This window comes from Brienomyrus brachyistius, unplaced genomic scaffold (genome assembly GCF_023856365.1).
Source record: "Brienomyrus brachyistius isolate T26 unplaced genomic scaffold, BBRACH_0.4 scaffold57, whole genome shotgun sequence".
Classification (NCBI taxonomy): Eukaryota; Metazoa; Chordata; class Actinopteri; order Osteoglossiformes; family Mormyridae; genus Brienomyrus; species Brienomyrus brachyistius.
The window spans coordinates 874,315-935,262 of NW_026042332.1; the positions used below are offsets into that span (position 1 = coordinate 874,315).

A 60,948-nucleotide genomic window follows, 5' to 3' on the forward strand; every position below is an offset into this window, starting at 1 on the left:
AGTCTTGTCACTTCCCGTATCGATTACTGTAATTCACTCTTATTTGGTCTTACTCAAAAATCCATCAATAAGCTCCAACTTGTCCAGAACTCTGCTGCTCGCATTATCACCAGGACCCCTTCTATCCACCGCATCACTCCTGTTCTGCAGCAGCTTCACTGGCTACCACTTAAATATCGCATCAATTTCAAAATCCTCCTGTATACATTTAAGGCCATACACCACCTCTCCCCTCCATATTTGTCTGATTTGGTTCAGGTCGCCATTCCATCTCGCTGCCTCAGATCCTCTTCCTCTCTTCTTCTCTCTGTCCCTTCCCACCGTCTTGCCACTATGGGGAGCAGGGCTTTCTGCTGCTCTGCTCCCCGGCTCTGGAATTCGCTTCCTCCCGACATTACTAACATTACTTCTCTTCCTCTGTTTAAATCTAGACTCAAAACTCACTTGTTTAAAACTGCTTATTCCATATAACCATTTTTTGAATCTGTCTTCTTATTTTGGATTGTTTTTTAAGGATTATGTTAATTCTCTCCTTTTATGTTTGTTTTATCATTTGTTGTGTACAGTGCCCTTGAGTGTCTTGAAAGGCGCTTTTAAATAAAATGTATTATTATTATTATTATTATCTGTCGCAGCGCTGGGCTCAGAGTTCAGGGGAACCACTCCTTAAGACACCGACTACGCCACCCTGGGAATTGCACCCAGGGAAATAGTTCCTAAGCTAAATGAAACTCCAAGAGAAAGGTACTCAGGTCCGTTATACACGGCAGCAAGAGACGTGACTCCACTTACAATCTTTTATTACAAATAAATTAATAAAACACCATCCACACGACAAAATAAAACCTCGGGGCTGGTCCACACAGGGTAGGAGGTTAAACAGTCAAACAGCAGATGGCATCCTGAAACAACACACTACAACTCCCATGCATACACACAATACAACATGCCACCACAAAGTTCCCTTCCTCCCTAATGGCATCCCAATCCCAAAGAATCTTAAAACACACAAACTAAAATCCCTCACTTTAAACAGTTAATCCTCGCAGTTAAGCAAGGAATAAAAGACTACCAATCCCCACATTCAGAATACAAAAAGAGGAGAGAAGACAAAAGCAGAGGCAAAGAGGCAAAGTAGCAGCAACTGCAGGACAGGCAATCCAGACCGCAGCTGTAAAAGCAGGCAGAGCAGCAATGCTTAATGGTGTAGTGATCTCCAACCAGCCGGATAAACTCCCTGCAAAGTTGCCTGCAAAGGATGGCGCCAGGCAAAACAAGTTAATTACAACCCACAATTGCGTACCAAAATCGAACTTACGGGCGATTTTACACAAGCCCATTACAAGTCGCCAGCCCCACCATTTACCCGCAGCAACGTGCACCCACCGGTTGAGTACAAGTGAGCCGAAACAGAATGGAATAAAACGTACCCGCTGCCACCTACCAAACAGCCACCTCCAATAAATCCGTCGTATGCAGATCTTTACCACGAAGTCAGGTAACCAGAAGAACCTTGCCAGCGTTCGACCCCCAGCCAACCACTGCCATTTTTATAGGGCGCTACCACGAATTACGATACAAAATCGGCCCACACATTTAAAGGCACAGGTACTTAAAATTAGTCATACTGCCACAGTCTACCCCCCCCTTTTTAAATCGTCGACCCGACGATGGAATACAAAGTCTAACTCCAGGGTCTAAAAAGGGCAGCAACTGCATTAGACACAGGGTCGAGAGAGCTTACAGTCCCTTGTGCCATCACCCCCGCAGGCCTCGGAAGATGGTAAACGTTAGAGTGTTGGCCTGCCGTTGCTCGGGTTGTCCTTCGCACTTCCACTTCCTGGGAGTGAGGATGACTCATGGCTGGAACCACTCTGGAACCAAGTGGCTGACTCACTACTGATGGAGAAACCACTGAGGGGCCTGGGACTTCAGCAGGCCGCAAAGGAGACTTCTGAGCAGCACATGTCCTTGCCACTGGCCTAGACAGTGAGGAACCAGACACTCCCCCTAGGCCTTCCTGCCTCAACACCACCAGGTCCTCATCATCCGAAGATTCATCTGATGAAAATGTTGACTCCATAGGCAAAGGGTTACCAGGGCAGACACCAGAGACATTTACTATGGCCTTCAACAAAGTTCGATGGACGTGCCTGACCTGGGTCTGGTCATCCACAGGTGCGATGGCATAAACTGCTCCACCAGCCTTAGGCATTTTTAGAACTCGGTACATCACAGAGCTCCACCAATCTCTAATTTTATGACGCCCTCTGGTACTACAATCACGAATGAGTACTAGCTGGCCTTCACTTAGAGGGCGATCTCGAACATGCTGGTCATGGTTCTTCTTCCGGCGCTCCGCTGCCGTCTTCAACCGTCCCCTTGCCCCGTCAAAGGCCAACTGTAGTCGAGTCTGATGTTCTTCAATCTAATCATGGACATGTCCACTCACGGGTTCTGCCACTCTGCCTAGAAGGAAATCAACTGGTAGCCTAGGCTCCTGACCGAACATAAGAAAAAAAGGAGATTCCCCAGTCGCCTGATGGGGAGTAGTGTTATAACAATAAAGCACCTGTGGCAGACAGGAATCCCAATCTCTCTTCCGGGACACAGGCAAAGTACGCAACAAGTTGTGGAGAGTCCTATTAAAGCGTTCACACTGACCATTGCCCGCCGGATGGTATGGAGTAGTGCGAGATTTCTCAATCCCATAAAGACCGCAAAGCTGCTGGATAAGGGAGCTTTCAAAGTTACGGCCTTGGTCTGAATGTATCCGGGCAGGAACACCAAACTTTGAAAACCATTCAGCAACCAGAACTTGGGCCACGGTGGAGGCGCGTTGATCATGGGTGGGGACAACCAGAGTGTATTTACTAAAAACATCAGTCATGACCAAGACATTTTCAAGTCCACTCTGGGCAGGCTCTAACACAGTGTAGTCAACTGCTAAAATCTCATTAGGCCGAGAAGCCAACAAATGCCCCATAAAAGTACGAGCTGCTGGATGTGTATCCTTAGCCACTTGGCACCTCTCACATTGTTGACACCACTGGGCTACCTCGGAGGACATACCTGGCCAATAGCACCGCTGGCGCAACAATTCCAATGTTCTTTCCACGCCTTGGTGGCCATGGTCTTGATGTACTTGAGTCAACACCTTATTCTTTAAGGTATCGGGCAACACCAACTGAAACATAGTTTCAGCACCATCAGGGCGACAAACCTGATGGTACAGGAGCCCGTTCTTGTCAACCAGGCGATCCCATTGTCGGAGCAAGGCCAATGCTGGCCTTGAAAGTTGTTTCCGTTCCTCTGCATTAGGATGTTCCTTGCGAGTCCAAAATGGCAAGATTTTCCGAATAACTGGGTCAGCCTGCTGAAGCACACACAAATCAGGGGTGGAGCAAGGAAAAACTGCAATAGCACCTTGGGTTACCTCAGCCTTTCCCCATGACCAAGCTTGCTGTAAGGAATCAGGGAGTAAACTGCCAGGAACCATGGTATCCACTTCTAGTCGGCCCAGTGGGTATTGGCGAGACAACGCATCTGCATTCTGATTGCTTTTCCCAGACCGATACTTGATCTCAAAATCAAAAGATGCCAGTTGCGCCGCCCACCGTTGCTCCATAGCACCCAATTTAGCAGATGACAAATGACTGAGTGGGTTATTATCAGTATAAACAATGCATTTATGACCTAACAGGTACTCCCTAAATTTCTCCGTCATAGCCCACTTGAGTGCCAAAAATTCTAATTTCATAGAGCTGTAATTGGACATATTCCGCTCTGATGGTCTCAAACCTCGGCTAGCATAGGCAATTGGCCTCACCTGGCCTCCTTGCTCCTGGGATAGCACTGCCCCTAAGCCCGCATGGCTTGCATCCACCTCCAGGATAAATGGTAAAGAAAAATCGGCATAGGTAAGCACAGGTGCTGTAGTAAGCTTCAGCTTCAGCCCCTCAAAGCTCTTCTGGCACTCCTCGGTCCAAGTGCTAATCGCACCCTCTGTAGCCCCTTTTAGCTTCTTGCCTCCCAACTCAGCCACCAGTCGGTGCAGAGGGGCTGCCAACTTAGCAAACCCCTCCACAAACCGACGATAGTAACTAGCGAAGCCCAAAAAGGACCTTAGCTCCGTGACAGTAGTGGGACGCTGCCAGTTAGTTACTACCTCTATCTTGCCAGACGCCCTTGTCAGAAATCACATGGCCCAGGTACTGCACCTTCTGTTGGAAAAATGAACATTTAGAGAGCTTCACCTTCAATCCCTCCTGGTGAAGCCGTCCCAGCACCAACTCCAGCCGCTGCAGATGTTGTTCAACCGTGGATGAAAAAACCACAATATCATCCAAATACAGCAATAACGACTGACACTGCTGGTCACCGAATAGCCTTTGCATCAGTCGCTGAAAGGTGCTGGGGGCATTACAAAGCCCAAAGGGCATCCGGTTCCACTCAAACAGCCCAAAGGGGGTACAGAATGCCGTCTTGGGTCTATCTTCCTCCGCAACTGGGACCTGGTTATAACCACTCGCCAAGTCCAGGGTAGAAAACCAGCACGCACCAGTAAGCGCATCCAGGGATTCCTCAATACGTGGCAGAGGAAATGCATCCTTCCTGGTCTTGCCATTCAACTGGCGGTAGTCTACACACATGCGCAGACTACCGTCCTTCTTTTTAACAAGGACAATGGGGGAAGCGTAAGGACTGCAGCTCTCCCGGATCACCTGTGTCTCCAACAGTTGATTAATGTGTTTCTAGACCACCTCATACTCAGACGGGGGTATACGCCTATAGCGTTGCCTAACAGGGACATCATCCAAAAGGGGAATGTCATGGGCTAGCAAGTTGGTACAGCCCACCTCCCCATCCTGAGCTGAAAAGACAGAGATATACCGCCTAAGAAGGGACCTCACCTGAACCTGCTGTTCAGCAGACAGTGAAGAGAGGTCCAAATTATCCACCTGGTCCAACATGGCGGGGGCAACTGATAGAGATGCTACGTCCGCAGTAACAGAGGGCACTTCGACAACACCAGCAGGTAAGCTGACCACATGAACACTATTCAAAGTACCCATAATGGTACGGGGATACAACACCACGTCAGTAGAACCTACATTTAGTACCGGTACATAAGCAGTGCCTCCTTTCACCTGGACTAATGCAGGAAAAGCCAGCAACCCACCTGGTAAGCCAGAAAAGGTAGGTTCAAATAACACTGTAGCACTCGCATACTGCTTTGAACAAGTAGCTGCTACCAACTTCATCGTACCACCTAGGACACGACATACCTTCCGGCCACGCACCCTGACTTTACCTGGAGTACCACTGGAGAACTGCACCTCCGAACAATGGCATTGTTGCAACGCCTGCATAACAGGTTCTGGGGCTGCAGATACTGCAGGTGACTCAAATAGACCCAGCCCATGCTGTCCAAAAAGCTCTTGATAGCACCGCCGGATCACATTCATCCCCAAAACACCAGGGACCTGTGGGGATGACTCGCCTGGGGGGTCCCTAACCACTAACACCCCACACTGTGGCATTAACTTACCACAAAGCTCAACCTCCAACTCTAGATAGCCAATATAAGGAATGGCTAATCCATTGGCCGCCCGAAGTTGTAGCCAGTGATAAGCCTGAAGGCGCTCTTGACCCCACTGTCCAAAGTGTTGAATGAAACAACTTTCAGTAATGGTAGACACCATAGACCCAGTGTCGATTAAACAAGGCACTATAACCCCACCCAACACCACATCTAGATGTGGACATGGGGACATCAGTTGAGAGGCAGCGCCTAAATTTGTAGGAACCAACCTGGAGCCAGTAGGAGCCCCATCCGAACCGTGGCTCTGCAATCCGGTGGGCACTAGTTTCCCGACGCTGGCGGTGGGTGAGGCTCTCCTCCAGAGCATGGGGGAGCAGCTGAAGACTGGAACCGAGAAGGAGCCTGAACCCCATCACACTCCCTAGCAATATGCCCAGGCCGCTGACAGCGTCTACAAATGATGGAACTGCTGCGAGGTAAACGACTACGCTGATGAGAGCTCTGCAAGAGCTCAACACTCCGGGTAAGTAGGCGCAATTGCTCTTGCTGGCCCTTTAGTAGTTCCCTCAGCTCACGCATCTCAGAACCCCGGACGGAATCACCCACACCCCGGGGATTACCCTGTACTCCATACTGGATACCACAAGCAGATGGAACAGACTGACTTCGGCCACGACTACTTGGTAAACCTTCTCGCTCCCACCTAATCGCCTCACCCCTTACATCAAGTAAGGTGGCCGTGGGTTGCCTACACACCATCTGCTTTAACTCCCGACGGAGAGCACCATCCAAAACATGCTCAACAAACTGGTCCCTCAACAAAATGTCAGCATTCAACGTGCCACTGGGGGCCCGCTGCTTCACCTTCTCCATAAGGCCCATCAATGAAAGGGAAAACTCCTGCAGTGTCTCCCCTTCTTGTTGCCTCAGAGAAAAGAAAGCCTCCTGCAAAGCTACATATGGCTCCGAGCACCCATACAACTCCTGCAAAACATCAATTATGCAAGCCGGATCCCCTCGTTCTACACCAGAGCGGTACCTTATCTCCTCACGAGCTTCCCCTTCTAGATGGTCAAATAAAAAGAACGCCTGATCAGACACAGCTAAATGCCGCGCCCGCATACATGCCTGTACCTCCTCAAGCCACTCATTCAACCCTATACCAGAACGTCCTCTGAACATGGGGCACTTACGCTCCCGAGGTACAAACACCACTCACTCTCCTGCAGGTACTATAGGGCTGGAGAGGGCTGCATGAGGTGCTGAGGTAGAAGGTGTAGCACCCGGTTCAAATATACAGGCAACCTGCTGCTGGCGAAGCCGTTCGTTATCAGTCCGCAACTGCAAAACTAGGTTCCTCAATTCTTGCAATTCTTCCTCCATAATAGCACCATAGAGACCAGGCTGCACAACTGAGTACCTTGGAGTACCAAACAATGGGTCACTCAAATATCCAAATATTACTTAAAAATAGCCACAAAATCAACTGCTGCTGCCTTGCCTCTTCCAAATTTACAATTCCAAAAAAAAACATAGAATGGAGCACACGTCTCTGCTGACCGAAGTAGATCCTGCCGACTACGCCAAGTTGTCGCAGCGCTGGGCTCAGAGTTCAGGGGAACCACCCCTTAAGACACCGACTACGCCACCCTGGGAATTGCACCCAGGGAAATAGTTCCTAAGCTAAATGAAACTCCAAGAGAAAGGTACTCAGGTCCGTTATACACGGCAGCAAGAGACGTGACTCCACTTACAATCTTTTATTACAAATAAATTAATAAAACACCATCCACACGACAAAATAAAACCTCGGGGCTGGTCCACACAGGGTAGGAGGTTAAACAGTCAAACAGCAGATGGCATCCTGAAACAACACACTACAACTCCCATGCATACACACAATACAACATGCCACCACAAAGTTCCCTTCCTCCCTAATGGCATCCCAGTCCCAAAGAATCTTAAAACACACAAAATAAAATCCCTCACTTTAAACAGTTAATCCTCGCAGTTAAGCAAGGAATAAAAGACTACCAATCCCCACATTCAGAATACAAAAAGAGGAGAGAAGACAAAAGCAGAGGCAAAGAGGCAAAGCAGCAGCAACTGCAGGACAGGCAATCCAGACTGCAGCTGTAAAAGCAGGCAGAGCAGCAATGCTTAATGGCGTAGTGATCTCCAACCAGCCGGATAAACTCCCTGCAAAGTTGCCTGCAAAGGATGGCGCCAGGCAAAACAAGTTAATTACAACCCACAATTGCGTACCAAAATCGAACTTACGGGCGATTTTACACAAGCCCATTACAAGTCGCCAGCCCCACCATTTACCCGCAGCAACGTGCACCCACCGGTTGAGTACAAGTGAGCCGAAACAGAATGGAATAAAACGTACCCGCTGCCACCTACCAAACAGCCACCTCCAATAAATCCGTCGTATGCAGATCTTTACCACGAAGTCAGGTAACCGGAAGAACCTTGCCAGCGTTCGACCCCCAGCCAACCACTGCCATTTTTATAGGGCGCTACCACGAATTACGATACAAAATCGGCCCGCACATTTAAAGGCACAGGTACTTAAAATTAGTCATACTGCCACACATCCATCCCATGCATCCATCCATCGATCAATTAAAATCTCACAATAATATGTAATTCATCTTTATTTAATAAAATTTGCAGAAATTAATGAAATTCACAGATGTTCTGCTCAGCCTCAGACTCTTGTGGATGGCACCGTCATTCTAACTACGCCTTCTTTTATTCTTTTTCTTCCTTCTGCCACAGGTCGTCGGCAGGGGCACATTCATCACAGTTCCACATGCTGACACCACCACCTTGCCTGCGTCCGGATCATAAAGTCCCACTTCTTCAACTCTTGCCTCACAAAACAGGGTTGGTGGACTTTCCACTCTCACTTCATGATTCCATTCTGTGTCAGCAACTTCCACATTTATGTACACTATTTCTACTTCAACAGTGGAAGTTGCCCCTTCTTGGCTGCTGTCCACTACCACTTCCCCTATGTCCAACTCCTCGATCTCAAATTCAATGTCAGGTTGATTTACATTTTGAAGCTCCACCTGGCAAATGTCAACCAATAGAGCTTCAATTTGCAGTTGGTCCTGACAATTTTTTGGATGTATGAGTATCGTCCCTTTCTTCAGATCGACAACTTCCACATGACATGTATTGGCCTCAATGCATGTCTCAATCTGGTTAGGGGTTGGAGTTGGTGGGGAGCACTCCTCTTTCATTTGCTTTCCAGGGGTGAAGGAGGTGTAACTGTGAGCCTGGTCAGAGGGGGGTCTTTCTGGGGAGCACTCCTCAGTGTCATCTTCCCAGTCAATGACTTCTTGCCACTTGTCCCAGGCTGCCCAGTAGTCATCATTGGTCCAATCCACAGCTTTCAGCATTCGCTTACTGTTGAATGAGGAAAAACAACATGCAGACAATGCAAAGGAGCTGACAGTCACTCGTCATCAAGGGTGTAGGTTTGGATGTAGAACTGGTAGTGACCAAATCACCCCCGAACCACCATAACCCCCTAAACCATGGGTGGCCAATATTATTCGCAAACGTTCGGTGTGTATGCGGGTCTTCGCTGCAACTCCCTAATTAGATTAGTAATTAGAAGACTGATTGGCTGAAGAGTCCTCACACCTGGGGTTGAACAGCTGACCTATAGGTTATCCCAAAAACCTGCACACACACCGGCCCTTTGCGGATAAGACTGGCCACCCCTGCCCTAAACCAATGCAGTACTCCCACAATATTGGTAGGGACATGTCCCTACTGTCTATACCCAAATGTACACCATTGTGGATAAGTCCATCGTGCTAAAAAAGACATTGCCACCTAATGCAGCGAGACAATCTTCTTGGTGGGGAAGTGGGTGCGCATCTTTGACTGTACGCGCATTCAGCCACCGAAAGTCTGTACACAGCCTCAGATCTCCATTTTTTTTCCACACAAGGACGAGCGGGGATGCAAATTCACTTGGGAACTTCCTAATTATCCCTCTCTCCTCCATCTCGTTAAGGACAACTCTAAGTTTCTGATAATCAGCAGGAGCCACTCGTCAGTGCAGGAGCCAGGGGTCAGTGCATGAGAAAAGCTTATGCTCCCACAAGAGTGCAAGTGGAAATAACAAAATGTCCACTGTTACGCAACGATTCATCGAATAACTCGATTACAAAAAAATCCTCGATGCAAATTCTTTGCTTCGATGCTTCGTGTAATCCGCACGACTAGGTGCTGCTTAGTGATCAGCGTGTGTCACTCGGAGGATTATCACTGTCGCACAGGGTGCTTACGCTGCATTACGCGTAGCAGGTTTGATTTGATGGCGCAATGGTGGAAGACTGGTAAAATATTGAGGAAAGTCAGAAAAAGACAAATAATGTCTATAGTTTGGTACCATTTCAAACAAAAGAAAAGCGAAAATACTGTACAGGGTGTCCATTGTAAATTCGAATTAGCTTACCACAATAGCATAATGTTAATGATTCAACATCTCAACAGAGCATCCAGTCTATCCATCCAGTCCTCAGAGCAGAACCAGTACCTGGTAAGCGCGAGCGTTTCACTCACATCTGCAGCTAAAATTTAACCTGCGATAGAAACGTATTTACGGGCATATGTGTGAATAAAAAAGGTATAACGAGATTCAGCCCAAGCGGCCCCTATTTTTCCTCAATAAAAACACTGATAACATAACAGCAGTGAAAATGATGCTGTCGTAGTTTAACATGGAGCTGGAGCCTGTCTATACACTAACAGCAAAGAGACGGTTCCGTTACAGAGATGGTGAACTTAGGTGGAGTGACGGAAAACAGCAGCAGTGCTTGTAATCGCTTCTAAACCTTTACTGGTAAAGAGCTGGCGAGAGTCCTTAACCAAGCTGAAAGGTGAAGAAAAGCGATGTTTTCAGCTGCTCCCATCCACCGCCGTTTGTCTTCCACAGCAGCAAAGCTACAGTAAAGCTGTACAAGTTAAAATAGAAGCTGTTTGTATGCAGCTAAACTGTTAGCTTAGTTTGACACAATATTTAAATTTGGCAACTTGCAGCAGGCTTACAGCAGCCGTCACAATTTGTCACAATGATATCTGCAGCATGCAGGGGTGAGTCTAAAGGGGAGCATGGGGTGTACTCAACTAGATCTATTTCAAGGCAGATTTAGATCAATATGAATAATATTACATAATTGTAATATAAATAATATATTATAAATATAACATAAAAATTACCCACCTGCCCTTGGCACTTAACCCTCTTTCCTATTGACTATCCCTGCCGACCCCTGGAGGATGGACTCCCCCTTTGGGTCTGGTCCTCCCAAGGTTTCTTCCTTCTTGGGAGATTTTCCTTGCCACTGTCGCCTTTGGCTTACTCACTGGGGGCTTTGGGTGCGGATGCTGTAAAGCACTTTGAGACGATGTAATGTTGTGATAATGTGCTATACAAAAATAAATTTGTTGTTGTTGTCGTTGTTGTAATAAGACAAAAGTATTTCTTATCCGATTAATCGATGGAATAATCGACAGAGTACTCGATTACTAAAATAATCGATAGCTGCAGCTCTAAACAAAATATATGAATACAAACATAATCCAGGGATGACGCTATATAAAGCTCAAGTAAGTTTTCAATACATTCAATGAGTTTAACACTGTTTTTGCTTCTCATACATTTTAAAGATTTAACAAATGACAAAAAAATAAAAATCGTTTTTTAAATATAGTCAGTATAGGGGTTTTAATAACTGTACATTTGTCCATCCATCCATCCATCATCTCCCGCTTAATCCGGAGTTGGGTCGCGGGGGCAGCAGCCTCAGCAGGGAGACCCAGACTTCCCTCTCCCCGGCCACTTCATCCAGCTCCTCTGGGGGGATCCCGAGGCGTTCCCAGGCCAGCCGAGAGACATAGTCTCTCCAGCGTGTCCTGGGTCTTCCCCGGGGTCTCCTCCCAGTGGGACATGCCCGGAATACCTCCCCAGGGAGGCGTCCCGGAGACATCCTGATCAGATGCCCGAGCCACCTCATCTGGCTCCTCTCGATGCGGAGGAGCAGCGGCTCTACTCTGAGTCCCTCCCGAATGACTGAGCTCCTCACCCTATCTCTAAGGGAGGGCCCAGCCACCCTGCGGAGGAAACTCATTTCGGCCGCTTGTACCCGCGATCTCGTTCTTTCGGTCACTACCCAAAGCTCATGACCATAGGTGAGGGTAGGAACGTAGATCAACTGGTAAATCGAGAGTTTCGCCTTTTGGCTCAGCTCTCTCTTCACCATGACAGACCGATGCAGCGCCCGCATGACTGCTGACGCCGCACCGATCCGCCTGTCGATCTCCCGCTCCATCGTTCCCCCACTCGTGAACAAGATCCCGAGATACTTAAACTCCTCCACTTGGGGGAGGACCCCATCCCCAACCCGGAGAGAGCACTCTACCCTTTTCCGGCTGAGAACCATGGTCTCGGATTTGGAGGTGCTGATTCTCATCCCAGCCGCTTCGCACTCGGCTGCGAACTGCTCCAGTGAGAGCTGAAGGTCACGGCTCGATGAGGCCAACAGAACCACATCATCCGCAAAAAGCAGAGACCTAATCCTGAGGTCACCGAACCGGACGCCTTCAACGCCCTGGCTGCGCCTAGAAATTCTGTCCATAAAAACTATGAACAGAATCGGTGACAAAGGGCAGCCCTGACGGAGTCCAACCCTCACCGGAAACGAGTCCGACTTATTGCCGCCCATGCGGACCAAACTCTGGCACCGGTCATACAGGGACCGAACCGCCCTTAAAAGGGAGCCCGGTACCCCATACTCCCGGAGCACTCCCCACAGGACCCCCCGAGGGACACGGTCGAATGCCTTCTCCAAGTCCACAAAACACATGTAGACTGGTCGGGCAAACTCCCATGAACCCTCCAGAACCCTGCTGAGAGTATAGAGCTGGTCCACTGTTCCACTGTACATTTGTGTATAAAAAAATTAGCTAAAATACATAGGTCATTAAGAAGGTATTTATCATTACTTTCATTACTTAGTTTTTTGAAAATTGACAGAGGAATATGACACCAAAATCAATCCATAGTTCTCAACATAGACTGATCCCATTTGACTTTCCACATCCCCTTCATACATTCAAAAGGGATAGCTTTATATACCGCAATCATCTAAATTTTTAACTAAAATATCTTTTTTTAAATAGTGAGCCATATGTAGTTAAAATTAGGTTGGTTGATGCTTATGATCTTTGGAGGAATATGTAGAACTGAGGCAGAGTAAATTATTCTTGAAAGGCTTTCAACCTTAGTCAACAAAATTCAGCCAAAAAGTGTTATATCTCTCTGCAACCAAAGATTCAGTCTAGTTTAGAATTTGGAGATTTGTCTTTGAAAGTCTTCTTCAACAATTCTTTTTATTTTGGGAGAATAATATCTAATATTCTAGTTTGTTTTTTACTGAAATATGACATATGTCGTTTAATGGACTTCAGTGAACTGGCAAAAGCTCACATCAGTTCATGTTTAAGTTTAATCCTGACCCCTCACTGAAAAAGTAACTAAATCGGTTTTCGCTGAGAAAATTTGCTGTATCGGGGGCAGCATGGTGGTGCAGTGGTTAGCACTGTTGCCTCAAACCTCTGGGTCTCAGATTTGAGTCTCCGCCTGGGTCACATGTGTGCGGAGTTTGCATGTTCTCCCCATGTCGTCGTGGGGTTTCCTCCGGGTGCTCCGGTTTCCCCCCACAGTCCAAAAACATGCTGAGGCTAATTGGACTTGCTAAATTGCTTATAGGAGTGCATGTGTGAGTGAATGGTGTGTGAGTGTGCCCTGCGATGGGCTGGCCCCCCATCTTGGGTTGTTCCCTGCCTCGTGCCCATTGCTTCCGGGATAGGCTCCGGACCCCCCGCAACCCAGTAGGATAAGCGGTTTGGAAAATGGATGGATGGAAATTTGCTGTATCGTCTGTGAACTGACATATGGACAATTGCTCACCAAATACCTTCTTCTTCTTCTTTATAGAAACATCTTGTTTTATTAAAATAGCTAACAATTCCACTGATAAAATAAATACCCTTGCCCAACTCCTTGATTAAGTAGTGAAGTACCTAATGGGAGTGAAACAGAACTATTAATCCCCCTATAGAAGATCTTAATAGCATTACGTAACTTATTACTAAAACCAAAATGCTCTAAACAATAAAAAATAAATAGATGTTCTATCCTATCAAAGGCCATGTGGACTAATTGCACATTTTATTTCCCCTACTCCTCCTTGTCACGGGTCGTGGTGCGCGAGCGCGGCGGAGAGCGGCGATTGTGCGGAAGGAGGAAGCAGGCAGGCAGGATACGGGACGAACGGGGTTTAATTGGGAATACGGGGATCTCACGCAAACGAACATCGATGAACATCAATGACGGACACAGGACTCGGGTAAGACACGGACTGAAATACACAGGACTGATTGAAAATAATCAGACACAGCTGGGTACAATCCGGGAAACACACGTGGGTAGGCAGGGGGCGTGGCACACAGGAGGAGCCGACGAGCAGGGCATGACACTCCTAGGGGGTGCTGCCTGGAGACCTCAATCTATCAAGACACCCTGCACACCCTGCTACATGTGACGTCGCCTCTACCCATGACGTCCCTGCATCCAGCTCGCCGTTCTGCCTGTCATCCTCCATGTATGACCCACTGCCTTACTACTGGTGGCCTGGCGATCTGAAGGAGCGCCTGCACCGGCTTGTCATCACCTCGCTGCTTCTCGGTTGTGACTCAAACATTGCACTGAGTTGATCTACCTTTCATGAAACCTGACTGGGTATTACTAATTATTTCTGAAAGACCATATTTGAGCCTATTAACAAAACCAAGAGCATAGGGCACTGGCACCTGTCTGACCCTGCCCTCCATGCCCTATTTTCAGCCAGCATGTGCTTCTGCTCATTCTGGTTTCTCCCTCCCCTGTTGTAGACCACAGCCCCTGTGTGTTGGCTTGTTTTCTGGGCTGCATAGCTCACTGGGTTGAGCATGTGGCTCCGATGCTGTACTTTCCAATTGTAGGTTCAAGGCTGGCTTGAGGTCAGTCTCACCTGTTCTATGTTTGTTAAGTTTTTAATTTCCTAGAGTTTACTGCATGTTGCATTTTCAGATTTTCAAGTTTTCCCCGCTTCTGTTATGTATTATTATTTTTGTCTAGTTTTATGTCCATGGGGTGGCATGGTGGTGCAGTGTTTAGCACTGTTGCCTCACACCTCTGAGACCCAGGTTCGAGTCTCCGCCTGGGTCACATGTGTGTGGAGTTTGCATGTTCTCCCCATGTCCTCGTGGGGTTTCCTCTGGGTACTCCAGTTTCTCCCCACAGTCCAAAGACATGCTGAGGATAATTGGACTTGCTAATTTGCCCATAGGTGTGCTTGTGTGAGTGAATGGGGTGTGAGTGTGCCCTGCGATGGGCTGGCCCCCCATCCTGGGTTGTTCCCTGCCTCGTGCCCATTGCTTCCGGGATAGTCTCCGGACCCCCCATGACCCAGTTGGATAAGCAGTTTGGAAAATGGATGAATGGATAGTTTTTTGTCCTTTTCTCTCTGGTGTTATTACCCTAGTGTTTGCTTTGTATTCTTTAGTGTTTGCTGGGTCTCTAAGTTCTGTGTTCATTTAGTGTTACTGCACCTCCCTTGGTTGGTTAATTGATGATGAGTTACACCTGCCTCATGTTTTCCATGGTATTCTATGTGTACTTAAGTTCCTGCCTTAGTTCATTTCCCCAGTGGGGCATTATGTGTTCAGGTTACTCTGTGTTGTTGCTGCCCTGTTTTAGGTTTTTCAAATTCTGCTCCTTGTGTTGCTCTTTTCCTCTTGTAACCTTTTTTTTAATTATTTTTTTTTTGCAGTTGCTCTTCTTTCCCCCATTTGCTTTTAAGCCCACATGGTCATTTTGTTTTGTAGTTTCCCCAGTGTGTTTAGTTTCCCCAATAAATCCCTTTGTCACTTCCTGGAAGAAGAGATATTGTATTTAAATGAAACCTTCCTAGTGAGTGAGTGAGTGACAGAAAGAAAGAAAGGATTGATTGATTGGTTGATTGATTATCCTGCCTGCGCCAGAAGCTGGAAACAGACGACTGGAGTGAACGCTTAAAAGGACAAGCTAAGAAAATGAATTGTTCTGTAAGAAGAGGCAATCATTAACAACATGAGCCTGTATGACAAAGCTGGATTTCTTGCTTAGCTGGATAACGTGTTGTATTTAAGGTACCACAGTTTAAATGGATTTTATCTTCATCCACTTATATTTACCCTATGCTTGGACTCCCTTAATTCCAAGAAGTTACTGGCTTAGTTTGCTGTAATTGTAGACAATAGACAGTGAAGATGCTGCGCAGGCGTATGCGGTAAAATCTGGCAGGTGGTACGGATCGGGTAATGACAACACCAACTGTTTATCTCATGGCCTTTAATTTATTTATGTCATATCTGCCATCTACAATTTTTGTTTACAAAGCTTAAAATACAAACAGAAATGCCGTTTTTATTTGTTTCAATATTCGATTCTTCATAAGGGTATTTATGTAGTATTAAACTATAATTAGGCCAACTCTGGGCTGGGTAATAAAAATAATTGTTAACCGCAATTATTTGTATGACAATTAATTGGCTAAACTAAAATTTTATGACCGTGACAGACCTATCTGCAAATAAGTATAGCACCTTATTCAAAACCCAGAAGCAAACACACCCACACACACACTTAAAGTCCACTAGAGGTCACTGTTATCCAAGTCAAAATACCAAATGCCGTAGAACTGGCTTTTCCCATAAGAGAAACATGGCGCGTTTGATTACATACATAGACGTGAAATATACAGGGGTTCAATTATTTTTCTCATTTTTAGTGCATCTTATGTCAGACATTTTGATTTCTTTCAGATATGCACCTAGTTGCTAAGAAAGTACAACAGGGGTATTTAAATATACATATTTTAATTATGTGGTTGAGTGTGAAGATAGTGGGCAAAAGTTGCTCTGTGGGTCACCCATTTTTGAAGTTAAAGAATCTAACCGTATGCTCCATGCATTTCTCTATAGACTTGTATGTTTATACACTGCAGGGTGAAATGAACATCAACATACAGAGTTAGTTCAATTATTTAAAAAAGATTTTATTAGCCCTGGGTATCTGGCTGCTAACTAAATAGGTTGCGTCTGCTTCACATGAGATGCAGTGAAATATTAAAACCAGTTAGATTCTTTTAATTAAAAATCCTAACTAGCTGCAATAACAAAACACCTCTTTATTGATTTAATATATCTGTGTTTTTTTCCCCCTGAGGCCCAGATAGTTTTAAGCATTTCATTTTCTTGCCAGTTCAGTAACTGAGGAATGACGTACTATTCTGATATTTAACAGGGACCTGCAGGTGATTATCCCATCAATATATGTCGCCATTTCCACAGTGTAAATAACTGTAATGTCATGGAAAGCAACCCTAGGTATTTCCTCAGGTTTTTTCATGTGCACTTTGGCACCCCCTGATTGAATGATGGCCCCTGTACTAGCAAATGCACCTGGAAAATCTCACACAGGACTCAACAAGAAATCTCCGATTCTGACATACAGTATACAATGTCAGGCCATCTCACTGTGTTTGTACTTGTGATACTATAGATTTCTCACTGATATTAAGGTACATTACCTGCCTTTTGTCACGCTCTCGCTAGGAGTGCTTCTGTTTCCTTCCCCAGTAAGCAGGTTTCCATCCAAGAGATTTTATGCACAAAAACACTAATGCTAAAAAGCGGGCGATAGAAACATTGTTTGATGCTATAATTTCCCAAATGTCAACACAAACTTTTTCTGTTTAGTTGTAGCGGATAAACTCCTTGTCAACACATGACATGTAGTAGCGAAAAACTATGGTGGACACTGTCAGGGTCAGCGCCCATCTGACCCTGCCCTTCATGTCTCTTCCCCCTTCGGCCAGCAGGTGTTGCTGGCCATTCTGTTCCCTCCTGTGTTTTCGTGCCAGACCCTTGTGTGTTTTCCCTGCTCCCTAGACTGCCGTATGGCTTGAGCGTGTAGCACAGAAGCTGTAACCCTCCTGTCATGAGTCTGAGGCCGTAAACCAGCCTTGCCTATTTAACTTCTTATTTGCTTAAATTTTCTTTTCTCTCCTAGGTTTGGCTCTCGCGAGGTTTTTGTACCATGTGAAGGTTTCTAACCATGCTGCCTTGCCTCAGGAACAGAATGCATTGCTTTAAGGCAGCGCTGTAAGTGGCTGTGTAGGTGCCCTGTCGGTGCCTTATGGGTGCCTGCTGCACGATCGGTTCTGCGCATATGCGCGCACTCCGAAAGCCGCCATGTTGCTGGCTGATCGATCTGGACCCGCACATAACAAACGATTTATAGCGAAACTTTACAGCTATATATACAGTGGTACCTCAAGTTCTCAAACTCATTAGAACTCGAATTTCTTAAAAGTCAAACCAACCGGTTCGAAAAAATGACCTAGAACCAGTGGTGGCTGGTGAAAGGAATTCTTGGTGGGGCTGATGTACCAATAGATTTCCCTTCCTACTGCAAATGTCTCAGTAAAGTACATTTCAATCCAATCCCTCCTTCAGGTTCATCTGGAGTGGAGATGAGATCCTCAGACCCTGAAACAGCAAAGACATGTAAACAGTTATTTGCAAGTCGTGGAGTACACTGGTATTTTAACACAAAAAGTTCATCATACCTCGATCCAATACAGTACCATTCTGAGGCCATGATGCTGGAACGTGTCGGATGGGGAGGAGCAATTTCCTCCTGCATGGCCTCAGATGCTGAAATGGGAAATGAAACCAATGCACAGTGTCAGACAAAACTAAATACTTCCATTTACAGTACCAACGTCAGTACAGGACATTTGGCATATGTGTTGGAGAACCTGTTTGATTTGTCGGTGGGATCTCCAAGGCATCAGCACAAGTATCGCTGGGTCTGTGGCTTTCATTTGGTTAAAGGGACTGTCTGAGAGTTCATATCAGATCTGATCTTTCCTCTTCATGTCTGTGATGTTGACAGACTGCCGAGTCCCGTATTCACCACATCCAGTACTGCAGCACTACTGTACTATAGCAAATACTTTTTTTATTTTTGTCATGCTATCCATATCTTGTTGAATCTATTCTTTCAACCAAATCACAGTTAAAACTTGGGTCTCTTAGTTTGTCTATAAATACATTATTATTCCTTATTTTTATACTTTATCATTGTTTTCTGAGTTGGTCATTATGCTTTTTCAAGGCAAGTTATTTGCGTAATCAGTCAACAATATTCACATTTGCAAGTCCCAACCTCAAGCACCAAAGTAGAAAATGAGTACTCCAATGGGTTCAGTACTTTGGTACTGGTACTGGGCTCGAAATCAATGGAAAATGGCCTGTACTGATATTTTTACCAGAAGTTCAGTACCTAGTGCAGTGGAAAACAATACATTTATTGGCACCACTTTCAGTTTCCCAAGAGATATGAATCTGAATGGAAAATCTAAGTAAAGCAGTGAGCTAAAGCACTGGCACTGCACAGTGAGTATATATGCATGCATTTTGATGGAATTACCCCTAATGCCTTGTTATGGGCATGTACCTCTTGGCATGTTTCATTAATACAGATGAAAGCATGATTCCCAGAAGAAGCAAAACAAATCGCATTGTTTGCATGGGGCCAAGGAACTCTATTCATCACCAGCCATTAGACCAGCCAAGAAAATCACTCATGGTGTTGTTTTATAATTAAGTTTTGTTTAATCCATTTAGCACTGCTGCGCATGCATGATTCTGAAATAGTGAAATCTAGACTCCTATTTATAACCTTCTCCACTTCTGAATTACTCCTGTTTTTTGGAGGGGGTGCTTTGTCGTTGCGGAGGACTGGTATATCCTTCATGTGTTTCCTTATACTATGAAATACTGGGCTTGAATGATTAATCATCCATAACCCCTGTTTTGTCTTTCAATTCATAAAGCAAAGTGACAGGATAGCTGCGCACGATCTTTATTGAAGGACACGGAGGACATCTTGCACTCCGTACAGGTAGGTAGGAACTACTCAGACTGACTTTTAGTTAGTATGCATAAAACAGATCAGGTGTGCATCGACCAATCAACATCAAGCTTCTAGCGAACGTGTACACGTCATCTGAATAGTCAAGTCTGTGCCTTACAAATTATGCAATATATTCTGCACGAATATCACAACCCCTGGATGAAAATATGCACAGGATAATAATAGAAGGCTGAAGTTATGAGGTGTCTTACCATTTATGGATCTCTTTTGTTGATCTGTCATATCATTCCCCTTCTAAATACAATTACAGGGTTCTGTCACACCTGTCCTATTTTTTTAATCAGATAGTTGAGCCTAGTCTGTGTGGTCCTGCTCTGAGGAAGTAGTTCTTTATTAGTCTAGATTGTGGGGTTTCTTGGTATTTTAGTCCCGGGTCAGGGTTACTGGCACTCAGTACGCTTACGTGCACACGCGTGAAAATCCAATTATTGTGTTTCAATCCAACCAAAAAAGGACTCTTACAGTTCATGTAAACATCTTAGTCTGACTGAAAGCGAACTATATCGAATTTCTCTAAATCGGACTAAGACACCCAGATAAAGCGATTGGGAATTGATTTACTCCTGCATGTATACACTCAATTGGACTCCAACTGGACTAGGTGTTTTATGCATGCTCCACAGGTATCAAACCAAAAGTACGGTACTTAAAGGTGTAAAGACTTATACAGGCGCCGAATGACATTGCAACGCAGTGTAGGGTTTTTTTGTACTGGATTTGAAAAATGGCTGTAGTAGGACTGGACAACGTGCGATATTAATACAAACATCACATGTTATGGACAAGTAATTCTTATATCGCTAGTCAGTTACCTTCAATTTGGTATGAATATTATAGCGCAGGGAATTTAAGTCTCACTAAAACTTATTTTTTCTGTCATAGAAAAAAAAACCTAGCAAATTTTTCAATTTTAATAATTATTCATTTTCAAGATTACGTTTAAAAATCAGTTTAAAGTTTACCTCCACTGCTTTTGCATGCTTGCTGTTTAAATTTCTCCTAGACAGGTTTATTACAACAAAATCACATTGCAATATCTCAAACATTTCTAATATCATGCTGTCATAGTCCATCCATCCATTTTCCAAATCGCTTATGCTACTGGGTCGTGGGGGGTCCGGAGCCTATCCCGGAAGCAACGGGCACGAGGCAGGGAATAACCCAGGATGGGGGGCCAGCCCATCGCAGGCTGTCATAGTATATTATACAAAATACTTTGCTTCTTGTTATGCTATCCTGATCTTGTTTTATCTTTTCTTCCGACCAGATCGCAACTAAAGCTTGTGACATATTGTCACCAATTGTAGTGGAGTTGAACATACTCAATAATTCGATTCCCCTCTCATTCATGTATACTGGGACAAAGGCAATAGTCCGATTAAATGGCGTAGTCGAGCTATAACCGTAACTCGACTGAGCTGTGCATGTAAACGTAGTTACTGACACTGGCTTTGTGGCTCTTGATGCCAGCGTCTGTCGGGGTCCCATGGGTCCAGAGGACTAGCTTCTTTTCTCAGGTTTCTTGGTCTCGGCCAGCCAGCATTTTGTTCTTTGGTTCATGATCTGGATTAGTCGGAGGTCTTCAGCTAATGTGCTGGTCAACTGGAGGCTGAGCTAAATGATTTGTTGGATTTATGGTACCTACGGTTTAAAGGGACTTTGTATTCTTTCACTTCCATTTAGCCCAGACTTCTTAAATCTGAAAAGTTATCTTGCTAAAGGAAAATTCCACCTCCGTGATAGAGAACCTGGTGTCTTCTTTTCTTGTTAGTCTTGGTTACCCTGTTTTTGTTATGGCTACACTTCCTCTTTCATGGTTACTTCTTCCTGTTCCTATTCATTGTGGATATATGGGCCAATTTGGGGTGTTTTGTTTCGTACTGTAGTAGGGAAAGCCAATCAGTGCATTTTGACCCATGTGTTCGGGATCCCTGTTTTGAGAAGTGCTATTAATGCATCAACACTGCGTCCCCCATTTATTTATCAGGAGTGCTGAGCCTTGCGATGTCATGTTGGTTTACCTGTAAGTCAGTTCTGCGAAGCTTTTAATCAGAACAGATTACCTTGGACTAAGAGTCCATGAAATTAACGTAATAAGACAAAGCAACTGCACAGAACTCACTTGGAAGAATTTCTTAGATTGAAAAAGGAAGATAATTATTTTCAGAGCCCACAATGCAAAATTTAAAGTTAATTCAAAACTAAACATAAGCACATTCTTGGTAGCCTTGATAAATGTTTTAACTTTAAACAAAATTGTCTAGGGAATATTCAGCTTCTAAAGCCAGCTTGTGATTTCCCAGTAGACCACTTTGCATATTTGGGTGTGAGCTTTCATCCCTCATATCCCATGCACTTACCAATAATGCTTTTAACCTGGTTGAAAACAGATTTAGACTAGTCTATAAGTCATATGCCAATCTCCATGTCCCAGATTACATGTAAGAACAACTAGAAGAGGACAAATCAGTGGTGTATCCTGGTAAGATGGGCGATTTTCCAGGATGACATCATCTGAAGGGGCAGCACCGTCACCAAGGGAACAGGGTGAAATTGCCTAGGGAACTGCATGGGTTTCGACCAAGACTGCGACATAGACTGCTGTGTACATACCTATCCTGGCAGGCATTTCTTAGAGTGAACTTTGTTTTATTCTGTTTTTCTTCATGCCATTTTAATATTTAACCATCACTGTTTTATCCCCTTTTGTTTCACTTAACTAAAAATCTTTTCACACAACTGAAAATCTTAGCTATTGAGTGAAATGCCATTGAAAGGCAATATAAGTAGGCAGCAGAGAGGCAGGGAGACATTTTGTGGTGAATGAACACAAAAATTCTCCTAGAAAAGAATGAGCCCAGTTCATAGAACCAATCTTTTCCATTTGTTTAGGAAACTGTACAATTATCGGTGCCCTCAAGGTTACCCAGAGATTTTCATTTCTCTGCTCATTAGTAAAGGTCACCCTGCGTGAAGGACAGGCATAATTAGTCTTCAGGAGTGGTAGCCCTGTATTCTCTCCCTTCAGTATGATGTTCTTCAGTGAGCTGGTCTCTCTGTCTCCTGCTTCCTCCAGCTTAGGCCCCCAGCTTCACTCCTCAGAGCTTGTACATTTACTGGGAGTGAAATAGCCAATTAAATGCATCCTGGCGACATAGTGGGTCACAGGCAGGGACCCACATGCCCAAGCCTCATGTAGGATGTACTTCCACACAAGGCCAGCTCTTTTGTATGAAATAGCAGATGATATGTGAATTCCCGCTTATTAAATGAGACCTGGACAAGCAGGTGTAGAAAATGGATGGATGGATGGATGTTAGTAGATTAACATGCAATCTCAAAATATAACATAAGTGTGACTAACAGTCTCCTCCATATGTATCCATACACAGATTTACTCAGACAGACACTGTAAAAAGAACGACTGAAAAAGAATGTCATACTTTATGACCCATGGATAGATGTAGTATTAAAGAAACACGCAGACACTCTTGTAACCAGTATTTTACACGTCAACTTTTGCTGTACATTTCATGAAAAAGATATTTTTTCCGTAGTTTTTTTTCCTATCATTTTTTTATAGTTAGGTGCAGTACACATGTATCATATTTTATGAATAATGTTAAACATGTGGGCGAGAGAAGGTTAGTACAGAAAACCCAAATACTGTATTTCTAAAAGTTTGCAAATTCACTTTAATGTTCACTGTAAAATTTAGAAATGACCCCTACTGTTAGACATTGCTAATGAAAGTATTTGGTATAAGCTTTGGATATATTAGTTAAATTATAACATTAAATGCAAATTGTTGGAATATATAACATATTATCTATAAATACCATGCTCTTTTTGCAGGGGTATTTGGCATTTGTGTTATAATTTACATGTCCTATTTGTTATGGAAGCAAAATCGTTATTGTGAATAATGACTTATATGCAGCATTAATAATAAAATACGAGGTGCATTTTGTTTGTTTTCTTCAATGAATGGCTCTCTTCAGTCACAAATGATTCCGGGGGACTGTAATAGGGAGACCATGTAGGGTAGTTCTGCCGGGAAGGCAAATTCTAGGGAGACTGCGGGTGATTAGACGCATTATACGATATATCACTGGCTGGATACAGTGCCTCATTTGGTTCTTGTCATACTAAAGGGAGAAAAAAGAGCCGTACTTTTTATCCCTCTGCATGCTGTCAATGTGCAATTAAGTAAGAGACCACAGAATGAAATGGCGAAACTGGAGAAATTTAATCTCACAAAAGTTTACTACAGTAATTGTGTGACACTGTAAAAAAATTATTTACGGAAGAGAACAGTCACGTTAAGCATGTTGTGTTGTTTCTTCTGCAGATAGGAAATGAACATTACAACACAATTGGAAAGTAAATTCTTTTGGTAATCTGTTTTGGCAAAGATACTAAATGTGAATGACTGTGTTGAGTCTTAGACACAGCATTCGTGACGTCACTGCAGCCATTTTCCTTCATAACCATGAGTTGATGGCAATGTCATTGCAGCATTAAAGGTCAGGGCATATTGCATTATATATCAGAACCTTTCAAATATTTTACATGCGGTATGTTTACAACTGTGTTTGACTCAGGTACAGTTTTTCCAACACAAATGTTGACCATATGTAACAAATTTCAATGGCAATAAGTTGAATTGAATTATTTGTTATTAAATTACTTGTTTGTGATATAAATTCTCTTCCAAGGAAGTACAATAATGTGAAAAAGTCTTAGGCAATTAGAAACAGTATAGATTATAATTGTCAGGTTAGACGCCTGTCCAACCCTGCCCTTCGTGTCCCATCTCGTTTGGCCAGCAGGTGTCGCTGGCCATCCTGTCCTCTTCCCTTTGTTCTCTAGTTTTTATTTCTTGTTTTCTTATTCTGGAGTTTCTCCTGGTTTATTGTGATTATTTCTGTGTCTTCTAGTTTCTACTTGTTCCTGCTGGTGTGTCTCCTAGTCCTTGCTATGGATTCTTAGTCTTTAATGTTTGTTAATTGTCTTAGTTCTGTGTGTTCTTAGGGTTATTGTGTCCACCTGTTTCTCTTTGCTCCTGTGTTTCCATTAACTGGTTCATTGATTAGGTTACACCTTGTTCCTTGTTTTTCCTGGATGTTTGTGTATTTATGTGCTTTCCCTCAGTCTTTATTCTGCCATTGTAGTGTCATGGTGTAATGTTGCCATGTGTGATGACCCATATATCCTGTTCCTGGTTCTGCTCTCTGTGTTGCCCTGCTCCCTGGTTGCATTACCTTATGCTTTTTGTAGCTTGCTTTTAGTATTAAGTTCTGTCATAGTTTTCTGCCCCATCGTGGTCCATTATTTTGTGCGATTCCCAGTGTTCTCTGCTTCCCTTAAAAAAACCCCTTTTTTATTGGAATTGTGAGTGGATCATTCACCTCATTTCCTGCCTGCACCATGCCTCATCACCGTAACATATAATATTAGAATATATGCAAATGAACAGCAATTTGAGAAATGTGTTTTCATGTCTTATTACTGCTATCATGTTGGAAGGTTAGGAAAACACCGCTGTGGTTCCCATACCTCTCTTCAGGGGCTCCCCAGCCATTCCCTGTATTTGTTAAATTTCACCACCAGCTCACTTAACATATAATTTGACGAGGTACTGATTAGCCACACTGGGTGTGCTATGGAAAAATACATGGGTGCATTGAATGGCTACTGGAAATACTGGGGTGATTTTAGAAGAATTTTTGAAATGACTAAGCTAACATGTTTTGATTGTGTAATTTTACACAAATATGAAGATCATTTAAATATCATTTTGAGTTTTTCCACACTGAGTTACAGTGAGATTCCTTTCACCAGCCAGGATCCTGGGGCTAACCAGAGCGGAGGAGACCCCTACTTGACCCATTCAGGACTGTCTTGGCACTTCAAATGCCTCTCCCTCGCAATCAGTGAGTGGATGTCCTTAATGTAATTGCCTCCTTGTTGGGTGATTGTGTGCCTTCAGCAGACCTGGAAGCCTTCTTTTCCCCGTATGCTTTAGGAATCACTCAAAAATTGAAGTGCATGACCCTCTCTGATTGTGTAAACCCGTCCAAAATCACATTGTGATGTATGTCAGTCATGATTAGTATTGTTGTACCTGAGACCGGTCTTGGTCTGGAGACCACTTTTTTTGCAGCCTTGGTCTTATCTTGGAATCGACTTTATTTTGACTCGGTCTTGTCTCAGTCTCAGGCATAGAAGACTCAAGGTTTTATTCAAGACCAATCAATACCACTCATCAAAATGCCTCAAGATTCAGCCATTTGTTAACCTGATGAACCTGAAAAACGCAAAATGCATAGATTTTCGCATCCATTAATCTCAGGCTTGTGACTTTGGATAGGTATAACACACAGTCATGAGTCGTTAATCTTTGCAATTGAGAGAACTTACTCAATCTGCGTGTCCAAGTTGTAGGTATGCGCTAAAATATTCCAGAGTAATCCTGTGCATAACAAGGTACATATTTTAAACATTTTCCATGAAAAAGCAGCACCCCTAATCACCCATAAAATATCAATATTATTCACATTAATGGAAAACAAGGCACATATTTGCTCCTTCAATGATCCACACACCCTTCTGGGAAAAAAAAATATTGGTAACACTTTACTAAAAGCAGTCATTATATTACATTTCATAATAAATGTACTTTCATAATACATTATCATACATTCATAAAGTATTATAAACATGGCTATAATTATTCATAAAAAGGCATGACATTATAGTGATTATACCCATTATAGTCATGTGTATTATGCATCATGAATGCTTTATCTCATTTATATTGAGCTATGAATACCTACATAATTCATCACAAAGCATCCTTAATTCTTATACTGACCATTATTATGCCTTATGAAGGTATTCATAGGGCATTATAGATGAGACCTTCATAGAGCATTCATAATGCATGCGAAACATGACTATATTGTGTTATGCCTTTATATAAATATTTATAGCTGTGTCCAAAATACTTTATGAATGCAGTGAATTATAATTAACAGTTATTAGGCTTTATGAATATGGGCTTCATAGAAAGTTTTACCAAAATATTTATTTTAAAATTTATTTATTATAAGCCTGTAAATAAAGGGATAGAAAGAGTCAAAAATTGGCTGGAAAAACAACAGAGCGTGGCATTCTATTAGGAAGACAATTACTTGATATTTTTGCAATATTTATTCACAAATGTTTGTATATGTATGTTTGATGTCGAACTCAGTCAAAACAGTTGAAAACAACGTGCCCATCAAGTAAGTGGAACACCTCCTACATGTAAACACAATGACATGCTACAGCATTGGTTAGTTGTTTGACGCTAAAATGACGACTAAAAGTTTAATCTCAGATTTCACTTCACCAATCATAGGAAAAAGACTGTGATAAACATTCTTTTTTATCTTACAGTCATGCAAATATATCACAAGTACAAATGGTGAATATGAACATTTATCATCTTGGAAGTAAATTGATTATGCATTGATGTTTTGCTAGGTTAAATGGCATTCATGAGTTGTATGATTTCATTGAATTGCTTTGAATTGAAATTAATTAAATTCTTCTTACTGTCATTTCGATTCAACATCGAATCGAACAATTCTGAACAACCCTGGTAGGCTACATACAGTAATGAGCTAACCAATCAAACTTGCCTTTTGTTCAGTCACATCTTTTGAAATGGGAAGCTGAATAAACCCTCACGACCAGCAAAGCCACAGAATTGTGTAAGTCAGCTGAAGACAGCGTTACAGAGAGCGCCATCCAGGAAGCCAAGCTGCTGGTCTACTGTTTTGCGGATGGCCATGAACTCTGTGGACCATCAGTAATGAACAATTCATAGAGAAATATAGGCTTGCCTGGGGTGAAATAATGAGCCTCCTTGGTCTAGTGAAGCATAAACAGAAAAGAGGAACACACTAGAATTTTGGCCTCAATGCGCCGTGCAGCTTCTGACAGCTTGCTGCTTATATGCCACTGGTGGATTCCTGCATACCTACATATGCACATGGCCTTAGCGAGGTTGCTGTGTCCTGCATCTATGCATACATTGATCACGTTTCTCTTACACCATGCACACACCTACATACAATGTCCAGCAGGAGGGGATGCCGTACATGACACTAAAATTGGTTTATATGCCATTGCAGTAATACCTAACATTGTTGATGCAATGGATTGAACCCTTAACCCTATTCATACTTGCAGCCCCTTGAATCCCACGTGTATCTGTCAATATGGTTCTTGGCACTAGGCCTAAATGTCCAAGTGATATGCAACCATCAAGGATATTTTACGTACGTTATTGCCAAGTTGCCTGGGAGTTACACATGATGCTTATATCTGGAGGGTGTCAGACGGCAAAGGGTGGTGTGTTTGCTGGTGGCTGGTTATTGGGAGACAGCAGGTATCCTCTTAGCAAATAGCTACTGGCTCCAGTGTTGAATCCCCAAACCGTGGGAGAGGTGTAACACCACACACCAAAGAACACACACTGCTGTAGATTGTGCTTTGGGCATGTGGAAGCTGTGATTCTGGTGCCTAAGATTTTCCTCTGAATGCTGGTGTGTAGTGTGCTGTATAACATTGCAGTAACTGTTTTATTAAAACATCTTTTTGACCACCTCCTCAATTAGATGTTTTAAGGCTTCTATTGAGAAGTGTTACTTTCTTTTTATATTGTTGCTTACCATTGTGCTTTTTTTTTTGTTTGTTTTTTTACAAAGAAGTAGCATCACATTTTGAGCCCATTTGACTATTTTCAACTAATACGTTTATTAACTCTGATCTTAATTGTGGTTGCTTTGGTGTGTTTTTATTGATTTTGTAATTAGTTCAAATATATTTTTTCATCTCCATATGTCTGCTGTGACCATCATATAACATGTTTCACCATGGAAATACGCGGGATCCATTTTCCTGTTATCAGCAGTCTGAGCTTTTGTCTCACTGAGGCTGGGAGGAGCCGACAAAGTACTGCTTAACGTTTGTTTGTTAATTCTGGGATAACAAAGGGTTTTTGGGAAACTCATGTTGGCGTCTCTTGTTCTTTACTTACATTGTTTGTTATCTTGTTCATTATTTGCTAAGATCAATTACTTTTGGGAAAGCCACCCCAGATTGCTGGATAGATGCATTCTGAGAGAGATAAAGAACAATAATTTCCAAAACAAGCAAAGAGAAAAATAATCATTCATGTCCCAGACCATTTTTCGCTTTTTATATGTACTATATTGGGTAATGAAGAACAGTATCACAGTGTACATCTATTTTATATTGCATTTATATCTAATTACTGCAGCTAGTGTCGCCGTCTGTGGAGACATACACTGCCAGGTAATTTCACTTTGCCTCAGACAGGGGGCGCCAGTCGTGATGCTCACCTAGGGTGCCGCACCAGCTAGTACCCGTCTGCTCAGATCAACGCCTACTAACACATTTTGTTATTAAAATACTGTGAACTTCATGAGCTGCCCCACTCTCTTGCCGGAGTTGGAGGTGATGGTGAAGAGCTGCTTCCGGCTTTGAGAGTCGTGACACACTACAACCAGCGATCACTTAAAATATCACACCCCTGGCAAAGAGCACAAGAAAGGGCCTGTAATGGGCTTCTTCTGCTTAGGGGGAGGGGGCTTCTGATGGTGGGTGACACTGCTGCATAATTGATGGCTGTCACCTCACATGTCCCAGGCTGCAGCTCCCATAAGCCGCGGAATTTTAAGGGGGTAGAAAACACACTGATCCAGCGTTTGATCTCACCACAGAGGTGCCTCACCACTCACCACCTTATTGTTAAAAGGGCACATTATGAGACTTAACAGATGCTTAGCTTCATGAAAAAGTCATATATGTCAATATGTTTAAATACGGCCAGACATTGGTATCAAATATCCATCCATATTATACTTATATTTATGTAATTAAGAAGGTTATACCATGCATAAACTGTCTGTGTACTGTAACTGTAATGCACAAATATTTTAAAATTGACAGCAATGCATTTCCAATTACATTCCTCCATTTCTCATAACTGTTTATTTGGTGCAGGATGGTGAGGAACCTATTGTAGGAAGAACAGGACAGCACATCATAGGCAATTTATTCTTCATGCCTGCATGCCTTTGAACCTTTGGATGAAACCAGGGGAGAACATGCAGGCAGACACATACACAGATTGACTCACAAAGACAGACACTCCATTCATTTCTATGTGCATAACCCAAATCCCAACTATGCTAACCTCAACCTAGCATTTTTAGTTTTTTTCTTGCACTCACAGATTTTTATAGAACTGAGTTTTGTAGGGGCAGAAAATATGTCCTGCAAGGTGAAAAGAATGAGTTTTTATCACACTGTGGGGACATTTAATCCTTTAATCATCACAATGTTTTATATATATATATATATATATATATATATAGAAATACCCCCCCACACACAGAGACACACACAGTGTACCCTCTGAGCCATTGACATGTGCAACTATACATATATATAGTGTGTGTGTGACATGGTTGTCAAATTTTGGAATATTTTCACAGTTTGTATATTTCAAACACTGCAGCATTGTCCATCAGCAAAGCCAGACTACATTATGCTACACTGAACACATCCTGCATGTCATTTGAAATGGACACATGCATCAATCGTCCTGTCTGCTTCTGCATCGCCTTCTCCCAAACAGACACTTTGCCTCTCGTGGCTCATGTTCTCCCCATAAACCAATATTTAATGACACCAGGGGTGATGTGTACAGACTGTGGAAGGGAGGTAGAAGTGGAGCTGATGGCAGGAGAAGGAAGCATCAGTCCTTCATTAGCCCACCTAGAGGAATCTGTGTCAGCCAACGTTTCGGACCGGAGTGATCAGGACCCCCGTTGCTTTCTCTTTGTCTGACCCAGTGAGCTCAGTACTTCAGAGGCAGGAGCGAGACGCCCGGTAGCTTCTGAATGCTTAACCAATTCTAATATTTGTGATGATGGAACAATCATCAAACATAAGAAAACACAGATTTCACACATTTTCTGACTGTGGGCTGGAGGTGAGAGCTGGGAAAATGCAAAGGACAGTAGCAGTGTTTAATCACTCAAAGGACTTTATTGTAGTGAAAACACACAAAAAACTATTTGAGAATGAAAATATGAACCAGTGCTAAAAATTGTTATACTGAACTCAATAACTCACAGACACAGATATAACAAAACAGCCAAAATTCCTTTCCTAGGAAACAAAATTGCAGGTATTCTGAAAACCAGCTGCTTGGTCCTGTTAAGACCCTAAGAGAACTTCCAGTCCAGTCAGAGGTTAGCTTTGTCTCTAAGCTCACCCAATCAATGCTTAGTTCAGCCGGTTAGTCCTGTGACTGGCCTGTCACGGGTTCAAATCTCACCCTTAGCTGAGTAATCCCATATTTGGTCCTTGAGTAAGGCCCTTAACCCCCCACACCTCCGCAAAAATACTCCGGTGGTGTTACATGCATGGCTGACCACAAATAAAAGTTTATTTAATCAAAACCTTAGCTCACAATTGTCTACAATCGCAAAAACATCTCAATGTCCTTAACATGATCAACCTTAAAATGATGAAAAATTTAAACGGATATAATTCAGTTTTCTTGGAAAAAACATAATGAACTATCCATCCATCCATTTTCCAAACCGCTTATCCTACTTGGTCGCGGGGGGTCCGGAGCCTATCCCGGAATCAATGGGCACGAGGTAGGGAACAACCCAGGAAGGGGGGCAGCCCATCGCAGGGCACACTCACACACCATTCACTCACACATGCACACCTACGGGCAATTTAGCAACTCCAATTAGCCTCAGCAAGTTTTTGGACTGTGGGGGGAAACCGGAGTACCCGGAGGAAACCCCACGACGACATGGGGAGAACATGCAAACTCTACACACATGTGACCCAGGCGGAGACTCGCACCCGGGTCCCAGAGGTGTGAGGCAACAGTGCTAACCAATGCACCACCATGTCGCCCCCATGAACTAAAAAAATGTAAATATTTAAATTTAAATAAAGAGCCTGTTGTTTCTTCCACAGATGCCCTGAGAAGATCATATAAAACAGGAGCACTGTGACAGCTGTGACCAGGGCAGGGAGTATGGCTCAGGTGTAGGGCCCATCCAGTCGAGGCAGCGAAGGACAGGAGGGGTGAAACACTCCGCTGAGTCTTCTGAAGAATCCACGAGAAGGGGCCATACCTGTTAGGCTCATCATGCGCGTCTCCAGGCAGTTAAAACTGACCTCTAACCATAATGAATGGAAGAAAGTATAGAGTTCATTACTATGAATAATACTGCCCAGAATCGGAAGTCAAGAATATATTGGATTATGTTTACTGCATAAAGATTTGATAATTACATTATGAAGAAAGACATTATGAATAAAATATCTCAAGCTGCTGGGCAATTGCTTAAATGACAATTAATAAACCTAATTATATAATTATGAATTATATTGTCACCTCCCTCCATCCAGCCCCATCTTGTGCCACGCCCACCTCGTTACCCTCGTGTGAATTCCCAATGTATCGTGCTGTCCCGTATTGTCCGTGCTTTCCTCATTAAAACCCAGTATTTTTGGAATACCGTCAGCCTGATCCTGCTACCCCGCTTCCTGCTTGCTCGCCCGGACACCGATTAACGACATGCATCATGTGTACATATAAATTTATTTATGTATATATATGTTCTTCCACCTCAAATAAGAGGAAAATATTTTATTTGAACATAAATGTGAATTTGTTTATCATAAAACAATGTGGAAGACAAAATTCTACTTATCGTACCTGAGCTAACCTATTTTCTAGATATTTGAGTCACGCATTGTATTTCACTGTTCCGTCTTTCCAAAATGAACCCCACCCTGGCCTTGATGGAACTTGTCAGTCGGCCATATGGAGGCAGCCTAGAGAGTGTCGCTTCTCTTCTGACAGAATGCAGCCCCTCTATTCCCTCAGGTTTATTCATCATCTATTTTGGCAGGTGTTTCCTACTTTTTATGTACTTATTGTCAGTCAAATGCTCAGAGCCGCCCCCCAACAGAATTCTACACTCTCTACAGCTGAATATTTTTTGATACTTTCCTGCATTTCTAATATGTGTGGTATTTAAATCAAATGAACTATTTTAATGGTCTGTGTTGCTGAAATACTTGATATGTACTCAGCCCCCTTTTTCCTGTTAATGTTAGCTCACTTTTTTGTTCTTCATGGCACGGTCACATGGGGAGAATGTGAAAATAGCTGTTGTTCCTGCTGACAAACATTCAGAAAGGAAAAGCACAGAATCATTTCTCTCACATTTTAGCTATAATGGAATCGTAATGGAAATATAAAGTTCAGTACCGAACTTACTAAACGTAATAACTGGACAGGAATGAGTCACTGGATAGAGAAAGCAAGCAGCACTGGAACTACTGGTGAATATGATGTGGGTCAATATGAAACTGGGAACTCATGGCCACTGGAGGGGTGATAAGTATAGGAGTTTTAAAACGAGGCAATAGGGATTTTGTCTGGTGATTTTTCTTTCTTTGTGAAATTGCTATAATTGCTGCTGGTGTGCGTACAGGGAGCCATGTAAATTTAAGTTGATCGGTGAGGATTATACACAGTAGAGACCAGCAGTCTAGTGGACCTTTTACCTTTGATTGTGAACTGATTACATCTACTTGTGCTGCAAGCCCTCTGCTGGACTCATTGAGCTTGGGGCAAACAGCCAGTGCCGATGGTCTGCTGCATTGGCGGTGACTATAGGCTATAGTGATAGCCGTCACTTCATAAACACGTCTTTGCCAGGTTGTTTTGCTCTGTTACTGAGTCTTAACATCCAGAGAACAGAGGACAGATAGACAACAGTGAAACATGCATCTCATGGGCAACATACAAAGATTAAACCGTACATAAGTTAACAGCAGTAATACATGCATTTTTATTAGCATGTTTCATAGGTGATTCTACACCTTATTTATGGCTTCTGCCATTCTAACTTTTGTCTCACCTCCCCTAAAAAAATTATTATTCTGTGTAGTGATATATCCTCTATTTTCTATGGGTCAATTCCTAGATATACTGTCTGTTGTTCAGGAGGGTCACTGTTTGGAGAAAGAGCCTGCTATTCTGTGCTGAGGTCTCCTTAGTATAGATACCAATTGTGGAATGAAATGTCCAGTAATAGGAGATGCAGGTTTATTGGTGAAAGTCTGACATTTTGCAAGGGACTTGCAAGGGATTCTGAAATTTATTGTCATCTTCAGCTATATCGACTGAGATGAAATTTCAATCTCGATGAAGTTGAGTTTATAGATGATGAAGGGAACAAGTAATGATAACGCTGTATACTAACAATGTCACAATCATAATCACTAGATGTCTTCACTGTAAAATGTAAACTGTAATTAAGATATCCTAATACAATAAGATGGAATCTCTTCTTTCTAGGTGTATAGCAAGGACAGCAAGAGCAGTTGGCCCTTAGTCTATGTATTGCTTCTCAAAATCCATTTATGCTTTTTTAATGAGTCTTGGGTACAGCTCAGTTGAAATTTTCTTGCAAAACTGGACTAAATCTGTGTATTGTACAAGATCCGCAAGCTCTTGGTTGATGCCTGTGGTACTGGTGTGCAGAGGGACTTCGGAAAAATACGTTGTGGTAACATGACCTAATTGAAAAGAATATTGGTGGTTATCAGTGGGTAGCAACACCATCTCACACCTCCAGGGTTCTGGATTTCAATCCCATCTCCACTCTGATTTAAGATTCCTAGGTTTATTGCCATTAGCACAAAGAAATTCTGGCTAGAATACCTTCTCTACAGACTACAGACAATTTGTAGCACAGGGTAATGTTATAATATGTTGAATACTAACTACGCGATCTAACAACATACAGCCATGGAAGAAATTAAGAGACCACAGCACAGTCTTTTGTTCTCAATTTATGGGCGCGTGTCTGTGAATAATATATATACAGTATATATATTTTGCACACTGCAGCCTGGTTCTTCCCTGTTTCTCATTAATGAAGAGCTTCTTCTTTGTTTTATGGGACTTCAGTCCTGCTTCTAGGAGCCTGAAATTAACTCTCCTAGCAGTGCTTTTCACACCTGTTTCCTGTTCCTTCTGAAGGTCACTTGATGTCATCCTACGATTCATGAGAAACTATCGAATAATTTAACGGCCATCTCTGGCATTAGGAAGCCGCTTCTGCCCTTTACCTGGCGGGTTTCTGGTCGTTCCCAATGTCTCCTGCTTCAGCTTGTTCTTGTGTACTGCTGTCTTAGAAATTTTGAACCTGGAAGGAGCTTGCTGTCAGTGTAGCCTTCTGCTAGCAGAACCACGATTAAACCAGGATTTAAAAAAATCATATAGATATAGAATGGTTTCTTAATTTTTTTCCTCGGCTGTATTAAACGACATTTGATATGAGATAGTAGTGTGATATGTGGCGGAGAAACATAGCAATATGAAGTGCCATAGAAGTTAGAATACAAAGAATGCTGCAGCAGTATTACAGGATTAACAATAAATAACAATAAATGATAAGCGACAGGGCAAAGTGGTGAACAATGGGAGGGATCAGTATCAAAGAGCTCCTTAGTTTTGCTGACATTAAGAGACAGGTTACTGTTCTGGAACCAGGAGCCTCACCTCCTCTTATTGTTGCTGTGATAAGGCCCACGATGTTGGTATCTTCAGCAAACTTTATGATGGAGTTGGTGCTGAATCTAGCTGCACAGTCTGGTGTGAGCAATGAGGAGAGCGGCAGGTTCAGAACACTGCCCAGTGGAGTGCCAGTGCTGAGAATCAGGGTCGAGGAGATGTTTCGACCAGTCAGCACATGCTGGGGTTTGTCGGTGAGGAAATCCAAGATCCAGTTACATATGGTTGCACTGAATCCCTGGCCTTGTGGTTTATGGATCAGCTTGCTTGAGCTGACAGTGTTAAAAAAAAAACTGGAATCCACACATACCAGCCTGGTATAGCATTTTTTTTATTGTCCAGGTGGGCCAGGGAAGTGCGTGTGAAATGGCATCCTCAGTGGATCTGTTGTAGCAGTAGGCAAACTGCAGGGGGTGCAAACTATCTGGGATTGTGTTCTAAATGTGCCTCAGCTGCAGCCTCTCAAGGCACTTCATTACAGTGTGGGGTTACAGTGCCGTGGGCGATAGTCATTAAGGCAGTGACTGTGTGAGCAGCTTGTATTTTCAGCCTGTATTGTACGGATTTCCTCCCGCAGCCCTTATGACATGCAGTGCCTCTCAAATTCCTGGTGTGTATGACTCGTGAGTCTGTATATGTCCAGTAACAGACCAGCAGTCCATCCAGGATGTAGCTCAGCCTTGTGCTACCTGAGATTCAGGCAACCAGTATAAGCATTTGGAAGACGAATGGATTCTATAGACTGAGAACAGCATCACATGCTTCAAACAACTAACGTATATAAATGTGTTTAATCATATAGTAATGAAATTGCTGCATCACTTATTTATACTGCTGAAACTCTGAAAGTGCGTCATATTGGAGTAGATCATCATGGACATCATGAGCCTTTACATATATATATATAAAAAGACCCTTGACAGGCTAATGAGGAGAACCAAGGGTAGGTGTCACGGGAGGTGGGCATTCACGGACCAAGTCCTCCCAAACGTCACCCACAAAGGACACCGATTTCTTTTTAATTTTAACGTTAAATAAAAGGGTTCATCGTAAGATTGGTAGAACCAATCTGGTAGAACCTCTCCTTAAACAATTTATAGATCAACAATGTGTAATTTATTTATATGGTTATTTGCCCTCAACAGCCAAGCAAACGCGAACATGCAAAAGACCTTTCTGTCTGTCTGTGGTTTGTTACAGATATCAAACATCTGCCTTCCTCTGTCAGCTGAGAAGCTTTTTTCCCTCAACAGTGACGATGTCATGTTTCAACCTGGCCACCACTGGGAGTCGGGAAAGAGCAGCATTTGTTCCAGATCACCTGTTTGTTTTTGTCAGTGAGTTTAATGTGGCTAAATCTCCCTGTTTGAGCTGCAGGTTTCTTAACACTCTTTGGTTTGTTTTAGTATTCTTTTGGAAAATAAGGACAGGAGGAGGGAAGGTTTTCTGCTTTTGGATTTTATTTTTCTCCACATTTGATGGAATATTTTTGTTTTTGTGTAGGTCTACAATGCAGTGATACTTGAGTAAAATCTGGTGAGACCTGTGGTTCAACCACAGAATAGTGAAATGTACAGTCTAGGCAGACAACAACCAGCAAAAGGCTAACCACTGTGTCACTGCACACGGAACAAAGCAAGGGGACAGAAACACAGCTCTTTAAAGGAACCCTCAAGCCTCGTAGCCACATATTATTGCAACAACCTTGCTCAGTCTTTCCCGACAGCTGCCTTTTTATCTTCCACTTATTAGCCAAACAGACACCAGCTGTGTTGGATATTGCACTAAAGCTGGATCATTAGTTTCATGGGTGAATAGAAAAAAAAAGGAAAAAAAGACAATGGATCCTAAGTTGCACTTCAACCAAACCACACTGATTTCATTTTCTGGTGACTGATACTGTTTATTGTTCTAAAAATGAAATGTTCCGACTGACATAGAACAATGTAAAATACATACGTGAATAAATACTGCTGTTAAAAATGAAACACGTGGTATAATGGCTAAGATCTCTGCTTTTATCCTTCAGGTTATAATTTGTTTATTTTTAAACAGTTGTCAATGAGAGAGAGGTAATTAGCGTAGGCTAGGCTAGGTTAGGCTAGGCTAGGTTACATCCCAGGTAGGACACCAATGCATCGCACTGCTGCATTTATACATATAAAATACAGTAAGTTGGGCTAAACTTGATTACATCCCAGTCAGGACTCCAACGCATCGCACTGTCACAGTCAACATTTATACATGTGAAGCATCGTAGGCTAGGCTAGGCTAGGTTCGATAACGTCCAAGTCAGGACAGCAACGCATTACACTCCATGTAATTTTGACATGGTTTGGAGGGTTCATTTACTCTTAACGACCTAGTCATCTAGGAAATATGTGGTCGGATGATCTACCTGCTCGGCTTTACAATGGAATCATGGGTTCCTTAGGTAGAGAATCACTGGGAGGGAAGCAAGGAGCAGGGTTAGGAAGCAGAGGAGCAACGCAGGAATCTCCTGACTCGTGCTGGATACCTTGGCGGACCTGCTCCTCCTCCAGGACCTCCTTGAGCACCTGCTTGGTTGCACCACTGGGAATTACCACGTCGAAGAACTCCACTACCACCAACAGGTTGTCTTTTTGACAGTCGAACTGTTCCGGTCTGAGGTCCAGACTGAACTCGACTAAGTTGCATCAGACCATGGTCCACAGTAATAATTAATACCCAGACACACCACCAGTCAAAATAAGTACGGAGTTACAGCACAGTCCTCTCGCACGACAATCCCAGATGAGCCCCTAAATTCTGTTACTCCCCAATCCCCTAGACTGGGCTATGTAACACAACATTTATATACATAAAGTATAATAGGCTAGGGTAGATTAGGTCCTAGTCTGGACACCAACACATTGCACTCCCACAGCCAACATTCATACACATAAAGTATAGTATGCTAGGCTAGACTAGGTTACATTATATCCCAGTCAGGTAACCAAGGCATCACACTCCTGTATACACATGAAGTGTAGTAGTGAAGGCTAGGCTAGGTTACACGCCACACCAACGCTTTGCACTCCCACAACCAAATGCTTACATATAGCCATGACCTAAGAGCCGAAGGACAGCCTCAAAAATTTGGGTGGGGACATGCAAACTCACAAACTGGAGCACCAGCCCGTTTCTGTATAAACACAGCACCATGGAGGGAAGTCTTCTCACGAGTCTGACCCCACCAGTCCCTAAGCAATAAACTGTCCATAGTCAAAATCGGACGCTTACAGCCAGCAACATCTGATTTGTGCCTTTTGAGACTTACCTTTCCTCAGGGTTAGCCATGGGCTTTTAGTCATTTCGATATCGCTGCTGTGTGATTAAATGGAGTTGACAGAATTTGTCACGAAAGCAGGACAGGGTATGCAGAGGACGGCGGGTGCAGGAGACTGCACCATGTAAGCATTATACTTTTTGGGAGCTGAGTGAGCCACTCATGGGGGGCAGCTGCGTAAGGAGACCTTAGCTACTTGCCCCTCCAGAGGTTGTGGAATCAAGGTAGAGAGCTGGTTCACCGGTGACTGGAGCTGCTGTCGGGTCTCCATGGGGCAACGTGGCAGGACACCGGGTGGGAGGGGCAAACAGAGGTGAGTCTGAAAGCCAGTATTCCTTATAAAACATGTTTTTATTTGTGTTTAAAGGTATGATGAATTGGCAAGTTTGTGTTGTTTCCGAATGTGCTTTTTAGTGTCAATACGGATGTAAATCAATATGTTAATACACAGCCATTTCCCACACCGCACTTATTTTTATTATATAAGGTTATTTACTCACTTTCATAATCAGCACCGGTATGATATGACTCATGTCACTCTTTTGTCATTCTTCCTAAGCCTCCAGTTTAGAAGAGAAGGCTTCAATGCCTGATCCATGCTGTTCATCTGCCTATTTTCCAGCTGCTTATCCAAATTGCTGGGGGAATCCTTCCTCAGACAGCACAGGCAGTTAATATCTTTGTGGGGACTCTCCATTCATTTCTATGGGGAAAACTCTAACCCCAACATGACGATCTTAACCCCTACCCAGCCGTAACCAAACAAAATATTAGACTTTTGGTATTTTTAGTTTTTTGATTGCCATCACAGATCTTTGCGGGGCCACAAACTCAAAATAGCAGGTTATTAAATACCACATTATTGCATCTGGTCCCCACAATGTAACATAAACATAATCCACACACACACACACGCGCAATCACAACCAATTTGTATCAGTAATTAATTATATTACCTATATGCCAAAGCCCTTTTTTTAACACAGCTCAGTTGATAATACTTTTTAAAGCACTATAGAAGCTCTGCTCTGGGTGTATGGAGTTTGCATGCTCCCGCTCCACAGCCTTACAGCATGCAGCTGAATTAACTAAATGGCCCAGTGTAAGACTGGCACCCTTGCCTGACAATTTACTGACTTGAAGGACATCATTGAATTGGAGATGTGATCATAGCAAAAAGTGGGACACTTATTTTGGGTTCTGTTGCCTTCACTGAAGTGAGCAGTGGAATTTTTTCATGCACACTTAAAGGGCAGTGCCCATCATAACTCGTTTAATAATCACATAGGAGATGTCAGACTTGCCCATTTCATTCACACTTGGTTACACATATCATAAAAATTCTCCTTCAGTTTCTGCATGGGTGTGTTTCTCAGTAATGGAATTCTCAGAAAATGTTCAAGCAGATATTTTTATTCAAGGCCCAAAGCCTATGACTGGCAGATCATTCCATAAACATGCTTCTCGGGCTTCTAATTAGAGTAACGTCACCCAAACATAATGAATTACTGCAAATTAAAAGATGAAGATTGTGGAAATGAGATTAAGTTTTTCAAGCACACACTCCCAAACAGAGGAGCTCGCTAAATGAATCCTAAATTGTGCATTTATGCATTCAGCATGCAAGCCCCCAGAGGCATGTTGCTACTACAAAGATATCACAGATTATTTGTTACACTTTATAAAGCACACTGCTAATCACAGTTTTATCTACCAGCTTTAATCATTTAAAACTTCTAAAATAATTTTATCAATAACATTTTCATCACTGTTTATCAATATGATAAAAAATTATCAATAACATTTTGATTTAGGTTTATTTACACAAATCTCCCACTGCTCTCAAAACACACACACACACATACACACAAAAATGGAATTTACATGTACACCTTTTAAAAACAAAACTACACACACAAAGCAACACAAAATCTCTCTGACATATGCAATGATTTATTCAACATATTTTACTTTACATATTTTTTCTCACTTATTTCTGCACAAAAATAGAGATATACAGTACTACTTGCATTTAATTTACAGTACATAAGCTGCCACAAAAATATGCAATGCCACATGTGATACAAAAATCACAAATATTTGCCTTCAGAGACAATTTTCTGACCTAGCCAAACCACAAAACTACACAGTTTAAGAATTTAAATAAGTATATCCGCATTTAAATGTAGCAGTGTTGGCTGACACGGTTCACTGACATTTTGTATAGTGTCAAGGCAGATTAATTGATTAATCAACTATCACACACATTTCACACTATGAAAAAACAACATTAATGTTACATTTATTGTCACATCACTGTAGATAAATCTAAAGGAAAACCTTTCTTGTGATTTTTCATTTGGACAGTTTGATAAGGAGGCTGAATAACTGACACCGAAAACGGTAAACAGAACTGACTTCATTTCAAACAATTACTCTCAACATATCTCACACTCACTGGTGCAGGAGCATCCTGTGATGCACATGGAGTGAGACTCGTAGGTCAGGTGTTAAATGAGGTCTGGTGTATTGGTAGTGAAATGAAAGAGAGCAAAGCACTTTAAACCTTATGCTAAGGGTGGGCGATCTGACGGCTGTGTCCAAATTCAGGGTCCGCATCTTTCAAAGGATGCAGTCTACGAAGGTGTAGTCATTGTAGGCAGCGTTCATCAAAGGTGGAACACAAAGTGTTGTCAGATGGTATGGTCTGGTCTACGGATAATTTCCTATTTGCGTCACCAGCTGTTCCTGCCCATACCTTTGACATAAAGTGCCGCTACTGTCATCTAGCTGGGACACACCCACTTCACATCTGCATAATGAATCTTGGGATACGGTAGGCTGTGAAAGATCCATTGGGTGGACCCTTGGCAACTCCGCAAAAGGACACATTTCAAGACCACTTTTGAAGGAGCTTTCAAATTGGGACAGTCTTGTCGCACTGCTTTGACGCATTGAGTCTTTGAATGCAGCCTTAGAAGGATGCAGCCCCTGAATTCTGACACAGCTCACACTTTTATGTCATGATAGATCTTGAAGACGTCCACAATCTACTTTTCATGCGAGTCATAGCGATTGTGGTCTTTTATGTCCTCCTAGTCATACTTCCAAATTCACATAAAACTCTGATGGCCAATAATTGCATGTGTCACTACCTGATCCATTCCACACTTCCTCACCTGCCATGTCCACATTGCACATGAAAGAGACCCCGTGATACAAACACGTGATATAACTCAGCCTGTCTGCACAGCCATGTAGTAGGAAGTCATTCTGTTTGTTTATAAAGGAAGTATGGCTCCAAGGTGTAACTACCTGATCCATACCACTTCCCTGATTTGTACCTTGCATGTCTGCACCATATCAAATTGTCCGGCACTGCCTGATTCGTTCATCCCGCAATTTTATAGCAAACTTTATTGTCTATATTTGCAGCAAATTATAGGGGTCGCTTTATTGTTTAGCAAGAACTGGCGTTAATGATTCTGCTGACTGAAAAAAAAAATCTTTGCGTTCACTCTGGTCGTCTATTTCCAGTTTTTTGATCAACCACGATACCTAAGTATCATATTTGAAATATTAGTCTAAATTTACATCACTTGACACTGCTGCTACTCAGCAACATGCCATTTTTGTACTTATGGCACTGGCTCACTCTGAACAGAAGGGAATTATAAGGTCATCCCAGCATGGAAGTGTGACAAGGCTGTCTAGAAGTGTGTCCTCCTTTTACCAAGTTACGAAGGATCCGCCCAATGTGCAACTAATTTTTGGATATATTGGGCTACGAAGGATACATCACACAGACTATCCCATTAGATAAGGCTTTCTGTTTTGACCTTCGAAGACCAAAGCCTACAAAGGCTACACCTTCATAGACTTCATAGCTGAAGTCACACATATACAGACACTCCTCTAGTTAGGAACGAGATATGTTCCGACCGGCTGTTCGTAACTTGAAATGTTCGTAAGTCATTATTCAACATCATTTTAAGGGTATACGCGAGTACAAAGAACTAGGATGCTGGGGGTACGCACGCATTGCTGCTGTGCGGCGGGAGTAGCGGCCAGAAGGCATGCAGAAAAAAAAAGATGTTGCAGGCAGGACCAACGAACACAATTTGGAGTTACAGTCCTCTTCATTTGCATGTCTGAAAGTTCGTAAGTTGAAAGTTCGTAAGTAGAGGAGCTTCTGCAGGCAAAGTTATCTGTAAACTTTGTCAGACCATGGTCGGCACTTCCTTAGGTAATATGGCAAATCTATTCAACTATCCTAATATGAAGCATCTGACATAACTGTGTTTAATATTTAAAATAAAGTTTTAATCACCATTTTGAAAACAGTGTCTCTAATGCAATTGTCATGACCTGCTCGTACGATCCTCCTGTGTGCCACACCCCCGTATTAACCTTGTGTGAATCCCTGATTGTTCCCAGCTGTTTCATGTTATTTCCGGCTCATTCTGTGTACAGTATATCCGTCCACGTCTTCGTCCGTTTCCCAGACCGGTCATTGATGTGTGTTAGCGTTTGCTCCGTGTGATCCCTCATCTTCCCGGAATAAACCCCGTATTTTGGATCCCTTGCCTGCCTGACTGGTGATTCCTCGCTTGCATTGCAACTGACGCCAGTTGTAACAGCAATGTGTTTTGAATGGTGCTAATAAATAAGTCCTTAGGTTTGTTCCAATCTGGGTGTTCTTCATGGTATATTTACAAACTGGGAACAAAGATCACAATTCAGATTGCGCGTCACCATTGTGTGGTAAAAAGATTGCGATACGATTTATTTGGGAGGATCACCCACCCCTACCTCATGCTGTAGTTGGCTCTGCACTTTGATTTATTTCATCCCCAACAAACTACCGATGCCTGATTTCTGTTGTTTCATATCTCACAGAATGACCCCCTTTTTTGTTCGTGTGTTAATCCCTGTCCTGCTTTGTCTCTCTTTATTCACCTAAGAAGACACAACATCTACAACCAAGATTCTGTGTAACGAACAATTCATTGTTTTCGCTTCTCAGAAGAACATACTCCCCTTAAAGCCCTTGCCAAACAGTACACATTTACATAGCTGTACATAATTGTACCCATATATTTAAGGTGGTGTTTGGGTTAGGCCTTGGTACCTGTGCATCAGAAGGTTGCCAGCTTGAATCCCATCCTTGACAGAGTAGTCATGTGTCTGTTGGGCCATTATTCCCCCAAAATGTGCTGCATAAATGACCTGATCCATTTGATCTTTGTTCTCAATTGAATAGATGTGTATGTGACAAAGGAGACAAGATGATGGGTGTGAAAACTGAAGAGTTTCAAAGTGCCTGTTCTTGTGCAAATGGAAAATAAAGCATCATTTCAAATAAACGTGCATCATATGGCCATTCACTTACATTTCCCTTTAGAAAACTATATCCCATATCAATAGCTGTTTAATGGGAAAGAACCAACACCTGAACTGTATCATGACAGTTTAGGACTTGAAACTTTTTCATTAAAGTACAATCCTTACAGCTCCTATAAGTTTCTTAAATAGTTCTTGAAACGCAAACCTATTTCCTAGTTTACAAAACGTAGCAGCACTTAAAAGAATTTAAAAAACAATTACCCACATAAATATAGTTATTACACTTACTTGTTTAACTTACCTAACATCAAAGATCTGTATTGTGTCATTGTCGGAAAATGTTCAGTCCAAACCCTGAGAAACCTCTAGTTAATTTTATTGTTAGAAGAATCAGGGCTTGTTTCCTTATCGTCTAATTCCTCTTTATTAACAAATGTTCCAGCCAGTGTAGTACTGAGTTGTGACTTCACTGGGAACATCTCTGCCAGGGTGATATTGTCGCTGTTCATTAATGTGGTTTTGTCCATGATCTCCTTGCTGTGCTTTGAGACGACACCATCCAGGAAGTCATATTTTGGTAAAAGCTTCCCACTTTCAAACAGATACTTTGCCAAATATGAAAAGGCAATGTTTCCCAGGAAGGATGCAAGCATGGAAACAGTCTTGAAGGGGAACCTCTGCCTGATGTAATACTCAGCTTCATGTGTCAGGTGATTCACCTTTTTCATCTGGGTCCATCCAGGATAGTAGATGAAAGGGGGAACTCTGAGGTATGGCTCCCCACCGCCGATGCGGAGGAGCAGGCCACAGATGTAACCAGCTACCGATCCATAAGTGTTGGTGGCCTTGACGAAAAGCACACAGATTAGCTGGGGGAAGATGATGACGTAGACCAGGTCGGAGCTTAGGTACCACAGGCCATAGACGGTGCCCGTCAGCAGTGCTAGAGACGTGGCCAGGGCCCCAAACACGAAGATTGTAATCCGCATGACCCAGATGATTTCACGGTCTGAGGCCTGCGGTGGAACCACAAACACAAGATCCGTAAACAGTCATGACTCAATGAATCCCAATGGCAATTTTAAGGATTATTCTGATAGACATACCACAACTATTTCATACTACGTGTTGAAGAAGTGGCTGTTGCTGCATCCGCATGGAACATGCCGGACACATTAATATTAGAGTAAATACCACAAAACCAAAAAAACATTTGATATTCCAATATTGCCTGAAGTTTGTTCATTAACCTGAACTGTACTACTTTCCTTTGGGAACCACTTTTGCGCAAACAGAAATGCAAAACAAAACAAAAAAAACAATAGAAAGTCATCATTAATTAAACTAAGCTTTTGTTTATTTTATATATACATTGTATATTTTTTTTATTCCATGTTTCATCTGTCTGATGTTAGACAAACATTTATTAAATCTCAAACCTGGCTGCTACAGTAGCTGCATATTTAACTCATTTAATCATCCAGAAACAAACATTCAGTGGAAACGTACCAAAGATTCAGTTTTTCCACATAACAAGGTTTAAAGAATTGCATTCAAACACTCTCTGTTCTTACTTTATATACAACCATGATTAACTTTTCTGTTCTGGAGTATGAGGGGCAGTGCCTCTTTGCCTGTGCTACCTCAGATCCCGTACACTATAGGACAAGACCATTTACCCAAGCTACTCTAGGGACTGTCTGACCATCCTTTGTCAATTGTATGTTGCTTTGGATTTAGGGTTCTGCTAAAAAAAAAAAAAAAGATATATGGTAGCTTTATAAAACAGCCCTCATGAATTCTACTGGCGGACCTTTAAATGCTATATTCATCAGCAGCACATCTGCAGTGAGTCCATCCATCCATCCATCCATTTTCCAAACCGCTTATCCTATTGGGTCGCGGGGGGTCCGGAGCCTATCCCGGAATCAATGGGCACGAGGCAGGGAACAACCCAGGATGGGGGGCCAGCCCACCGCAGGGCACACTCACACACCATTCACTCACACATGCACACCTATGGGCAATTAAGCAACTCCAATTAGCCTCAGCATGTTTTTGGACTGTGGGGGGAAACCGGAGTACCCGGAGGAAACCCCACAACGACATGGGGAGAACATGCAAACTCCGCACACATGTGACCCAGGCAGAGACTCGAACCCGGGTCCCAGAGGTGTGAGGCGACAGTGCTAACCACTCTGCAGTGAGTCATTCAACACAAATTGATACGCTCACAGCTTCCCTTCTCCCTCTAAATGAATGGTGTTTATTGTGTTTGATGGGAATATATGTGGTTCTGCAACTGCCACAGACATTTATATATGACAACTCAAAACATGACTTCACTGAGCTTTTCAAACTTTGCAGACACATTGTATGGGTGAAGATCTGGAGATTTCGAGACAGATCGTAGCAAAATTGATGTACTGTTGCCTTGATAGGACAGCAAGAGACACAGATCTGGTGAAGCTGATTACACTAAGTGTCCTGCCCCGATCGTCCGCTCCTTCCGTGCGCCAAGCCCCCCTTGTGAACCTTGTGTGGATTCCCAGTGTCATCAGCTGTTTCTGGTAGTTGTCATTAGTCCTCTGTATTTAGTCCGTGTGTCAGTTTGTTTCACCAGTCCGGTCATTGTATCGTCGCTCTGCGTTTGTTGCCTGTTCCACGTTGTCATTCCAATAAATCCCACATCTCCCCGATCTTACTTCTCCTGGCTTCTTCTTCCCCATTTGACGTCATGACACTAAGACAAGTCACACAAAGTGGGGCTTGTAATAAAGATTATTTGGAGAGGTGAGGAGGGTGTGTAGGGGAACTAAGGATTGTAGACGTTAGGGTTTTGGGAAGAACAGGGAATACATCGGCGGGAGAGGGTGACGGAGCTGTCTGGGATATACATTGTCGTTTCGACAGCATGTAGCTTATGAATGCGGCGCATCTGTCTCTAAAGGTCTGGAACGTTTGACAATTATGAAATAATAAATTTTATTACACTAGGTAGTAATTTCATGGAAAGCATGCTCTTTAGAAAGCAGAAAAGGAGTGGTATGACTAACAAGCCAGGATATTCCCACGTTCTTTGACATGTGAGACAGGTGCAGGCTGCTAATGAGTCACTAATTGGATGCTGCTGTTGTCAGTAGGGAAGATCTTAAGTGTGTGTTTTTGTGATTGCATTAAAGAAAGAGCAGTGAGCAAACAATTATAAAGGACACACACACAAACTTTCCAAAACACCATACTTCACCGAAAACATTGAAAAACATCTAAACTTTTATAAAATTTGTTCTTTTTATAATATTCAAATTTAACATTGGCAAAGGATAAACAATATGTCCTTTGGAAATATTTAATATTGCAGGCACCACTTTACAATAAGGCTCCATTTTGCCACATATAAATAGTAGTAACCCATTAATAAAAAGAAATGTGTTATAACTTGTTTAAAATTGTCTATTAATAATTTACAGTGTTAAAACCTAATTAATAACTAGATTATAAATCATTCATAAACTCTTTATATGAGTAATTTTACTGTCTCTAACTACACGCTGTGTGAGAAAACACTCCTTTACACAGCATGTAGTTAGAGTATGGAATAGTCTTCCTGCTAGTGTAGCACAAGCTAACACCCTTGGTTCCTTTAAATTGGAGCTAGATAACATTTTAACAACTCTGAGCTATTAGTTAAGTTCTCCCCAAACGAGCTTGATGGGCCGATTGGCCTCCTCTCGTTTGTAAATTCCTTATGTTCTATTGTAAAAGTGTCACCATATTGCATTTTAACTTCAACATAAAATCTACTGTGTTTTGTTGATTTACTGTGTTTATGTTTACTTAGGCAGGATTGATTTGTACTCTAAAACCCCTATAAATCATCCGTAACCAAAATGGCATTCATCAGTACATCAACAGACTGTTGACTGTATGAAAAACTATGATATTCTTTATAACTTCAAATAATTTCACAATGTATATACATATATCTCAATGGCTCAGATTGTACACTGTGTGTGTCTCTGTGTGGGGGGGGGGTTATATATATATATATATATATATATATATAAAAACTGCTAGGAGAGTTAATTTCAGACTCCTAGAAGCAGGACTGAAGTCCCATAAAACAAAGAAGAAGCTCTTCATTAATGAGAAACAGGGAAGAACCAGGCTTCAGTGTGCAAAAAATATATATATATATATATCCATCCATCCATTTTCCAAACCTACTTATCCTACTGGGTCGCGGGGGGTCCGGAGCCTATCCTGAAAGCAATGGACACAAGGCAGGGAACAACCCAGGATGGGGGGCCAGCACATCGCAGGGCACACTCACACACCATTCACTCCTACGAGCAATTTAGCAACTCCAATCAGCCTCAGCATGTCTTTGGACTGTGGGGGGAAACCGAAGTACCCGGAGGAAACCCCACGATGACATGGGGAGAACATGCAAACTCCGCACACATGTAACCCAGGCGGAGACTCGAACCTGCGTCCTAGAGGTGTGAGGCAGCAGTGCTAACCACTGCACCACCATGCCGCCCCTTTATAATAATCTAATCTTTATAATATTTACAAATGCATTGCTGCAATAAAATCCCAATAATAATTCAATAATAAATTCTGATTGCCTATTAAAATGTGCAATTTAGTGGCTTTAGGTTTTTTGCTGCAATAATGCCATTATTTATTCTGTTCAGCACTGTAATAGACAATCAATGATTGAAACATCTACACAATTAAATTAAATGAATGAAAGACAATTATCCAAGTGTTTTTTGTCCATCAGAGCTAACTATATAATTCTTCTAAAGGTTGAGGATATCACGTGTCAATCACAAACTCAAAATATATCATGAAACCCACCATGCAAGAGCATAATTATTATATATTTTGGACACGTCCCACCAGTATTCAGATGTGATCACAATGCCCCCCCCCCCAATATATACTACAATTTTGGCCATGCAGATTCCATGATCCATTGGCGCGCCGGTAAAGCATCACAGTCTCTTACCAGCTGACGAAAGGAGAGCTGATAGATGTTCCGGGCAAACATGGAACTGGCAGAAAGGATGGACGAATCAGCAGATGACATCACTGCTGCAGACACCGCCCCCAGGCCAAAGAAGGAGATGTAGGGTGGACACAAATATTGGAGCACAATGGGCAAAATCAAATCTGACTCCTCCTTCTCTGTTGGTGACAGTGAGCCGTATGAGGTCCGGTTCCAGTCTGTATCAAGCAAGTCAGAACCATTCACACAAATCCATTAACCATACAAGGTGACTGCTGATGACTGACAAGACAATAAGAAACATTTAGAAAACTTCCTTTACAGGACTAATTCTTTCGATAGCTGCTGAATTCTTAGTTCTGCATCAATATTCTAAGACCTACAGTGCTAGATAATGCATTTTGAAAGATGGGTGGGGCAGGAGGTAGTGCTATCGTTCAGCAACCGGAGGGTTGCCGGTTCGAACGTTGGTTCCTCCTGACCCCATCAAAGTGTCCTTGAGCAAGACACTGAACTCCAAATTGTCCCGGTGTGCAGGTTGGCGCCTTGCATGGCAGCCTCCGCCACCGGTGTATGAATGGGTGTGTGAATGGGCGAATGTGAGGCATGAAATGCAAAGCACTTTGAGTACTTTACAGAGTAGAAAAGTACTATGTAAATGCAGTCCAATTACCATATGACAACTTCATATTAAGTAAATATACACTGATGATATGCATGAAAATTGCTTGTATGAATGCAGACAGCATTAACCTCTTTCAGACCTTTCAGAAATATGCTTCAGACCAATGCCATGGCAAGATTCCCCAATATAACAGTAATCAATCTATCATTTCAGAAGTATGTCTATCAGGACATCTTGAAGACCAGAAATGTTACAGAGACCGTTACTGTAAGTTATTGTGTGGGTGTTGAACTATCTATTTATATTATGAATACATGTATAATTATTTAGTCTTTATTTGTCAGTAGTAATTTTTCCTGCTCCAAGACAGTGGAATTTGGGGAAGGCAGATGTGGAAAAGGCATTTACTGACTGATCACGGGGCCCAGGAAAGAATGACTTAAATGCCTCTATCTCTGGACATTTCAGTGAGTAGGATGGTACCTGTACAGCCCTAGGGTTAGGGGTTAGATCCCATGTGTATATAGTTATTGTGGGGAGTAAATTGCCCTAATTGTGTGTACAGAATAACTGGTTATGGAAATGTGATGGATGGACGGCTAACAGAACTAAAATGCGGGGCTGGAATTTCACAGATGCCCCCTCCTTCTGGCTTTGATGCCCCTTTGAAAATCGCATGTTACAGGTCCCTGCGGTCCTGCTGCCTTGCACGACTGCCTTTATTTTTTTCTTTCCTTAGTCTGCTTAAGGTAAGACTGCCTCTGTCGAAAAAATCTGCCCAGCAAAAGAACTGTGTGCAAAGATCCTTGAGCGGCTGTCTTTCATGTGGCATGGAACGTGACAGCACACGTCAAACGAACACCAAAGAGTCAGCCAGCAAAGACAAGATAAGGTAAGAAAAACATACACATAATAAGCAAGCAGGCTTCTGGAATCAATAACTTCTGCTACATTGTCCCGTAACTATTTGACTTTAGCCAGCTATAATTTGTCGCAATCTGTTAATGTGAGGTTAATCTGATCTTGTTAATCTGAGGTTTGTTAATTCTAAAATAGTTACCAATCTATGAACTTTAGATTTACCTTGACGTAAACATTACAGTATGATTGCATAAATGTTATAATGTGCCACAATGTGTTTAGGTTTTGGTAACGGTAGGTAGATGGTTCTTTAATTTGAGGAGGTTCATTAATTCTAAGATAGTTAGACATCTCTTAATGTTAGATTTAACTTACCATGATGTAAATGCTATGACAAGATTCCCCAATATAACAGTAATCAATCTTTCATTTTAGAAGTATGTCTATCAGGACATCTTGAAGACCAGAAATGTTACAGGGACAGTTAAGTTATTGTGTGGGTGTTGAACTATAGCTAGATGCATATTTACTTTCTCTGATACAGAGTTCATGTGTTTTGACTAAACCCTGTCAGTGGCCTCAGTTAGGCGCAGGGTAGGCTATTTATGTAGCCTAAATGTCATGCCCGCTCGTCTGATCCCCGTGTGCCACGCCCCCCTCCCTCACTGCCCCGTGTTAAATCCCCATGTCACCAGCTGTGTCTAGCTTCGTTCAGTGTACTCTAGTGTATTTAAGTATCTCCCTGTTCGTTTTCCCGCAGTCCTGTCATTGATGTTACTACCTGTTTTGTCCTGTGTGCCTGACTGTCTCCCCAGTGAAACCCTTGTTTCCCCCAATAAAACCTTCGCTTCACCGACTTCCTGGACTCCCGCTCCTCCGTCTCTGCTCCACGCCCATTCAGCACGTAACACTAAACGTCAGGCTACTTTGTGTTGCTATACAGTGGCTATGCATAGATCTGCTGTAACTCTCACTGTCATGCACACGCAAGAAATCTTCCAGCTAATCTATATTATTCCATTATAAACCTAAAACTGGCTGCATAAAAAGCCCTGGAATAGTTTGCAAACCCTACAGACCATTTACATGGTGATGAAACTAACATTGGCGTGCATGCGTGTGCAGACTCTCCAACTGAAAGTCTCACACTAGCCAGCTGACCAAAGTTGGCAACCCAATGTTTATGTCATGCTGACGTCCATTTGTCCCGTCAAACTACACACATCCATATCCCCCTCGATACTCCCTTCTCTTTAATTGCTTCGTTTGTGTTAATAAACATATTTAACGATTTGAACTAATGCTGTAGTCTGCCTATGCAGGCTGTTTCATGTTGCCATTGCACAAGCCAGGTCACAATAATATAAATTAAGTAATAAACTGCTTGGATGAAAATTGTGGTTTTCTTGTTCTTTAAGTATTACATCATCTATTAAAAAGGTATTAATTTGTCTATCCATTCAGTCAAATGATTTAAAATAACACTTACTGTAACATTAGCTATAAATACATTATATTTGTTTTTATTTGATGGGCTTGATGCCCTTAAAAAACTGACCCAGCAAAGGCCAAGGGGCCCTAACCCTTAAAATAACTAAATTCCAGGCCTGCCAAAATGCATTACTGATCTCATTAGTGCATCAAAATTGGTGGTGGTGGGGGGGAGGCTGGTGATACAGTTTTAATTCAAGTCTTATTGAAGAAAACAAAGCTAATGTAGCAAGTAAGGCATCATCATGGGTGAGGGTGCGCGTGAGTTTACCAGTGGATGCCCCTATGGCTCCTATGAGGACCGAAGGCACGGCCATGATCAGGCAGCCGAACGCCGCTAGGAAGGAGAGCACCTGAGCATATGTGGCTGAAGAGGCAGAAAGAACGCGCTGGAAGTACACCTGCCAGGGAATCCCCCCCAACACCTGGAAACAAAAAGGCCCGGAGGAGGAGAGCGCCAACACACAGATGCAGTACCGAGATGCAGCACTCCAGTGAGTCTGACAGTGTACAGTGCATGAGGCATGTAAAATAATCCAGAGTGCTCACAGGGACAAATCACTGTCTAAAGAGCTGAGTGTTATTCTAATTCTTCCGGAAGGGCCAGAACCTGCCTCTGGGTCTGTGTATGCACCGTTTGTAAAGTCTCCCAGTGTCCGCAAGGTGCTCAAGCACCTAAAAGTGCTTCACTTTCCTGTCACACAGTCCACAAGTATGTAGTTAGACGAACTGGTGATGTGAGATTGCTCTGAATGTGGACCGCACATCGCTATCATGTAGTGAATAGACAGATATGTATGTGATTTTCATAATGTGCTTCTTATAGTCACATGTATGGTTCTCGGTGCTCTCTAACAAGAGTACTGGAGGGCAGCTTACCAAAAGGCAGAAGTTGTCAATCCACATCCAAATGTCTGATGCCTCTATTTTGCCCAGCCAGGGTCTCTGATAGACTGTATTCACAGCAGTAACCCCAATGTCTGACACAGCGGGGTTGGACAATGCAAATGGTACACTGATCCACTGAAAACAAGTATTAAAGACAAGCGATAACTCATATTTGCTTCATAATCACTCATGGGCTTAAATAGCAAATAAATCCTTGTGTCTGAATCATTTTAACTCCTTCTGATTCGATTCAACCAAGGTGCTTTAAAAAAATCAAATATTCAAGTCTTGCTGGACTTACCAGCCCTATAAAGATGCAGAACAGCTGGACTACATCTGTATATGCCACAGAGTACAGCCCACCAACCAGCGTGTAGAAGATGGCGATGAGGGCGGAGATGACCACAGACATGTTGATGTTGATGTCCACAATCACACTGAGGGTTGCACCTGCCCAAGAAACGAGCTGTTAGATGCAGTTAATGCCATCAGGCTCATGTCCTTTGGCAGCTCCTTAACATTATACAATGTAGTAGAACAACAATAAATATAACCTCATTATTAATGAGCATTTGCTTGTATAAACTATATGATAGCTGGTCTCCTGGCTTATTAATCTGTATATGAGATCAGAAAATGAGCAGATTCTGGTCCTCGTACCCAGCGGTGTTTACCACAACTCAAACCACACATTTTCATTGGGTCCCTGAGGTGTGCCCCCCCCCCTGGCCACAACATAAGAACATAAGAAATTAACAAATGAGAGGAGGCCATTCAATATACTCTTGAGGGGGGGGGGGGCACTGAAAAATCAGTTATTGTTTGGGGTCCCAGAAACGACAAACACACCCCTGCTCGCACCTAAAGCCGATAAGATAGCTGCTGACCAGAAGATCTCGCCCATCAGTGCTGGGATGAAGAGGAGACCTCCCATCCTTTTACCATAAAGCTGCTGGAAGGGGTCCAGCATAGTGATGTAGCCTTTGGAGCGCATGGGTTTGGCGAAGAACATGCCACCTGAGGACGGCAAATCAGGCATTTGCTGAACGAAGCAACAGACAATCAACCTCCCTCCTAATCATTCCATGCACGTCCAAAGTAAATATAAGTACACAGGATTTAATTTAGTTTTGCTGTCAAACTTGAAAAGTAATGAATCTTACTGACATCATACTTATCTCCTAACTGCACATATATTACAATGTTCTTCTGTGAGTTATATGCACGTTAACATTGCACAGGAATTTCTAACTTCAGTATGGCAAACAAAATGTGCGTCCTTACCCACCACCAAACTAAGAGCATAACCGAAGGGCGCCTGCGCCCACGCCAGACCGGAATCTGGCAAGTAAACATTTTCGGCAGTGCCGTTGATGTAACCTCCTCCGACCCAGGTTGCTGACAAATACGCCACAAATAATACAAATAAAGCCATAAAGTCGGGTTAACATCATAATAAACATTCACATGTTAATAAACAGACAATCTGTATTTATAATAAGAGACACACATTAGAATAATGAAAATCCTGATAACAGATATATTTCACATCGTTTTGCTTTGTGCCTAGAATCTAAAAAAGACCCACGAAAAATCCACGCAGCACAAAACTGCACAGTAATGTACATCCAGAGCCTTTTCAAGTGTTTCCATTAATTTAAACATAGAGAAAGGGGCGGCTTTCTTGCTTTACGGTAAAGTTCACACGAATTATTATTTTTAAGTCATATTTGTAGGGTTCCTCGAGTTTTTTTTTAATACAATGCGCAAAATTTCGGCACCTGCTATAACATAAGTTTATAATTCTAGGGTTTCAAAAATATATGCGAGTAAAGTACTCCTGTATTTAGATGAAAGAGATCTAATGCCTGTGGCAATGCAGTCGTACTCTTTCAAAACCAGTGACACTTACCAGTCATAGTAAAACCGCCAACAAACAATCCGATGTCCCTTCCGCCGACCATTATGGTCTCACTGCGATCGACACCTCCCATGACGCCGGCTTTTTTGTTTTTCCAGGCGGCCCATATTCCGACAAGAAGAATCACTATATAAAAAATAACTATAGCCACAAGTCCTTCCACGTGGAGAGCCATCTTCTGAAATCAGCCAGACTCCAATTTCCTCTAGACCTGGATAAAGAGATTAAGGAGGAAAGGACGAATACCCACTGAACTCCCAATACAGCCATGAGACCTTGTCCACTTTTCTGACATCTCATTTTACACCATTCCACAAAGTAAATCAAAGATCATTGCTGAAGAATGACGAAGCATGATAAGGAACATTTAGAAAACTACTTTTAAAGGACAAATCGCTGCATTAACTGTACGAGCACGGCGGACTATTAAGTAACTTTTACACATTTAAGTGCTTATTATGTTTAATGCGCTATGTTTTTGCAGCCTCAGTTAGATTTATTCGGTTTCTAAACGGATGACTATTGTTAACGTTTTGTGTAATTACAGGAGGATTTATGTGTAAAATTCTTTTGTGAACGACTCATTTTGAATGAGCGTTCCGTAACGCAAAAGAGAAGAAAATATACATACTGCGCTTTGGTAATATTAAAATGAAACAGCATTCAGAATGAGGCTGATATTCGTCTTAAATATAAGGTAGTAGACCCAGCTCTGCTTCTCTAATCGCCGACACTTTTAGAAATAAAATCAGTTTTTATAGGCTGCAAAATTTTAATTAATCAGAGGTAGTAATTTATAAGAGTATTAAAATACTCTAGCCCTCTACGAGTGCACCCCTTACCATTCAAAAGGTTGTTTTGGATTGATCGCAAAGATCGAGTTTCTTTAGCTATGAGAAAGATAAATGAGGAATATCTACAGCGACAAAACGCGGAGCTTCTGTAGTTAGTGGATGGAGCGCTCTGTTTCAATATGGCCAATAGAATAAACTCAAAAAGAGACTGAAGAGATGTCTACGGCTGCTAGACAGTGCAAACACTAATTGGGTCTCCAGATGTACCCAGACTGGATTAAAAAGCGCAACAAGGATAGTGAGACCCAGCATTGGTAATAAAACAACAGGAATAATAATTTTAAAAAAAATCTGTCTCTATATCATTCACTTATTTCTCTAAAACGAGTCACATTTTTATATCAAATGGCTTGAATTATATTCGGTCTTCTTTATCACTTAAACACAGAAAATATATATTAAAAATGCTGTATTGTATTGTACACACCTTTTTATTGATACATGGCTTCAAATTTATCATGTCCTCAGTGCAAAGTAGGCTGATTAACTTCCACAAGAACTATCAACCAGATAATGATAAAAATCCCAAAACATTAATCACTTATATTATAGATTTGGCTAAACTGCCATTCTCTTCATTTGCTGTGTGTTCCTGAAGCAATCTTCCACACTTCCATAAAGGCTACAATTCCTTTGAACCCATTTTCAAGAGTGACATCTTTTTTCCGTAATTCAACTGTGCAAACTGAGGTAAGCTTTAACAAGTACTCGATCCTACCTTTTTAAGTTTTTTAAATGTTATACTCACGCTCCTTAGCCTCCCACGGAAGGTCTATAGAGAGGAGGGTCCACGTGTTGCTCGAACCTCGGACCCTGGAGGAACAATGCAGATTCTGTCCTGGTTGTGGAACACTGGACCAGCTATCCACCCTTACAGGGATACTGGAGGGTTCATGGGAGTTTGCCAATCCTGTCTATATGTGATTTGTGGACTTGGAAAAGGCATCTGATCATGTCCTCAGGGGGTCCTGTGGGGGGTGCTTCAGGATTGTGGGGTACGAGGTTCGCTGTTGTGGGCCATCAGGTCCCTGTAGAAACGGAGTGAGAGTCTGCTTCACATTGTCGGCAGTAAGTCAGACTGGTTCCTGGAGGGTGTTGAACTTTGCCAGGGCTACCCTTTATCACTGACTGTTCAAAACATTTATGGACAGAATGTTTACACCAAAAAATGGTGAATTTCCTTAAACATTTTGGTAACAATTTGCACTAAGATGATATAAGTAAATTTACTCTGTGTGTATTGAAGTAATATTTTTCATATTTTTACAGGTGATTGCAAATGAAGAAGTATGTATGATGTAGGGTAGAGTGTGGACCATTGGAGCATGGGGCAGCTGCAACATGGCTTATTCCTAAAAGCGGGAATGACCTACAGTGACGATATTTATACTGCACACACTCAGGAAGCCCCCCCCATCCTGGAAGAGAGAAAAAAAGTATTTTTATGATCAAAGTATTTGTCATACTGTCTAAATTGTTTGCGTGAAGCATTGTAAAGGCACATCATTTTAATTAGCGCTTTCTTAGCTTCTGACAGGCATTGCTAGCATGTGTCAAAGCCGCTGTGTCCAGCTAGTATAGCAAGTTTTGCGACTGTCAGTGCAGAGACAAGGGCAACATGCTGCTGTGCTGATGGAGGAGCCATTTACACCTGTGAGTCAGATGTGGAATAATTTCCTTCTCTTATCCTCTGCCTGTCACACACACAAGCTACATAAAATGCACATACACACACAGGTGTGCAATTATATCTTTGTGGGGACTCTCCATTCATTTCTGTGGGGAAAAGTCTAATCCCAACATAACGCCCTTAACCCCGACCAGCCCTAAGCGTAACCATAAGTAACCAAAGTAAATACGAGTAAATACTTTTGGCATTTTTCCTTTTTTGTTTGCAAAAAAGGGCCTTAAAAAGGGTCCCAACAGCATAAACTTTTTTTTTTTACATTGTGGGGGGGCATGGTGGTTAGCACTGTTACCTCACACCTCTAGGACCCAGGTTCGAGTCTCCGCCTGGGTTACATGTGTGTGAAGTTTGCATGTTCTCCCCATGTCGTCGTGGGGTTTCCTCCGGGTACTCCGGTTTCCCCCAACAGTCCAAAAACATGCTGAGACTAATTGGACTTGCTAAATTGCCCATATTCTGCAATCAATAAATTGAAAAAAATAGCCAGAAATATACATTTTCCGACTGAATTTATGAACTGCAATGCAGACATGTCTAATATTCAATCACAACCAGGGGTGTTGTTAGGGCATTTACCCCCCCCCCCCCCCAAATAAATGTACACTATTAATGTGGGCCATTTCCATCAGTCCCCCCTAATGAAGGCTAGGCAAACCTTCGTAAGTGTTGAGTGACGCTCCTGGTCACAACACAAAAGAATCCAAATAAAACACACAGTCATCAGAAAAAGGTGGATTTAATTCTTCAAGAACAGTGTGTAGTGGCACCAAAAGACGTCCCTTTAAGTAACATACACACACACACACACACACACACACTTGTGGCAGTAAAAGAATATTTCTAAATCATTATCATTCTAATAGATAAAACAAAGTTACTTAGGTTCTCTTAGAAGCAGATTGAGTAGCTTAAACTAAGGAATTCTACTGTCTGGAGGTCTTTGGTGTAACCCCGCAGACAAATTACATTCCTTCTCTATCTACAAACAAGTACTTTATATATAATAAATGTATATATAAGTACTTTACAAAGGAGACCCCAAACTTGATGAAATCCTACATCATGCAAAACTGGGACAATATTTCATGTTCAAAACACCAGCAACTGTGGCCTGTACTACGAAGCAGGGTTACTGGCTTATCAGGGTAACGTGCCAGATTTAAGGTAGTCTGGGCAAAAAGTGAGTGAACGAATATATACCCCATTTAAACTGTGGCACCTTAAATCCAACAAGTTGACACAATAAACCAGTGACCCCGCTTCGTAGTACAGGCCACTGGTCTCTTCAGTTCCCAAACACTTAGAGTTAAGAAGTGATGCAGCGCACTAGAAAACACACCGCTGTCCCAACTTTTTTGAAACATGTTGCTGGCATCATTCATGTTCAGCATATACTTACTGTCATGGATCAGAGCAGTTTTAGCATGCAGGCATGGCACAGGTGGACAACCCACTTGCAGTTCACAGGACAGAAGGGGTTTATTTAACAATCCAGAAAACAAACAAATAGACCTTGAGGGGTCAGAACTGAAAGGGACAAACTAACTTTCAAAAGACGGCAGGGCAACAAAGGGTAGGCAGGCAGGTTACAAAAACCAGAAGATCCAAATCACATACATCGAACAGCAAAACTACAACAAACATTGCTTTACTGACTTTCAACAATCACAATCAATGAACCACTAGCAAAATAAACCGAGGCGGGGACTTAAATACAGAGGTGTAACAAGACTAAGGGGTAGGGGAGATTAATTAATAAGGGTTGGGGACACAGGTCACAGGTGAAACTAATTAACTGAACTAAACAGGGAAAATAGGAACTAATCAAGAAACAAGAAAAACAGAGGAGGCGGGACTCAAACATTCAACAGAGGTGTTAACCAATATCCACATGCTCAGCTCATTGAGCCATGCAGGCAATGGGGAACCACGGAGATAGACTACAGACTAGGACAACGGGGAAAAAGGACACAGACTGGAACAGGAGCTGACCCTGACAATTAAAACAATTAAATTTCTCAGTTTCAACATTTGATATATTGGTTTTGTTCTATTTTCAAATAAATATGTTTTTTAAGATTTATAAATCATTGCATTGTTTTTATTTACAGGATTGCATATGATGTGAACATGGATGGCTGCCTCTTGTCTTTTGTCAATATTTTGGCTTTATAATGACATTTATCTGATAGAAAATACTACAGTTACAATCACTATACAATGTATAATAGGCAAATTAAAGATACATATGCATGCTTTGCTTTTATATATGTAAGGAAAAGTAGTAAAGATGCCCCAAGGTTCTTGGTTGATCATTTGAATACAGACAATAATAGGAATTTATGATCATGGGGGAAGCCAGGGAGAGAATGGGGGTTCCAGTTGGCACCACTAGGGTGATAAGGATAAGATAAGGTGATAAGAATTTCATTACAATGATCATAAAAGTCTCCACCCTGTCCTGTCCCGTCCCTGTCTCAGGATCCTCACACTCCAGGGGGTCACTCTTTATATGTAAATTCACTCACAACACCTACACACAACACCTTGGTGGGGAGGGCCTTTGTGGGTATAAAGGGGGGTGAAGAACTGTCTTCAATTTGTATCTGAGCTGCCTTTCAGTACCCGGTGTGTCTCTCTACACTGTATTACATTGTATTATTTTTACTGTTCAATAAACCATCATTTTGCTGAAACTGCGGAGACTCTGCAAGTGGATTCCCTACATCTTATTGGCGAGCCAGCCAGGAGAAGGGGCTAACAACTGGAAGTCATCTGGGAACTTTTTTTTTGGCTGATATCTTCCTCAAGAAGAGAGAAGATTTCTTCACCTAAGAGAGAAGACTGACCAGAAAACATTCCAGACGTGCCACCTTCTTCTGCGAACCGAAGGACCCAGAAAGAATCACGCTTGTGAGTATAACTGGTTGGCGATATCAGGCGTCCGCTGAGACGAACAGTAAAGTAATATAGGAAATAGGGAGTAATTCAAGACTTAGGCATGAGAATTCTCCTGGTTTGACCTGTTTATTAGTAATAGAGGGTAAACAGGAGGTGTGTTTGTAGAGGAACTGGGCTTTGGTAAGGAAGCACCAGCAGGGTTCCCCACATTGTAACCCTGTGTCCTTGAGGTAAACCACCGCTGTAGGTATATTGTGTGAGTTTATACTGTGAGAGTTTAAATTTATACTCAGAACCTACAATGATGGAGTGGGCCATCGAATATGTTGCAAAGCATTGCAAGGAGGGATCATATGGATCTCTCACAGATAAGTTAGACCCTCTAGAGTGGCTAGAGGAGGCATGCAGGGAGAGGAACATGAAATGTTCCAAGAAAAAGCAGAGGCATGCTAACGTGTTACAGGCCTTGCTGGAAGGACAGCAAGAAATTAAGGGCAGACTGGCAAGTTCGCAGTCTGAGGGTACTCAGCATAGGAGTACAATCGGTGAATTGAGGGACAGAATAGTGAGTCTCGAACAGGAGAACTCTGCTAGTCGAGCAGAGCGTCGGTTAGCTGCAGAAAATAGCATTGAGCTGAGGCAACTGGTAGCCTCTCTTAGGCAGGGCCTGGAAGCAGCTA

General features: G+C 42.5%; 1 protein-coding gene across 1 annotated transcript; it reads right to left on the reverse strand.

Moving 5' to 3' along the window:
• Positions 1-43,053: 43,053 nt before the first annotated feature.
• On the reverse strand, positions 43,054-55,001 carry LOC125724523 (high-affinity choline transporter 1-like). Its single transcript, XM_049001262.1, has 8 exons — positions 54,818-55,001; positions 54,190-54,303; positions 53,767-53,922; positions 53,207-53,355; positions 52,897-53,040; positions 52,289-52,442; positions 49,041-49,258; positions 43,054-45,039 (listed from the first exon to the last, which is right to left on the reverse strand). The coding sequence occupies exons 1-8, from the start codon at positions 54,999-55,001 to the stop codon at positions 44,389-44,391; spliced, it is 1,770 nt and encodes a 589-aa protein (XP_048857219.1). The 3' UTR covers positions 43,054-44,388.
• Between the last annotated feature and the right edge of the window lie 5,947 nt (positions 55,002-60,948).

Excerpts from the sequence above, each read along its gene's own strand:
- LOC125724523 (XM_049001262.1), bottom strand. The coding sequence starts at position 55,001 with ATGGCTCTCCACGTGGAAGGACTTGTGGCTATAGTTATTTTTTATATA. Across the intron at positions 54,304-54,817 it reads TGGCGGTTTTACTATGACTG|CAACCTGGGTCGGAGGAGGT; the intron begins GTAAGTGTCACT and ends CGTATTTGTCAG. Across the intron at positions 53,923-54,189 it reads TGCTCTTAGTTTGGTGGTGG|GTGGCATGTTCTTCGCCAAA; the intron begins GTAAGGACGCAC and ends TGCCGTCCTCAG.